The 71,544-nt window shown below is 27.7% G+C and overlaps 9 protein-coding genes and 1 long non-coding RNA gene across 16 annotated transcripts in view; 5 read left to right on the forward strand and 5 right to left on the reverse strand.

Moving 5' to 3' along the window:
- Positions 1-2,814: 2,814 nt before the first annotated feature.
- Positions 2,815-13,467, reverse strand: LOC132922296 (coiled-coil domain-containing protein 170). Of its 4 annotated transcripts, none has more exons than XM_060985740.1 (15): positions 13,288-13,467; positions 11,276-11,374; positions 11,077-11,208; positions 10,690-10,983; positions 9,936-10,103; positions 9,567-9,711; positions 9,336-9,508; positions 9,075-9,275; positions 6,879-7,022; positions 6,721-6,795; positions 5,927-6,090; positions 5,287-5,395; positions 5,096-5,206; positions 4,890-5,015; positions 2,815-4,792 (listed from the first exon to the last, which is right to left on the reverse strand). In XM_060985740.1, exons 1-15 carry the CDS (start codon positions 13,345-13,347, stop codon positions 4,538-4,540), a joined length of 2,256 nt encoding a protein of 751 aa, XP_060841723.1. In that variant the 5' UTR covers positions 13,348-13,467; the 3' UTR covers positions 2,815-4,537. The 4 variants fall into 4 exon arrangements, with proteins under 4 accessions (XP_060841723.1, XP_060841724.1, XP_060841726.1 ...); XM_060985741.1 differs by lacking the exon at positions 13,288-13,467 and adding an exon at positions 11,680-11,842 and having other exon boundaries at positions 2,816-4,792; XM_060985743.1 differs by lacking the exon at positions 13,288-13,467 and adding an exon at positions 11,487-11,662 and having other exon boundaries at positions 2,816-4,792.
- Positions 13,468-20,385: 6,918 nt separating this feature from the next.
- Positions 20,386-25,636, reverse strand: LOC132920927 (splicing factor U2AF 50 kDa subunit-like). The gene is made up of 11 exons (XM_060983669.1): positions 25,406-25,636; positions 25,073-25,315; positions 23,462-23,589; positions 23,273-23,389; positions 23,043-23,205; positions 22,924-22,965; positions 22,807-22,862; positions 21,270-21,392; positions 21,041-21,196; positions 20,809-20,973; positions 20,386-20,744 (listed from the first exon to the last, which is right to left on the reverse strand). Exons 1-11 carry the CDS (start codon positions 25,419-25,421, stop codon positions 20,613-20,615), a joined length of 1,341 nt encoding a protein of 446 aa, XP_060839652.1. The 5' UTR covers positions 25,422-25,636; the 3' UTR covers positions 20,386-20,612.
- A 2,825-nt stretch (positions 25,637-28,461) lies between these two features.
- LOC132921844 (transducin beta-like protein 3) lies at positions 28,462-34,023 on the forward strand. Its single transcript, XM_060985071.1, has 14 exons — positions 28,462-28,607; positions 29,385-29,436; positions 30,205-30,445; positions 30,507-30,849; positions 30,911-31,107; positions 31,172-31,365; positions 31,419-31,667; positions 31,741-31,924; positions 32,010-32,131; positions 32,205-32,363; positions 32,421-32,586; positions 33,292-33,516; positions 33,583-33,713; positions 33,779-34,023. Exons 1-14 carry the CDS (start codon positions 28,585-28,587, stop codon positions 33,959-33,961), a joined length of 2,469 nt encoding a protein of 822 aa, XP_060841054.1. The 5' UTR covers positions 28,462-28,584; the 3' UTR covers positions 33,962-34,023.
- Positions 34,024-36,727: 2,704 nt separating this feature from the next.
- On the reverse strand, positions 36,728-38,194 carry LOC132923423 (uncharacterized). The gene is made up of 4 exons (XM_060987404.1): positions 38,045-38,194; positions 37,616-37,760; positions 37,153-37,266; positions 36,728-37,081 (listed from the first exon to the last, which is right to left on the reverse strand). Exons 1-4 carry the CDS (start codon positions 38,192-38,194, stop codon positions 36,810-36,812), a joined length of 681 nt encoding a protein of 226 aa, XP_060843387.1. The 3' UTR covers positions 36,728-36,809.
- Positions 38,195-40,943: 2,749 nt separating this feature from the next.
- LOC132920755 (uncharacterized) lies at positions 40,944-43,379 on the forward strand. Its single transcript, XM_060983402.1, has 3 exons — positions 40,944-41,345; positions 42,221-42,322; positions 43,136-43,379. Exons 1-3 carry the CDS (start codon positions 41,046-41,048, stop codon positions 43,274-43,276), a joined length of 543 nt encoding a protein of 180 aa, XP_060839385.1. The 5' UTR covers positions 40,944-41,045; the 3' UTR covers positions 43,277-43,379.
- LOC132920754 (uncharacterized) lies at positions 43,349-44,764 on the reverse strand. The gene is made up of 5 exons (XM_060983401.1): positions 44,370-44,764; positions 44,168-44,295; positions 43,869-44,060; positions 43,623-43,787; positions 43,349-43,544 (listed from the first exon to the last, which is right to left on the reverse strand). The coding sequence occupies exons 2-5, from the start codon at positions 44,264-44,266 to the stop codon at positions 43,437-43,439; spliced, it is 564 nt and encodes a 187-aa protein (XP_060839384.1). The 5' UTR covers positions 44,267-44,295; positions 44,370-44,764; the 3' UTR covers positions 43,349-43,436.
- Positions 44,765-44,889: 125 nt separating this feature from the next.
- On the forward strand, positions 44,890-48,115 carry LOC132920753 (transmembrane protein adipocyte-associated 1 homolog). Its single transcript, XM_060983400.1, has 8 exons — positions 44,890-45,450; positions 45,976-46,108; positions 46,201-46,363; positions 46,545-46,741; positions 46,805-46,865; positions 47,085-47,268; positions 47,353-47,482; positions 47,672-48,115. The coding sequence occupies exons 1-8, from the start codon at positions 45,329-45,331 to the stop codon at positions 47,819-47,821; spliced, it is 1,140 nt and encodes a 379-aa protein (XP_060839383.1). The 5' UTR covers positions 44,890-45,328; the 3' UTR covers positions 47,822-48,115.
- A 3,229-nt stretch (positions 48,116-51,344) lies between these two features.
- On the forward strand, positions 51,345-59,075 carry LOC132920757 (uncharacterized). Of its 3 annotated transcripts, none has more exons than XR_009660780.1 (6): positions 51,345-51,532; positions 56,563-56,677; positions 57,101-57,844; positions 57,919-58,034; positions 58,115-58,236; positions 58,311-59,075. It is a non-coding gene; the product is annotated as an uncharacterized LOC132920757 (long non-coding RNA). The 3 variants fall into 3 exon arrangements; XR_009660779.1 differs by having other exon boundaries at positions 57,101-57,838; positions 58,115-58,240; XR_009660778.1 differs by having other exon boundaries at positions 57,101-57,838.
- Positions 59,076-61,537: 2,462 nt separating this feature from the next.
- LOC132922608 (motile sperm domain-containing protein 2-like) lies at positions 61,538-66,553 on the forward strand. 2 transcript variants are annotated; one of them, XM_060986201.1, is made up of 11 exons: positions 61,538-61,802; positions 62,658-62,770; positions 62,988-63,134; positions 63,213-63,396; positions 63,459-63,622; positions 63,695-63,879; positions 63,996-64,068; positions 64,134-64,258; positions 64,334-64,522; positions 64,901-65,038; positions 66,342-66,553. In XM_060986201.1, exons 2-11 carry the CDS (start codon positions 62,701-62,703, stop codon positions 66,471-66,473), a joined length of 1,407 nt encoding a protein of 468 aa, XP_060842184.1. In that variant the 5' UTR covers positions 61,538-61,802; positions 62,658-62,700; the 3' UTR covers positions 66,474-66,553. The 2 variants fall into 2 exon arrangements, with proteins under 2 accessions (XP_060842184.1, XP_060842183.1); XM_060986200.1 differs by lacking the exon at positions 61,538-61,802 and having other exon boundaries at positions 62,459-62,770.
- Positions 66,554-71,449: 4,896 nt separating this feature from the next.
- The window catches only part of LOC132918923 (mucin-2-like), a 729-nt gene continuing 634 nt past the window's right edge, over positions 71,450-71,544 (reverse strand). The window contains exon 1 of the mRNA XM_060980282.1: positions 71,450-71,544. This exon is cut by the window's right edge and continues 634 nt beyond it. Within this exon, the coding sequence (XP_060836265.1) occupies positions 71,450-71,544 (95 nt within the window).

Here is a 71,544-nt window from a genome sequence, read left to right on the forward strand (position 1 = left end):
ATATACAAATCCCTGCATAGTTGTATTCATGGAAACGACTAGAGGGGCTGAGCACTACCCTCCCCCCGCTTGAAATACTGAGCAGTGTATTTTTCATATTATTATTATCTGTTAACACTTATTTTCTAGAAAAATAGACCAAACATTGGCCCATATACCTTGTATACTCGGTAATCAATAATCTCAAATTCTATATCAATACATGTCGTATTAAATTCAACTTATTGATATTTGATAATATGTGTTTCTAGTTTTCTACTGTTTCTAGTCAGTGGCGTAGCTATCATCGGGCAAAGCAGGGCAGTGCCCTGGGGCCCCTAGAGCTTAGGGGCCCTCAGAGCTCTTGGTAAGTTTTAAAAATACATCCGTAAAATAATTGAAATAAAATTGAAAAAAGGGTTGGATATTTTTAATATGATAATTAAATACACGTTTTATTGGTATGAGTAAAGTCAACAAAATATTTGATTTTTTAACTCCAAAAGTATTACGTAGCATTGACGAAAGAACTCTGTTGCAAAAATATGATCAGTTTCAAAGCAAGTATTCGGATGTAATAGGACCAAATTTTTCGCTCCAGTTTCTCAATGTTTACCATCTAACTTTTCCTGAATTAACTGAGACGTGTAATGTTTACCAGTTATGCAAGGATAAATAACCAAATTTGGAGTGATGGAATGTGATATAACAGAAGTGTTCATGGCAATTTTACTATTTTATACCATTCCTGTAACTTCAGCAAACTAAAAATAATCAAAAATTATCTTAGAAATAGTACCGGACAAGATTGACTCAAATATTTATCATTGATTGCAGCTTCAAAATTGGATTTAAGTGAAGTGATAGATCAATTTGCTAATATTAAAGCTCGTAAAAGATTATAGATTTGATTTGATAGCCTTTATTTTATTTGATTTGATTCGATAGAATTAATAAATTAATAATGATAAAATGTTAATATTTAAAATTAGTTTTAGTATAATTAAATGGATTTCCTTTTTATTTTGAGTATCAATTTATTATCTATATTTTATTTTCAATAATGGCTTTTATAGAGGTATTTATATTTTAAACAACAATATAACGTATAATGTGGTTTTTCCTATATATAGAATTAAGGAGCCTAATTTATTAATTGCCCCGGGCCCCATTCCCATCTTGTTACGCCACTGTTTCTAGTGTGGTAGGTATATCTACAGAGTTATATTAGGTATTCACAGCTTTTAACCACCGACTCCCGACATGCATACCTGTATATACCTACATAGTACATAATGTCATACCTCATACACGTTTAAATAATATTATAACATAGTATCGGTAACACGTTTGTATACAAAATTTTGTTACAATTCATTTATTTCCGGAGAAACTATTGTTTTGGCGTGCTTACTAGAGAGTAGAGAGAGATGGACGAGAGCAGTGACATGACTCGTAACAATACACCTATTATTATTTTAATAGTGAGATTACACAGCGCATTTGTCTTGGTGAGAGAAGTATAATATTATCTTGACGGAGACGCGACTGTTTTGTAGTAGTTGAGATTCTATAAAAAAATAATAATATTGCGTTTTTTCGTTGTCGTCGCGGTTGCAGGAGATGCACCAATATTATTATGGTCATCACGGACGGGCCCAATGTTACCGAACCGCTCATCACGCCTCCGCCGGGCGAACGAAGACGCAATGTTTGCAACGTGCACCACGCGCACATACACATACACACATATTTATACATACATAGAGCCATAGAGGTACCTATAATAATATATGAATAGAAAGTGGAACACGTACAAGCGTTTATTATTCGCGAGATTTCGTGTCGCCTAATCGACGGTGACGACAATAATAAAAGATATGGAAGACACCAAACATACGATTTATAAAGAGCATTCATCATGCGCCTCAGACAATATATATATAATACGAGAGAGACTATTATAGGTACTACGCCAAGTCCGAAAACGACAAATATAAAGATGTCACTCGACGAAAACGAGATCGTTATGTACGCGATATATTGATTTCACGTGATCATAATATCATAATATAATAGTATCATGTGTTTTCGGACACATCGGCCCTAACGGTCACGGTACGCAAATATCTATTCGGTTTGACCAAATCTCGTCGAAAACGTCGCGCACAGAGGTGCTCCAATCATAAACGAGTGTACTGCAACGATATAGGGGTATGTATATTAGCATAACAATTATACTATTTATTTCACCATCATCTCTGTGTATAATAAACAACATTATAATATAGTGCTATGTCTACACTCACACTTACTCGGAAAACATAATATGATTTTATTGTAAAAAATATTACAGTTTATTCTATTAGATTATAGTATCTATAATTACGCAACTTAAATGCTAAAAGATTTTAATTATTTTCATTGTTTAAAACGAGCACAGATGTCGACAAAAAACGTCTTCATAATAATATTCTTTTATATCCCTTTACTAGTAATTATACGTACTTACACGCCTGGTGCCATGAACAACACTAAAAAACTAATCGTATAACCGTTTTAAAGGCTATATTCTACAATCTAGCCACTAGAAGCTATAGCGAAATCTACTTTATAGTAAGAAATACAAATATTATTTTATATTTATATCATAAATAAGACACTATACAATTTATTGTTAAGTATTCCTGGATTAAAATAAATTTATATTTATATTTTTGAATACCTCTATTGGCTTATTTAAGTAAAGTAATTAGTAATAACTTAGGTATTTGTCATAGTCAAATATCTTAAAAATATTTCAATTGAGTCAAGTTTATGATAATTTTATTCTTATTAAAAATGTACCTTAAGAATATAAAATGAATTAAAATTTTTGTCTACAAATTACCCATTAGAGAGATACATTTGAGCAATTAATGTACAATACAGTATGTATACTAAACAAACATCTTACATTCTCATTTCTTGGTTATTTTTACATTGATTCATAACGTTTATCAAAGGGAATTATTAATAATTAGAAAAAATATGAGGTGATTTTAACGATTTATATACAATATATATTTCACTATAATCAGCAAGTTGCATCTTATACAACATTTTCAAATAACAACTGAACAAATTTCACAATAGTAATAGCTACTAAGAGTAGCTACTCTTAACCTAATCTAACAATCTATGTCAGTAAAAACCAACCAAAATACAAATCATACCACCACAGAAATAAATAAGTTAATTATCAAGAAACGCCAGGCAAAAATATATTTACAATAATAATAGGAATACCGAATAAGTAATAACAGTGTACTTACATTATAAAACATAACAGTTAATACCAATGTACATACATATATTTTAATTATTTGTTTATTGTATATTATAGTATAAACTATGAAGTATGAACACATGGTTTCAACGATATGCATTACAATTTTCAAATATTAAATTAATGATTTAGAAATTGAACAAAAATAAACACTCAGCTTTGATGTATCACAGTACCTATATAAGTATGATACAATAAAAGCGATAAAATATATAACATTATTAAAATTACGTTTTGTTAAAAATCTTTTACATTTTTAACGTCCGCTTTCTAATATTTCATAAACTACTCAATCATGCTCCGTAACAATGTAGTATAGAATTTTTAGAATACCAAACATCGCGTATTAAATTGAAAATGAACTAAAATTTACGTGTACCTATAATAGTCGAGTAGACCTCTCGTAAAATTCATCTTTGCTCGTCTATCACAAATTAAATCTACACTGAAAACACGTCATTATAATATATCTATATGGCAGAAATACGAAATTCATCTGATGCATTTATTTAAATATTTTAAATTTATAAACGCTATTTTCATAATATTAAACATAACTATCAAATATTTTTATACTTGCATAACGCACGGTGAACATTAATCGAAAAGATGATTCGAAAAAAATCACACAGATAACGCATTTAAAACGGTTGCGGCTATATTAAACACTGCGCAGCACTATTATGAATTAAATATAAATTATAACTATTTATCCTATTCTCAGCGATAGATTAAAAACATTATGTACAATGTCAAAGTGTATGATTATACAGAATAGTGAAAAACTCAAAACACCCAAGAGTTTGGGCACGGATCGATTTAAAAACAAAGCTAAACATATTCTACCATTTCATAGTAGACGTTAAAAATATCGATAAAATAGATTAAATATTATTTTAAGTCGAAAAATGTGTGAAAAACGTAGACACGACAATGTTTTAGGTACGCATTGACGAACAATCTAACCGCATATAATAATATTATATTATACAGTATTACGGGTATATATACTGTATAACAATAATGACAGTGATACTTTTACGCGGCGGAACGCGTATATATGCGAAGGTGGAGGATTTTATGATTATTCACGCGTGTTTCCCTGTATACACGAATAATGATTAATGAATATATCATATGCACAGGTCGCATAGGTGTAAGGACTTCAAAGTAAAATCTACTCGTCGAAGTCTATACGTCTTGAACCGGGTGAGGCGTCGAAGTCGTCGTTCAGGTCTTCCTCTGTGGACGTTTGTTGTACGCGTTATTCAGGATCTCAAAGTCATCAACCGTCAACGGGTCTGACGACTCGGAGGGTGGTGGCAGGTGAACGTAAGATGGCAGTGGGTCGTCGTACCTCTTTGACAGGATGGAAAACTCTCGGTGGGCGGCCACCAGTTTGGTTATTTTCGACGTGATCTCGTAGTCGGTGCACGACGAGTCCAGCGCCAGCAGGCTGATCACCGTCCGTCGGAGATCTTCGAGCTTTACGAACGGAAAACATATACACAGTTTTAATACCGTGACATTAAAACAAAAACGGTACACGTTTTGCTCGCAGGCAAATTAAAAGTTTACTCACAGAACATTCTCGACGTTTCACTTCGCTCAATTGGAATTTTATCGACGATAGGTCGTCCTGTAGCACTCGCATCGTGTGCTCGTTCAGAGTTTTGTCTTGGTTATGACAATCGGAAGTCGACTTCAACTGGAAAACAAAACGGGGTGTTTTAGTTTACGAAAAATTCCGTTCGCTAAACGCAACTCCGAGTTAGAATTCGATCATACTTGTTCTTTGAGTACAGTGACTTTTCGTGAAAAACGCATCCGCAACATCTCCGATTCGACGAGACGTTTTTCGAGATCATCGATTTTCTTAGCTCTTTCCAACGAAGTCAACTATTAAATATGCACGTGGACACATTTTAAATTCAATTTAATCTTACGATACACAAATCACGACAAGGTGTTGTACTGACCTTACAATCTCCAGCATCGGATAGTTGTAGTTTCAAGTCTCGGATCTGCGCTCTGCATTCTGTCAACTGTAGTTGTGCTTTGTCCAATTGTTTTTGCAACTTTTTAGCCCTATGCAACACGTATTTAAACAATTTAATTATTCAATTATATATATGCACGCAAAGTGTGTGATATTTAGTTCAAAAAAGTATGTACTAAAGTATCCAACGGTTAAAAATTCAAGATTAATAATTATTTAAACAAACGGATAGATGAAAAATCAAAAAAAAAAAACATGTTTACAAGCCTGTTTAAAACAACATTAATAATGATATAATATTAAATTATTTGAGTTTGATTATCAAATGTCAATAATAAATTTATATTTTTTAAATAATTGATTGTAACATCCTTATTTACAATATTATATTTATTACTTAGTTATAATTTATAATTTATTATTTATTTGCCATTTTTATTTATAATCAACTAGCTATATCCGTTAAATATTTTGATTTTAATTTTAGTTCAGGATATTTTTGTACAATACTATCTGGAAAATCTAACAATTTTAATGAAAAATATTGTCAAATCCTTCAATTACTATAAAATCATAAGTTATTATGTGTTACTATATGTTTAAAGTGAAGGTCACGTTACCGTATATTAGCTTCATCTCTTTCTGTTTCCAAGAGTGTGCGTATTTTTGTACTCTCGTCTTGGACACTGATTTTCTTACGTAACAAATCGAGATGGAGATCACGTCTTTGCAGTTGGTCCCTTAACGTACGTACGCGTCGTTGCAGTTGATAAACTAAAGCGCTCTAAACAAAAAATCAAAAATATTAAAACGACGAAATCATTACAGACTAAAGTGTAGAACATATTATTATCGATTATAGAGCAATAAAGCAAATAGATACGATAATATTATATAAAGTGATATAAAATAATATTTGTCTTTGAAATATTGACGACAAAATATGATTACGCGTATTATTCTACGATCATATTATTACATGATATAAATAAAACTTATACAATATTCTGAGTTTATTACTTTAATGTTACGGTGAAGAATAAAATAATTATTATTATGGGTCGGTATACAACAATATATAGTAATACATACGTATGTTATGAGCCGAAATGGTTATAAAATATACGAAAAAGTATACTCAGCGATAAAGATTTCAAAGCGCTGATAACTACGAATAATATATAATATATAAATATATGTTTACGTACGTTTCAAAATGTATTACAGTATTAAATCTAAACTTACATAGTATTACGGTTACTTTTATTCATCAAAGTTTTACAAATACGAGTACAATATATAATCGCCAAGACTACAATAGTAAAAAAGTGGTGAACGGCAATTAAAAAAAAAAATACCAAAGTATAAAATACAATATTGTTATAGAGATACAACGATGGTTCAAATATTATACTTCTCTGTAAGGAAAATCGCAATATAAACGATGTCTGGACAACGACGACGACGTATAAGGGTAACCGAGCAGTAACTATCTCCACGGAAAAGAAGAAAAATATCAAATGATCGGTGACGATGACCGCTTAAACGTTACAACAGCAATAGTATTATTACCTTGTCGATGTTTTTATCGTATTCCAATTTGGCGAGCTGTTCGGCGCGTAGCAGCAGCGATTCCGTGTGTAAGTCCACGCCCACGTCCTTCGCTATCTGGTCCATGTGCATGGCTCTTGATAGTTTGTCGAGGAATGTAACGAACTACGGCGAGACATGGAGGTTTGAAATTCGTTCGTTCAATCAAAAACCAAAAAATAAAATAAAAATACCAACATTTAGTGGCTCCGTTCAAAACATTTAAATCACTATAGTTGCTGAGTCCCTGGCCCATTCCCACTAAATTCAAATTTTAATTTTAGCCACAATTCTTCAGTTTATATATTTGTTGACATCATATATTCTATAGAAATGGGTCCCGTAGTAAAATAATGTTTGAAATCAGCACTCGTAGAACTAATTATCTTTACAATGACCCTATCCAAAGAACTATGGTTAAAATTAACTTAGACCCAAGACTTTTGGAATTTTAGTCAAAAGTGAAGAGTAAAATAAATCTTAGACACGAACCACACAAAGTTTTGTTTTTAGTTTTCTACTTAATAATAATAATGTATATTGTATATTCATTATATTTTTATTTTTATGTTCTATCAGTACTTAAACTGAATTATACTTATAATGTTTTTATATATACTAATTTGTTATCTAATACGTACCAATATTTATGTATTTGTCTCTGTTAATTGCCGTTAGGCGTTGAAATAAATAAATAAATAAATAAATAAAAAAATATTCCGCACTTGTTGGGAACAGTGACACACTCACACACACAAGTAATCATAAAAACTATACAATATATTATATAAATATCTATACGAAAATTATAAAATTATAGATTGCATGTTTAACGAGCTAATCTCAGAAACTATTAAACCGATTTCAATAAAAGTTGTATCGAAATAGATTCTTTAAAAACTCGGAGCATGTTTTAAATTTATTCGTTCAACCCCCATAGGGTAGTATAGGGCAGGGGCCAACAAATGGCGGCCCACAGACAAAGAATAAATAACATACCAATATTACGACAACATTATTACGCGTACATATGTTATTGTTGTGAATTATTATTTTTGTTTATGAATTTTTAATGACAACAGGTGATATTCGGGTGCAAAGCATATCTTATCGCTCATATTGTTATTAATAATAACTTATTATTAAACTTTAATTGGGTGACTGTTAGTCGATTCTACGGAGTCAGTCCGTCGATTACCGCCTACCGGTGACACTATATTATTATATTATTATTTTCTTCGTGGTAATTTATTTTACGGTTAAATAATTTCTAATTTCTACCATTTTTATTTGGATATGGATAAAAAGAGAAGAAAAGTTGTAGTTGCAAACAAACAGTTTTTTTCCTGAGTAGACGTACCAATATGGTTTTGTTTTACCGGACAGAAAGGGGCCCTGTCAGTTTGTTTAATTCGTCACCAGACACTGGGCAGACAGTAGCTGTTATGAACGTTTTCAATGTTATCATGATACTTCACATAAATCATTTGCCGAAAAAATTCCCGTAAGTAGTAAACTTCGTAAATCAAAAATATTTGTGTTTATATAAATATATAATATAACCATATAGGATTGATATTGGCTACAAAAATTTTTTTTTAATGGTATAGAGTATAGACTATAGACTAATCTACTTGTCGTGCATTTTAATGTTTTATTGAATTTTTTATATAAAAAAAAAAATAATATTTAAGTTTGTAATTCAAATTTTATTTAACTGTACAACAAAATGTAATGTCCTTATATTTTTGTAGATTATTGACTGATAAATTACTCGACCGACAATCTTCTGATGAAAGTTTTAGAGATATGAGTACCGTTTAGAGAATAGTTTTAACTAGGTTAGAAATTATACAAAGTTATATAATATATATAATCTACTATAGGCGAATCGCCTATCTCGATCGAATTAGATCACAAAAAGACATGTGCCGATGCCGATTTAACCAAAAACTGAGGAACACTAAAACCAAGAGGGACCATATTTTATTTTACTTATTTTTTTTCCCCGTATACGAAATCGATATATATGTACAGTTAATATAATATAAAGCTATATTATTATTATTATTTTATGTTTCCCGTCCAACTTCATACTTTAAAAATAAAATCAATGTTTATGTATTAATTTTTTAATGTAGAAATTATTTTCAGAAAAAATGTTACGAGTATACTTACGATTGTCTTGTCATTACGTAAATGTTCTTTGGTCATTTCACACACATTGAGTTCGCTCTCGGTGTGGTTCAATCGAGTCTCCAAGTTGCGTTTTTCGTCCGTCAACACTCGGTTTTCCGACGCCAATCTGTCCTGATCAATCTGCAGCCGTTCGACCCGGTCGGTCAAACTGATTATCCTATCCTTGGATTCCCCGTGCAGCTAAGCATTTTACAAAAACGATTTTCAACGATCCTGACCTCAGGGTCGCCATCGATTTACTGTGCTCTTAGTAGCTAACTCGTTGACTAGCCTCTTCACCGCATCTTTGACACCGCTCTCAGTGGACTGAACATATCCATCCGCCGACGTCAGACACACGGCCAATGACTCCAAAAAGTGTTGCATGTCAATCTGCATTTTTTGACACCTCTCATCGTGTCCTCGTAAGTCATCTACGATGTATAAAAAATGTAATTAGTTGTTTTCAATCGGAACCGTGACGTAATTTACTTCGAAGAGTGAATATAGTGGCTTCCTGACTGGCTATATTGCTAGACGCGACACCTAAACTCCTATTGGTTGCCATCAGTTTATCTCTGAGTTCGGATAAATCACGTTCCATTACTCTCTGTTGCATTTCCAAATGTTCTTTCTCCTATAAGTGAATATATATTTTTTTTTTACAATAAACATATTATGTAAATTATTATTATTAATTTTGTTTATTTCCTTTCAACTACCATCATATACTGACGCGTCATACTAACACAACAATTATATAAAATTATGTAATTACAATGATAATCAATATACATTCATAAAAACAAATCAAATGTTTAACACATGAATTGAAGAATGTACTAATAAATATTATCATACTTGTTTTAACTTATCTATTTCGAGAATATGGCCAGCAGCCTGTCTTTGAAGATTTTCTTTATCAGCCAAGGCCCTTTCTAGTTGTTCTCTACAGTTCCTCAATTCTACTTCTATCGAGGTTAAATTTTCACTGGCAGAAATATTTTTACGACGCAATCTGTTTAATTCCTACACATACAATAATTATTAATAGTAACATTATTAGTTATTACATTGTGTTTAACCAGTTCGATTAAACTGTTTATTTTAAATAAAACAAATTGAAAATTTGGAATGTCGAGGGACAAAAAATATAAAAACATAATATTAATCGTATTATATCTATTTTATAAGCAATTATATGTTTAGACATCTTTCAGCCGATTAAATGATATATACTATATAGTATAATAATTGATTAATTAATCGGTAAAATGTATTTTAAAATACTAAAATAGTTAGGTTAGTATATATAATTACAATCCTACACATTAATAATTTAAAACCAAACCAAAATAAACGCAAACTGGAAACATATTATGTGAAAATAACTAATAGATATATACAGAGTGTAACAGGACTATTTAACAAATATAATAACATTTGTAATGGAAATTTGTCAAATAGTCTTGTTACACCTTATATATATATATTGAACATACAATTATTTTAATTTCATTAATTTTATAATATATACATTTGTATATTTATAAATAATACTATTCATTGATTATATTTTGTATACTAAAGTATAAATTATTTTCCTGATATTCACCTGATGCATTTCCGATGCTTTGGATAAGACCACATCAACAGCGGCTGGAGAATCTGAATTCAAAGACTCGTACCCTAACGCCATCGATGCTCTACTTACAAACTCTGACATTGATCTTCTTGCAGAGTCTCTCGCGTTTTCAGCTTTAGTACAGTTTAATTCCAATAAATCGATTTTCCGTTCTAACTCGGAACACCTGTCTGCTTGATGGCGATTTTCTCTAGCTAAAGATTCGGATGACATATCTGCTCTTCCCAATGACGTAGTCAACGATCTCTCTTGGTCCTCCAATTCCTAATAAAAATGCAGACATATAATCATAACAAATTGAAATTATATAAATATTTAATATATATTATAATAACAATGTTTCATGTATATAAATACTTTTATTCTATTTCTCAGGCTGGCAATGATCGAATTTTGTCTAACTTGCTGCTCTTTCAACATTTCCGTTTCGGCCTCGAGCTCTACCGTTCTTTGATCTCTAGTCCGAAGCTGCCCTTTGGTGTCTTGCAGCTACACAGAATGAAATAATCGAATTGTAGTTTTCTATCTATATATTTACCTGAACACAGTTACTAACCTCGGACATAAGGCGATCTCTTTTGAACTGCAATGCAGCCAACTCGCTTTTCAAAGTGGATATCATCTCGTGATTGCTTATGTTATCTTCAGAATCCATCTGCAAAAACAGAATAGCGTGAGTATACAAACAAAAATAATATACCAAAAGATAGTAACGCGTATAAAGGACGTAAATAAAAGGTGGTTTACTACGGGGCGAATAACATAACTTTTTTCACCGGTACCACGTACGAAACGAAAGGCTCTACATAGATTATCTGGAGTCACGCACATTATATTCCAGTTACTAAACCCTTTTCACGCGTGGACGTTGAAATCACAATAACGTTATCAAGGAATACCAGAATATATTATACATTTATACACGACATCGCGTTTAATTTTTTTCATCTGTAGTCATACCTGTTCTTTGTTTATCGAACTCTACTGGACTTTTAATAATTCGTGTAGTCTCTACTAGGGTTTCGTTATTGTCATTATTATTTCATTGAAAACAATCTCATCAAACGGCCAAAACTGATTAAAATATACACTGGTAGGTATATACCGACTTCTGACATGTTGGTCGGCCAGCCGAATACTAAATCAAACCGCCGACGCCGAGTGCGTACAGTATAACAATAGTGCGTGTGTCGTGAACGAATGGAATTTATCGATTCGCATGTCACACGATATATTATATGGCAACATTTACATAGAACCGTGTTCTTAAGTAGGTTAAACCTGTGAGTTTGGAGTTTATTTTTGGCGCATAAAAAGCCGTCCGTTTCCAATAAACGGGTGCCGTTTAATAATAATATTATATAGAAGGCATACCCGCGCATAGATATTATGTTGTTCTGTAGTACACATCACATAAAATAACAGTCCTATGTCAAAGCCAAATTTTAATAAATATTATGATATATACGAATACATGGCCACCGATTAGGTAGGTATATATAATAGTAATAATAATAACAATAACTACGACAATAATACGTAATAGATATACGATATACGTAAATGTTTTATGATTTATTCGAATGTACAGACAACATTGCAAATATTCAGCGCTATTGTTTGCCTGGTACCCAGTGGATCACATCGGGGCCAGTGCACATTATTGTGCGTGTGTATCTCTTTACATTTCGCGAATGTGTCCTCGGTGTACTTAAAAAAAATCAATCATCGTGACATGATGTTAATTTTTTTTAGCACGACACGAGTCGTGTAATGTGGTATGCATCGATACGCCTATATGTAATAATTTACTATATACATATACGTATTCACAGTCATGATTTAATCGAATGTCGCAGCACATCATTATATTATGCGCGTCGTCCGCCATATGACAATATATTATAATCATAACAGTATAGGTGGTACATCATAATAATATGCTATATAATAACGCATAAATAGGTATCACAATATAAAACGTCACTTAATGAACAAGATTCGTGTGTGCATGCTTTTACTGGTATCAGTGGTATCTGAACACCTATTATATGTAAACGCGCGTATTCCAAAACCACACATTATATCTATGTATTACACGGCACATTACGATCGTTAACGCGAGACACTGTGCTGTGGCTGGTAAATAGTTAGCAGGACATAATATTTTAATGGTACAATTATGTTTATACAGGTAGGTGCAGTGTTTCGCCGTCTTACAGATTTCGACGGATGATATCGCGTGGAAAAAAAAAGATTTTTATGGTGTTTTAATAAATAATCGATTTATATTTTCAGATTTTAAACACCGGAACGCTGCTATTAGACGATTTATTTTCGAATGCATTTTTTTTTTAATTTACAGCCCGAACAACAGAATTGAACATCACTGACGCTTCGTCACTCCGCCAAAAGTGTTTTCCGAGACTAAAAGTTTTCTCTCGCCGCGGTGTAAAATACCTACAATCTATTTTACAATGTGTGATAAAATACTTTCTCGCTCTACATCAGCTGTGCTATCTATTAAAATGACGACACGTGAATCATATAATAATCATCCCCGTTTACTTTTTGGCCGCAAAGAATGTCGAACACCCTCCAGTCTTCGTCACTCAGCGGTTGCGTCATCCCGACGAGCCTTTTTGATTATTAAAAATACTGTATTTTGTAGGTGGGCGCACAGCGGCGGCGCACCCCGTCACACGTAATGTTATACCAACTCGAACCGACCGGCATAAAAAACTAGCGAGCATTTGACGCGAACGTGGTCGCGGTCGTCGGTGCCCGTCTATATATCGATTCCTTTGTTGCAATAAGAGCCACGCGCTAAAATAAAAGCTATAATGACGTACCGTGTTGAATTGTTGACCCCCCCCCCCACCGCCACCACCACTACCACCACCGACACGGTTCGTGACGCCTTTTAGCCTTTACTCCAGTGGCGTAGTTAAGAATGTGTCCCGATGAAAGGGATAAACCCTTAGTCGGCGGGCGATGCCTTCAGCCCGACCCTTTCATCGGGAAAAAACTTAATATCACATACCTAAATGATCTACAAAAAATAATATGAACTCGGTTACTGGCTGTTGACGATACTTCCTTTTGCATAACTCCCATTTATATAATATGATTAACTATCATATATATAATAATAAAAAAAACTATGGTTATTTCACTAAATAAAATAATCATAAACGCACCTAGTGTGCATGTCATCGTCCTCTGTCTTATTGTTATAGTATGATTAATATGGTTGTATTTTAACTTCTATGAAAAAATTGTCGCAACGGTTTCAAAATTGAAGAATATAATATTTGAATGCAAATTTTAAATAAGTACTTGTATACCATAAAATACAATATAATATAGATAGTATACATACAAAAATCCATATAGATTAACATTAAAATAATTTAAGTTTATTCGATAGGCTATAATAATGTACTATGATAACAAATATATACTCGTGTTTGACTTCTGCCTAACAGTACCTACTCGACTAATATATGTTTATTTAACAGGTTTTTTTTTTCATCTAATTTTATTATATTACCTAATATTAGATAATATCCCCAACATATAAAATTACTGTTTAAATAAGCGACTATTATAATATAAAATACAAATAAACAGGAGTATACGTGTATTATTTGAGACGTTAGAGTAACATAAAACGGATTTATACGATAAAAGTCAATATTTGAATCTATAGTAGTTCATAAGCAGCTACAACACATATTTTAAATAAAAACCAAAAATACAAAGGTTTTTTTGTAAAGTACGCGTAATAGAGCGTTTTATTTTATTCAAATTCAAATTTAATCGAATTTTAAATATTTAAAAATCTGAACAAATAAAATTAAGAATTTCTCACAAATAATTCACACAACAGATACATACTACCTATTATATAATCGTATTTTTTCAATGTACCCACTTACGTGTTAACACGATGAAAAATATTTTAATCTTACTATAGGTACTTCAGTCGAAATCGAAATCTTCAGATTTCGTACTTCAGAATGCAGTGGGAAAAATTTGAAAACCTCTGAATGATTAAGTATACCCGCACGTTACTGTTGTTGATTTGTAATGTGCATATAATATAATAATGAACGATAACTGCAGATAAGCCCATACTGTACATAATAAGAGTATAAAACGCGTAAGTATACAGTAAATAACAACAGTGAATGCAACGCGGATACATGTAAAGGAATTGTCAAGTCGACAGCAAACTGCCGAGAATAAAATATATTCGTGATGACGAACAATAGCAGGAAATATCAACCGACTCATCTGCAGTATTATATACGATTTTCTCGCTTAAGCTATATAGTATAGACGAACAAAAGAACAATATTCGTAGGCGATATAAAACACGTCATCAAATAATAATAGATGCACGTGTACATGTATAATATACGAATAATACGTATAATATATTTGATTTTGATTTTTCATGTTTTCCGTGATTGATTATTACCTGTTATATACCTAACCTTATTGTTATATAATAATATATAATTATATAAATGTTTATTTAAGATAAACCGACCGTTTTTTTTTTAAAGTCTGATACAAGTTAAGTATTATTGTGGGTACAATATATTGCAATAACTGCGTGCAAGAATTGTGTGTGACTTTTCTCGTATCACTGCGTACCATGCAATTTTAGATCTTCAAATTCAAAGGCAGTGGTGGGACTCTCCTGAGCACGACACAAATTTCGAAAACTGAGCCCGTTTTTAGGTAACGCGACATTTACAATCATTCGCATTCGACACAGTGCAACTCTTGTAAGGGTTTTAAAAATATTTTTAGACGCCTAACACTATATGCTTCCGTCGGGGCCCTCTCCAAATCTCCATCCGTAGACTCGTAACTCATAAATCGTAAATAATAACTTAAAGACAATCGTGATCATGATTTAGACGTGCTTTATAATACGTCGGCTGTATATGCAGTGCGTATATCATGTAATTTTTAAAACATTACGTATTTACATGAAGCAATGAGGGAAAACAAACATCAATGATATAACTATGGTTACGGCGAACCATATTGTCAATGTTATGCGTTCCTAAGTTGTCTACTGTAGTCTATAATATTATGTTTTATTACATCCCGTACCCGCTTGTCGCTCGATGAATAGCTATTATACCGTGTTGTATATTATATTATAATATGTGTATACCATTGTACATGTATTTATACGAACTGTACTCGTCACTATAATTTTGAAAGTTGCCTGTCGAGTTTTCCCTAAGTTTAAAATTAGGTTTATAGCATTTTGAAAATGTATTTAATTCGCGGGTACCTAGTTACTAGGTTAGGATTTCCGGACACAAATTATTATATCTACCCATAACGCAAAGTTTTTGATGGTTTTCGGCCTTTTCTTTAGAACGATATTGAATCTCGTACGAAACTAAACTGACTACTAAAAATAATTTAACCAACATTTAAACCAACTGAAAATCGATGATTAACTATTAAGTTAATATTAAGTATTATTAAGTATTAATGACATGTGAGTACCGACTTTAACAGTCATGAACCATACTAGATTATACCATATTATGGTAATTGTGCATACAATATTGCAGACTTTTAAATGCGTTGTATTTAATGTACAAGATATATTATTATTTGTTTTCTTATAAGTTAGTTAATAATTCGTAGTTTTGTACAAACTTCGTTGATATAATAATTAGACTGTATTTTTTAACTTTGTTTTTAAAATTCCGAATTAGAGTACCTAGGTGACATACGACTGTGTCATCATACAAAATATGTCAAATATACGATGACAGATTTAATTAATTATTTAGGCAGACAGAAGCTCACGTCGCTAAAACTATAACCCTGTAGATCAGAGAGTTCTAAACCATTAGTTAAATAATAAAAAATATAACTATGTGCCGAGTGGCCAAGTGTATAAATACTGCGAACATGCGATGATCGCTTGAATGATTCAATACTGATTATAGACTACACGATCTCGAGAGCCCTCCGAAGATTAGGAGAAAAGTAATAGCATTAATTTAACATTTTTATTTTGTAGGTAAATATATTTTCCAGCACTAACAAGTTAATAAGTGCGAGGAATTATCCCCCCAAAACTTAATTTAATTATTCAAGTTTTAGCCATCATAATTTATTATATTACAGTATATTATTTTGTTCTTACGTTATTTCTTATTTCTATATCGTTGAATTCAAATTTAACACGCCCATCACAGTGATCCACTCAACACGTCTGTACAGCAGAGCGGTATCCACTTGCTCACTGTATTTTTACTCTTGTTGAATGTCTGTTGTTTTGCGGACACGAGTGTCTAATGGATAAATTTTATAAATTTTCCAACTTTTTAAAATATATATATTTTTTATTTAACCTATAGGTATAAAAACTTACTTGAATTGTGAGTAGAATTTTTCCATTCTCTTACTGCTGTGGTAACCACAGATTAGACCATTTTCCGTGTATCTAATATATTAAGTAATAATTGACTAGTTTTTTCTTTTTGTTGTTGAATCAAGATAACACGGCGTCCTGAATAGGCTATTTAGCTACACCACTGTATTGAGTCCGTTTTTTCGATATCACACGACTACAACACGAACATTTCTTATAACTACATTACGTTACAAGTTGTAAGTGTTATAACAATAAAAAATAATTAAATGTAAAGTATTAATAATCATACAAATTACCACATTGTTTACAACAATATTCTATAATATAATACATATATATATATATACTAAAATACCGATCACAAAACAAAAAATATGTTAAAAAAGATAATAATAATATAGTATTATAAGACTAATACAGTCGAATTCTAGTTAGCGTACAACGGAGCACTTTAAATACAAGAATATTATTGAAACTTTTATATTTTTTCCATGTATAAAACACATTATTTTTTAATAAGCCCGAACTTAAAAACAACAGTTTGTGGGCCAACAATTAAACATTTTTTTTAAATATATGTGTATTTAAATACTTTTACATTCAAGCATTAATTAAAAAGGTATAACTTATAAATACTTATAAATTAAAAACAAGTTATTAGTATTAGTTAAAATTAATCCGCAAATGCACGGTACTACCACGAATCGAGATATTTATATTTTATCAATTTTATTTTTTACAAGATCTTTTGGATGGGGTAAGGATGGCTGTAAAGGTGCTAGCACTTAATTTCACTAATGAACTACTATCGACTTTTTCCAAAGAAATACAGTTGTGAGATTGATTTAAAAATTACAACTAAAACAATATACACGAGAGATAAAATAGGGTTCACAGTAACACCCTATCAATACCAGACAGAATAGAAGAAGCTCTCAACGAAGACAATTCTACATTTATCTTATACTTTTTTTTACAAAAATCAATATTATAAACAACCTCTAACCAATTTGTATAATATCTGTAAATATCCTCATGTTAAAATTTGTACTCTTTAATTTTATTCACTTATCAGTGGCGTGTTTACAGGGTAGGCCGACTAAGCCCGGGCCTACCCAATTTTTATTTGACTGTTTGGTTTTTTTTTTATCAAAAATAAAAATATTACTTACTAATAATAAAAGTAATATTTATTTTCGAATATTATTATCATACCTATATCCCACGTGATAGGACAAATCTTCCCTAGTATTTATGAACACACTTACACACTACAGAACAAAACTTGCCTACCCAATTATTTTGTGCTGGACATGTCACTGCACTAATGTAACATACAATGCAACATGTACACAAGGCTAATAACCTCAGATATTGAAGCCTCTTTTCTTTTCAATAAAAATAAAAAGAACGACAGAACACGTACAATCAGAAATATTAAAAAATAACGTAACTAAATTGATTTAAATTCAAATTTATCAATAATATGCTCGTTATAGTCTAAAATTCAAAAATTATAAGGATGCCTCGATACTGTTAAATTATAACGACCTATTGCAGTTAAAAATTTAAAATGGCTATTTTTTGGATCATCGAAAAAAAATAAACCATAAAACCACCAGTAATACGTACATCAAAATTAACTAAATCTCGTCATATAATATCTATATGATATTTGCAAGGCTGGGCATTAACGAGTTAATAAGTTAAAAGTTAAGTTAATTTTAACTTATTTGCTTAACTAGTTACGTTTGGATTTTCATTAACTTAACTATTAACTTACTAAATTTATTTTTTAATTAACGTAAAATTAACGAATTTATTTTTTATTTTAAGAAATAAGTTAATTTTTTTTTTTTTACATTTTCTATTTTTTAGTCGTTTTCATGTCAAAATTTTTTTTTTTTATTATGAATTTATTAGTTAAAAATGTTATTTTTCCAATCACTCTGTACTCTAAAGGAATTAGAAAATATGAAAATATAGAAATACTGTATGTTGTATGAAGTATTAGCATTATAGTCTATAATTTAGTTGTGTGTTGATAAGAAATAAAGTACGCTAACGAATAAAAAAAATAACTTTTTTTTAACTTCATAAAAAGTTTAAAAAAATGTGTATTAACTTTTAACTTAACTGAGTTAATCAAAAATTGTATTAACTTTTAACTTTTTCTCATTGATGCATATTAACTTAACTTAGCTGAGTTAAAAAAAATCATTAACTTGCCCAGCCTTGGATATTTGTACCAATTGTGTGTAAAATGAAAACAAGCGTGATATTTAAAAATAATTTTTTTTTATTTATTAATTATAATTACAATAATATAATACATAAGAAAAATATTTATAAACATTTTTTTTGTTTTTTTTTGTTTTCTAATGTCAATAAACGTATATACTATATTATAACTTATAACTTATATAAGTTAATAGTGTATTATTAAGCAATGAACCGCTATCTTTTCTGCAACAGCAACACCTATATCAGTCTCGATCTAAACTTATATTATTTACAATTTTGGTATTGCTTTTAATAGTTTCTACGTATTCAGATGTTCTCTATCACAAATTGTTTACCCACGTCCAATACTCCCATAAGACAACTGGCAAACAAGACATTCGTCTTTTGATATTGGAAAAAACTTATTATATTCGATGTACTTGCTTTACTTTTGAAAAATGTTTTGTCATAAACCAAACGAAATTGTTGCCTCATCTATGGTAGGTTTGCTCACACTAATTTTATTTCGGTGATGAAGTTAGGTTGATTTTTGTTTACATCCCAATTATTCCCATTTCCCGTGCGAGTTATGTCTTTTCGTGTAATCTGTGGTAGGTAAAACTGTATTCTTGACGTCCGCGTCAATCATTCTTGTATCCTCGTAATATTATATATACTTCGTCAAACGGGATTAAAAATTATTAAATAAAGATAAAAGAATCGTTGGTTGCACATTAACAACGCACACATGCATTATGAATGCTTTACTATACGAAAACTATATCGATCATATTATTGTCATACCGTTAACAGTGATACGAAAAGAATGTACGTACGAGTATACTATTATTCTCAATCAAGAGTATTACACATTTACAATATTTACACTAACAACAGGAATGTCCGAAACGCCATTAATGAAAACGAATGAACGTACAACAAAGCAACGGTCCATTACTCGCTTGTTAAGTAGTCAGGTAGCCCAATGTTGCAAACTACCACTTATTAAAAAACTGCAATTATATTTGTATTTATTATTTATTATCTATTTTGGACAAGTACAGTTTTATATCTAAATTATAAAATAAAATAAATACAATCAAGTAAGTTTCGAACACATAGCAAAATAAGATCTGCTATTAATGTAACTAGTTTAAAAATAATAATTCAGTATTAAGGATGTTCTATAACATAAAAAATGCATTAAAATTCAAATATTATCAGTATTAAGTTAGATTTATAATTATTAAAATTCTCTTCTATGATATTTGTCTGGTTCCATGAAAGAGGTAACCACAACTCTGTTGTTGAACTTTCTGCCAGCCAAAGCTTGTTGTGCTTTTTGACAGTCAGGAATTGTATTAAATTCTATAAACACCTGGAAGACAACATTTTTTAGTTATATTATATTTTATTAAATCAATTTTATTTTAAAGTAATACTTTTCCGCATCCAGGCACATCAATTCCTTCAATAGGTCGTGGAATTTCTAGTGACCGGACAACTCCATATTTATTACACTCTTCACGAATATCTTCCAGAATATCTTCATATTCCTCTTCATCTTTAAGTTCGTCAGGAGTTACCATATTCAATAAACATAAAACCTGTAAATAATTATAAATATTTTCAAAATTAAAATTTATTTTTTACATTTTTAAACAAAAAAATTACCTCTGTAGGAGGTCCAGCAGTTCCAACAACTGTAAGTCCAGGAACTTGAATTGTGACAGGTACTTGTCCAAGACCAGGATTCTTAGCTCCAATACTGGCTCTTTGCACAATTAATTTCTTTTCTCCTAGTTGCATACCATTCAAACCAGCAATGGCCTAAATTTACAAAAGTTCTGTAATAATTTTTGTTACAAATGGTACTATTTGAATATTAAGTTAAGTATTTTACCTGATCAGTCATCACAACATCAGCATATTCACAGAATGCATAACCTTTACTTAAACCAGTAGCAGCATCCTTGACCAAATTGAATGCTTTTAACTGACCAAATGAAGTAAGTAGCTCTTTCACCTATCATCGTGCACATAATTAATTTCAAACCTATATTATGTTGGATACTAATTAACCTTTAGTAGTATTTGTTTAGGGCTCACATACAGTTATTGACTTAATTAAGAAAACCGTATTAAATTATCTGTATGCAATTTAATAATAAAAGGAACGATTTATTTAAAAATTAAAAAGAATAAAATATTAGAAATGTTATATATTTTTCAACACTTATACATCCCAAATATCCAAGTATAATTTATGATAAACCAAAAGTAAATTTAAACAGTTTACCTATAAAACACTGAACTTACAAAGTATAATACAATTTTAGTTTTATATTTTTTTAATTTACCTGTTTTACAACCGTTCTTTATGCTTTATCATAAAATTATATATATTATATTATATATTAATAAAGCAGACTTAATACTAAATATTATTTAAGGTAAACACTTTTTAACTAATTTGGTTTATATAAATATTTCAAATTTATTATACATCTGAATAGTTCATAAAACAGTATGTTTAATCAGTGGTATTATTTACTCTTTATCATTTACAAAGTACAAATGCATTAAATACATTTTATTATTATCAAAAATCCATCAATCACAGTTTCAGAATTTATAGATACTAAAAACTAATTTTACTTTATTCACTTTTAAATATTTTTATTTGAAATTTAATTCCCCATAAATTTTTCATAAAAATTAATTATTTAGGTATTATTTAATATTTAATATTATTTGAAGTTATTAACTAGTTATTTAGGATATATATCAATTACTTAATAGTACATAAAGAAAGTTTTGATTTATTCTTGTTAGGCATTTATAATATTCAAGAAAACATATAGAACGGTTTAGTTCCTATGAAACATAAACAATAATTACCAATGTAATATTCCGAAACACCACTTGCCTGTATGTCGATTTGGACAAGGCGACTGAGGAAGCAGTTGTATCAGAGTTTCATTTTCAACCAAGTACCCTAGCTAGGGGCAAGGGGTATAGCAGAGGAACAATTATTAGCTTTAGACTGTTTCATTGAAATTTCTAAATTTTTTTTTTTTTACACATTTTACTTACATTTTTTTCAGACAGAAAGAAAAGTAAATGTATCGCAAGCATAATGAAAAGTCAATAAAAGACTGGCAAGGAGAATCCATGTTCTTACGGCAACCCTAAATATATACCCCAGGTCCCTGTAAATCTAAACTGCTATATTTTAATACACAAAACAAGAACATATTTTCTGAAAAAAAACAAAAATAAAACCTGAAATTTATGTGCTGAAAATTAAAAAAAAAAATTAGCACTATTTTTGCTTCTTCTCGTTCCATGTTTTGGTATTGACCTAATGTACCTCTGCTAATCGTGGACTTTAATGCTAAAAATAAAGGACTGGATATTTTAATACTCAAATAAATTACCTGTTCATCATTAAGGTATGCTGGTAATCCTCCAATAAATATTTTGTGTGGGGAATCTACAAAACATAATTATTAATGAGTAAAAATATTAATTTATATACTAGGTATAATACAAACCTGGAACTGTTCCAAGACCAAATGAACTGGAATCATATTTCACTATAACAAATTAAATTACAATAAAAATTAAATTAAAATTAAAAATTTGATCCTTAAAAAAATAAATGTTTCCATACTCATATCTAATGTCATCCCAGAATTATAATTTGTCACCGGATTACTCTCAGTCATTCCAGGTGTTGGCTGATAATCATGAGGACGTCTTATTTTTAAGCTTTGACCTTTGAAATTAATACCATCAAAAGCCATTGCTTGAGTAGTTTCATCAATAGATCTAAACTATATTTGAATAGAATTTAAATTTATGTTCAATTTTATAGTAGCATTAAATATTATATGTACATACCTCCAAAAAGGCAAAATTTTTATCTAAATTAATTTGACATGCAAGCACAGGATTACCAGCAGCTTGAGCTAATCCAGACAAATGCATCTGCTGATTAAAGAACTCCATCATTTCATCCTAAAAGACATATTAAAAGTATGTTAACTTGTAGTAATTATAATAATAATTAATAAGTAATAACAATAATACCTCAGTTACACCAAATGGTATGTTTCCAACATATAATCTTCTTGCTTGGCGTGTAATAGTAGATCCAACAACAGGAACAGCTGTTTGAGGGGTATCTGGCATTGTATTCGCCGGAATTTGTCCAGCAGCTAAACAAAAATAAACTCAAATAATTAAAATTTAAATATTTAACTAAACATTCAAAATTTCAAAATAATAAAAACCACTCTAACCTATTGTGCAGAGTTATTATTAGAACAGTTAATATTCTCAATGAAGGTATAATACATACCATTATAAATTATATTTAATCTATTAATTTAAATGAATTTGCTTCTTACAACTGTTAATAATTAATATAATTGAGATTTATACGTTTATATTTGGTCTATTACATTACGCAACAAATTTAATAAACTTTATCTCACAAATTAATGTATTGTGCATATAAATACAATCTATTTGTTCAGAGACTATGATTATTTTATGTATACTCTCAAAACTTGCATAAAAACTAGTCTTGAATCAGTAGGTACTAGGTAATATTGTTATGAGGTTATTAGATGCATTTCAAATTGCAAACTTGTGTACAACTAATTAAATACACAATTTATAAAATATTATAACTTGTAAAATTAAACCCTACATAACTTTAAATTCTTTAACATTAAATCTAATATTTTAATCTCAGTGAGTAGTACCGTGATAATTTGTTTATACATTTTATAAAATAGAACTTGGTATAACATTAGTACTACTGTAAAACAATATTAAGCATATTTCAACATAACATGTCATATCTATTTGTCACATAAAAATTATAGCATAAATTGTCCTTTACATTTTTCATTTGGTGACCAACTGTTTAAATAAGGTAGCCGTAGGTACCATATATTATATAAAGCTCGTTATTTAATGTCATAAGAAATTTATTTTATAATACTTAAATAATGGTTCAAAACTCTATTATATTGAAAAAAATGTTATTTTAGGAAAACTATTTTTTTTTAAAACAGTAACGGTTACTGAGGACCATGATAAATAGGTTGGGTTATATCTCTATATATTATTTGAAAACTATTAATACTAAAAAAAATTTTTTTTTTTTTATTATATACTTTGAAATTAATATACTAATTTTAATAATTTTATTTGAAAATACAATTTTATAATTTGAAAAAATGAAAAATGAATGAATGGTTGTACCTGTGAGATAACTGCATAATATAATATACATAATAAATACATGGTTTCTTGATTACAAAACATAAAAATAGGTTAGGTATAATATTGAAATATTATAATTGAATTTTTACCTTGCTGTTAATGTTTTAAATAAGGTATTAAATTTATGTGAGTACTTACTGCATTTTGATTTAAAATATCCTAAAATATAGAAAAGATTTCCACAAAAAATAGTTTTAAAAATAATATAAATAATTAAATTTTTTTTGCAATGCTAAAAAACATCAATTTGATGACAATAAATTTAATAGACAGTAAGGACATCTAATTACAAAAAGGTATTTATTTAAGTAATATTCTCAATTCTCACTAACAATAAGCCACTTCTATAGCATACAATTTTTTTACCTATGTAATCTGCAAATTTAATTAAAAATTATAAATTACCTTGCATAGCTTTATATTGAAGAGGAGCAATATGTTCAAAACCTGGTGGTGGAACATCCCAATAGAGAGATGGCTTTCTTCGTCTAGACTTATTTTTAGGAGACTTAGATCTACTACGTTTACGACCTTCCCGACTCCTTGATCGATGTCTACGATGACGTTCACGATCCCTAGATCGTGAACGTCGCCGTCTTTCACCACGTTCTCTATCACGATCTCCTCGGTCCCTGTCACGTTCTCTTTCTAAGATACAAAAACAAAATGGCATTACAATACAATAAATTACATTAAACATATTTAACTCATCACATATTATAATCATTCAAGTACTACCTTTGTCTTCGCCCATTTTACTGCTTGTGCCTTGTAGTAATATTAAATACTGCGGCAACAACTACTTTGGATTTACAATCCAACAATTAAAGTTTAAAACAAAATGAAAAATACAAATAGATAAATAATTCCGAATAGTCGGTAAATAATAAATATAAACTGTAAGACAAAACTAGTAACTAAAAAGTACTGAAGTCTGAAGATTGTTTATAGTTTTATCATATCTAATATCTTTATAGCACGTACTCACTTGTCTTGTCTACTACAATGTATAATTCAGTGGGCCAGTGAGTTCACAAATCATGCACATTTGAAACACTGGTAGTAGTCTAACCTTAAAATCTTTCCTCTGTTCAGTTTTTAATGCCTTCATTTTCCCTCTATATTTTTAAAAAACATTTTTTTTTCTTGTCCTATGTGGCAATGTTAATTTTGTTATATAACTTACTAGCTGACCCGTCACGACTTCGCCCGTGATTGGTTATTTATTTTGCAATAATATTAATCATATCAAACATAATACAATTTGACGAACAAAAATGAAAAAGGTCAGGTAAACCCGCGTTTAGTGTTAAACCCGCGGGCCGCCGTGTCGCACAATACATGTATATAATATAGGTACAATTGTTTTTAAATTTTTATGAACTTTATACTTTTTTTTTATTGACAAAAGTGGTACTAAAACCTTCAGCAGAATGTCGGGTTAGCGCGGTCGTTGAAAAACCCTTACAATTTTATATAATAGTATAGATAGATAAAGAAAAAAGTAAAACAAATATTAATAATAATTAATCTTCAAATATCTTTCTATAAATTATTATTTAGACATGTATTATTAATATCGATCAGTGTCTCTTTGATAGTTTGATACAGTGAAAAATACTATTATAATAGTAAAAAATAATAATAAGTAATGTAATAGGTATATTTAAAACAAACTGAGAAAAAATATAATTATTAAAAAAAATGGCAAAATAATCATACAATTTTGTAAAAAGTCTTTGATTTGTTATTGTATTATTATCCCTAAACATATTTTTAAGTTATATAATATTTGGTTTATAAACATTTATTTTTTATTATTATTATTATCATTTTTACTTTTATTTTATTACTTTCAGAAAACGATTTTAACCCATCGTTGGTCTCGCTATGAGCATTTCGCATTTTCGCTCACGCAATTGTCATTTTAAGAACCACTGGTTTAAATATTATTGGATTTTTACAATATTATATAATTTGTATAAATGATTCCTTGAGTTATTTACGAAAATGATTACGGAAAAATATTAAAAGTTATAAATGAACTTATAAAGTTATCGGAGTTCAATGTACGTAATAATATCGTGTAGTTAGCGTTGTACTCGCCTGTCACTGATCGCCTTACCGTATATTTTATAATTATACTGTTTTTATTTTCGGTTTATTATCTTATTATTTTATTATACTATATAGGTAGCCACAGATATCTGTGGACTGTGACTATAGCAGTCTAATATTGACATTTGTCAGTACCATGGTATATTTGTATGCTCACACGTATATTTTAATAGGTGAGCGAAACGCTAACACGACACTAACGGTGTCAAATATTAGCGACACCAACGACGGGTTAAACAATAATTTATACCGGCAAAAAAATCTTACTCTATTATAAATAGTTTGATGTCCTCCTGTCCGAGAGAAAATCTAGAACTGTATTGATATAAAAATATATTTGTTCGAACCCAATAATAAACATTTCCAACAAAGTATTTTTTATAAAAATTAATTTCTGAGAAAATAAGATTCAAACCAAGTATTTCAGTTCCAATAACACGCGTATTTCCAACAGAATATTTTACATGAAATTATGTTTCCAACATCCGACGTAGGTAATATATTTTTTTTTTTTTTTTTTTTTTTTAAAATATAGCGTTTATTGAATATTTACAATCTATACAAGTTATGTACAATGAGTAAATTGGAGGAGGGGTGACAGTGATAGGGCAGTGAAGGACAGCTCACAGTTGAGCTACCTTTTAGTGGGTCTTAAATCTAATTAAGTAAGTTAAGTATTTTGGATAAGGTCTCTCGACCAATTTCTGTTAAGTCGGCGAGTGGGGTTACCGGGAAGATGTTTCGGATGAAGATTGGAAATTAATTTGTTGGAGTGGCCTTGCATTTTGCGGTGAAGTCTTGAGTAGAATTTGGTTGCTGTGTGGATGATGGATTGTACTTTGAGGTCTTGATGTAAGGCGGTGTTTGTGACATACCAGGGTGCTTTGGCGACCATGCGAAGACATATAGATTGGAAAGCTTGGATGGTCCTAAGGTTTGATGGTTTGGCAGTGCCCCAGAGGGCGATTCCATAATCCATATGAATATATTGGTTGGAGGAGACTTTTATATAAAAGTAATCTGTTGGACAGGTTCATGTTTGATTTGAGGAGAGGTCTGATGACGTGTAGGCGGGAGTTTAGCTGTTTCCTTTTGTTTTTTAGATGAGGGCCCCAGGTGAGTCTCCTGTCGAGTAGCAGGCCGAGGTATTTGGCTTCTCTTGAGTGGGGGATTACTGAGTTGTTGAAAGAGACTTCAGGACAGTCCTTAGGTCTGAGGGTGAAGGTGACATGTGTAGATTTTAATTCGTTTACTTTGATTTTCCATGCGTTACACCACTTTGAAAGCGTGTTGAGGTGGTTTTGGAGATGGTGGGAGCAAATGTGTGGATCGGAGTTAGCGGCAAGAATGGCAGTGAGGTAATATATTTATTATTTATATATTCCAAATGGATTACGATTCCTATGTATCATGAATACATGATTTAGTATTTAGTAAAAATACAATTCTATATTTCTATCAATATGTATTTCAAATTGGATAAAGATAATTATAATTTTCAACAAAATTACGATTTCAGACGAATTTTTTCTAACTTTTTTGTTTTTATGCACACCTATTTAATATAACATTAACCAGTAACCACCTTATTATAACCATAATTAGTAAACAAAACAACCGAACACTTGATAAATTGATAAACGCTTATCATCATATCATACAATAATATACATCACATAATTAGAACACGTGCTAAAATTTGAAAAGAGTTTTTATCTTTCGGCTTTCATGTATCTAGTAAATAACTACAATTCTACTTATTATTTTATTTTGTTGACGATTACTGAAACTTGACGAACATGTCTATTAAGTTAAGAGAAATGTAAGTTAATATATTTTACATTTAAAGATACCTCTAGTCCAGATACACTCATGATTTATTACATGACATTGTTCTGTATAACTAAATTTTTTCAGTTCAGTGTTTCCGTAAACCTATATTTTATATTTATAAACTAGAATATACAGTTATTAGTTAATTATTTAGTAGCTTAGTCTTCAAAAACTAGGCTGCTTTATATAATTTTAGTAATTGTATCAAATATTTTTCTACAACTTTCTTACTATTATTATTATTTATTTTTTTTAATTTTTATAATACTTGATTTAACTATAAATTATTATATTATTTTTTTAAACATCTCAAGGTTTAAACAGTAAACACTAATTACTAATTTATATTTGTTGGTCGCATTTCATGATAGAATACTATGATAGTCTCTATTTTACATATCTGTAAACAAATATTTTTATCATTAAATTCATTAATTTTCCCATCTCACATACATTATACTTATTGCCTAGAAATAATAAATAATAATAGTACTTCAGTACTTAATCATCAAAATTATATTAAAAAAATAAATAAATAATGGTTATACAAATTCTCAATTTCATCAAATAAATTATCATCTAACTTTAAATATTCTACTACTACTGCCTATTCTAACAAAATTATGCAAATATAATATGTTCAGAACCATGTCCATTTAAACTTATGTTAGTTGAATGCAACTTATTAAATTATATTAATGTATAAATACAGTGTGTCAGTGTTGTAGTATTATATTGTATACTTTTATTTTTATATATATTACAGATTTAAACCTGAATATGTGCAAAAAGAATTTTACACTGGAGGTCATATTGAAGTAATTTATATTTTCATTTTAATTATATAAATAATAATTTGTTTTTTAATAAAATTATTTTTGAAAATAACATGTCTCATCAATATTTTGTATAATATTTAGTGTTATTTTATTTGTGCTCATCTAATATTTTATTTTACATTATATACTAGTGCATTATTATAGTGTACTCTCAATTATCCGTGAAATAGGGTGGCAGGACATCCATGGATAAGTGAATTGATTCTGCAAAATTAAAATTTAGAATTAAACATATCAACAATTATCAAAAAGTATTAATATATATTAAACAAGCGTATTGTATTTTACGTCATTATCGAGTAATCTGCTATCACAACTAATTAAACTGATAATAACGTATAATGTTAAGATATATATTGTTTTTATGTATACTTATAGGTATGTAGATGATTCCGCGGAAGACAACAGATAATCGAGAGTACACTGAATTTGAATTATAAAATCTTAGTATTTTGAAAATAATAAATAAAACATTCCATACAATTTTCAATTCATATGTAATTTATTTCAAATTTAATTAGTATCAAAATGATTAATACTGTCATCTTCATTTTAATTGTTTTTTAATATTTATATTTTCAAAAGTATTAAGATTAAATTAATATTAATTTGAAACTATTTATTAAATGTATTAACTTACTGAAAAAAAAGTTTTCATAAAACAAAATTTAAATTATGAATATAGGAATATCACATCTGTTATTAATGTTTGCCTGTATTAATAAAATATTTTCTTATATACTCTAGTGGACTCCAGATGGTCATAATTTATTATGTCAATGTGGCCCTCGAGTATCAATATTGAATATTGAAACAACTACAGTAGCTGGTACCATACCTAATCGCACTGAATCTGTTAAGACTGGTGATGAAGAAGATGAAGAAGATGAATCCACTGATTCTGTGATAACATTTACCTTAGATCCCACTGGTAAAAATTTAATAACTTCTCACAAGAGTGGTTTATTGTGCACATGGGATTTGAATGGTAAAAAAATAATTGTTAATTATATTTTTAGAAAATTTTTAATTTATTTTAATTTTTTTAGAAAGAAAATTAACCAAATCTTGGCGTCATCTTCATAAAGGTCCTGTTATAAAATTATCAATTACTAGCGATCAAATCATTGCTTCTGGAGGGACTGATTCTATTATAAGATTATGGCAATCAGAAAAGGCTCATTGTTTATATGCATTGCATGGAGCACAAGGTATTATAAGTGCCATGAAATTTTTGCAGCTACCAAAATCAGAATATTGGCTTTTTGCTGCTGATTTACAGTGTGAAATCCATGTATGGAGTTGTGATGATGGGAAACATTTATTTAAATTACAAGGACATTTTAGTACTGTAACAGAACTAGCATTTTACAAAAAACAATATCTTATAAGGTAATATTATAAGATCATGATTAATTTTTAATTTTATATTAATATATTGTTTACTAAAAAGTTGTGGTAGAGACAAAGTTGTTATTTTATGGGACCTAGAATCAAAATCACAGTTAAAAATGGTAGCATTATATGACTGTTTGGAAACAATGGTTGTTTTACCTGAAGAGGGTTTTTATCTTCAAGATTTGAATAATGAATTAAAAAATACTCATGTCATTCCTAGTGGTATTTGTGTTGCTGTTGGAGGAGAAAATGGTTGCTATATCTCTTTATTGTACAAATTATATTATGCTAATTATTAATAATATTTAATATTTAGGTGAATTACATTTTTGGGATGTAAAAAATAATGTTCCCATTTCTAAGGAATGCAATTCTGATAGTCAATCTATAAAATCTACTAAAAGTATAACAAATATGATTTTTAATGAAACTCGGTCCACGTTAGCAATTTGTTATGTCGATAACACAGTTACATTACAAAGTTTTGGACCTCAGCATTCTAAACTAACGGTATGTTAATTAAAATATTAATAAAATTAAAATTAATAATTTTCATTTTTTAGTTAATTGGTTCAAACGATGAAATTCTTGATGTTGCACTTTTGGGTAATGAATGCAGTCGTAGTTTAGCTGTTGCTATTAATAGTTGTGATATTTACATATTTCCATGGCATAAAAAAAAAATTGAAAGTGATGCCAATGGTGAAATAGATAAAGTTGAACTAGGAGTTTGCTGTAAACGACTAAAGGGCCATACAGATACAGTGCTATGTTTAGCTTCTTATAAAAACTTTCTTATATCTAGCAGTAAAGTAAGATTTTAATTTATTAAAAATCTTTTTGATTGTATGGTTATATAGTAGTATATAATATAACTATGTTTAGGATCACAGCATTAGAGTATGGTTATATTGTAATGTAAGCAGGACAGCTAATTGTGTTGCTATTGGAACTCGGCATACAGGTGCAATAAACGCAGTAGCCATTTCTAAATCTTTAGATTTTATTGTTTCTGCCAGTACAGATACTACATTAAAACTTTGGAAACTTCCAAAAACATTTAAAAGTGGTATTACTCTATAGAAATAATTAATAATAATTTTGGTTAAAAAAAAAAAACATTTTAATAATATTCTAATAATGTCTTTTAAAAGATGAGCAACATATTCTGAGTGTCAAATTAACTGAAGTTGGGCATGAAAAAGATATAAATAGTATTTGCATAGCACCTAATCATCAAACAATTGCTACTGGCTCTCAGGACAAATTAATTAAAGTAATTGCCAATTTGTTTCTAAATAACTATTATAAAATTCTAATTAACATTATATACATTGTTCTGTTTGTAGATATGGTCTGCAAATGATTTGTCAGTTCTTGGAGTATGCAGAGGCCATAAACGCGGTGTATGGTGTGTACGCTTTTCTCCTATAGATCAAGTACTGTTATCATCGTCAGCAGATACTACTTTAAAAATATGGTCTATGGCGGATTATTCCTGTCTCAAAGTAAAAAGAAAAACTATATATTTAAATTTAAAAATTAATGCATTTGATATGTTGTAGACATTAGAGAGTCATGATTCATCAGTATTAAAGGGTGGTTTCTTAAATCGAGGTACTCAAGTAGCTAGTTGCGGAGGTGATGGGCTAGTTAAAATTTGGTGTCTAAAAACTAGTGAATGTATTGCTACACTTGACAAACATTCTTCTAAAGTGTGGGCCTTATCAAGTAAGAAAAAACATTTTTTTTTAATGATTATAGTATTTATCATTAATTTTCAATTTGTTTTATTTTTATTTTAAAGTTAAGTATTTTAAGTAAAATTAAATGAAATATTAATTATAACTATAATATTAATTTGAATTATACATGTGGATCACAGTATGTTCAACTATAAATAATTCATCTGCTCTAATTTAACTTAATAAGTATAAACATTAAGTTATTTTACTGGATAATACATAATAATGAACATAATTTAAATACAAGCAATAAATAAACATACAATTAGCCAAATTGTAATAAAGTATTTAACCAAAAAAGTGTATTATATAAAACTTTAAGTTTATGTTGAACATTAAAATTTAATATTAATATATTTAACTTCTCGTAATTTAAAATCTTACAAAAGTTATGTCAAACATTTTAATTTATCTATTATTTATTAAATTCATAGTTTTAATACAATATATACTAATATTATATTTAATTATATTATAATATTTGTCATGTCATTTCGTAAATTAATTTTAAATAATATTAGTATATTCTTATATGTTGAGATTTAATTGATAAAGACTACTACTCTATCACAAGCTAAGCTTATAGGAGGTGTTTTAATATTGATATACATTTACCTATATTATAAAACAGATCTAGTAACATTTATTGTTATTTTTGTAATTAAATGATTATTATTATAACTGTTATAAGTTGTGGATGATGGTTCAATTATGATAACTGGAGGCACTGATTCAAGATTAGTAGTTTGGCATGATCGTACTGAAGAAGTGAGAATTTCTGAAGCAGCTGCTAACCAAACTAAAGCATTACAAGACCAACAATTACAAAACTTGTTACAAAATGAACAATTATTACCAGCACTTAAAATGTCCATCACATTAGAAAGGCCAAATACAGCACTTAAAATAATACAAAGTTTGTTTACAAAAAGTGATTATAATTTATTTTATTAATTAATATTAAATTGTCCCATTTTTGTAGCATTATCTAAACAAGGTCAAGGACAAGATTTAAAAATGGTCTTTGATAATATCAATCAAGAACACAAAGAAAGACTTTTAAATTATATAGTTGATTGGAATAGCAATGGAAAATATTGTCTTGCAGCACAAGTATTTAATAACAATCTTTTTGTCTACAGTTTAACATTTATTAAATAATTAAAAATGTATTTTAGCTTGTTTTAAATATTCTGCTGGAAGATATCATGACGGGAAAATTAACTATTAACCAAGAAAAATTACAAGGATTAATGGCGTACAGTGAACGACACTTTAGGCGACTAACCACACTTGTGACAAATTTACAACTTTTGCGTTATACAACTAATTGTATGGCACCTCATTCGTCAAATCAATAATAATGTAATAACTCAATTATTTATCTGAACATTGTACTATAAAATTATATAATTAATGATTATTTTTTAGTTTTTTTATTTCACTATTTGTCTCAATATTAAATAAAATATTCTAAGAAGCATTCTGCTGTGTGGTATTATTATACTATTCTAGTAGGTTTTAAATGTACTATATAGTCAAGACATTTTTTGTGTTCATCTTGTAGTGCATAACAGCGAATTTATATTCAGTAATTCACGTTTAGCTTTGTTAGTTTAAAGTTAGAATAAATCGACCTTTTATGAAATTTGACAATTAGATCATTATTTGTATTCATACATTTATTTTCTAACTATAATTCAATTTTTTAGCTAGTTATGAGCTTCATTAAATTGCGCTATTTTATATACATAAAACTCCCTAAAAAATTTTAATTATCATAAAAACTATCATACAGACAGATAATGTTCTTACCATTGAGTTCCTTATTGGGTCGATTTGTTTTTTAATTTTTCAAACTATAGAAATTAAACGTTAACTGCTGAACATAAATTTATTAAATTTGCCATGTTACGTACTTGTAAGATGGAGACAACTAATGGAGGTATTACATTTTCTTAAGTTACTGTAAGCATTTATTTATTGTTTTATGAATGGGTGAACGGTTACATAGATCTCTTGACAGCTAGATCCCGACAACTAATGACGAACAACTGACGCAAAAGGATCCAATTAACGGAGGATTATGCATATAGTATAATATGTAATGTAGAAACAATTATTGTGTAACATACAAATCCCACGTTTATCCCTGATTAATGTTCATAGTTTTAATTTATTTCATAAAAAATTTAAATCACAAATAATACTACATTTTTAAAAATAACGAATGTTTTATACAAATTTAATAGGTATTTTGAAAGAGAATATTTTTTCTCATAATATTAAGTTTTAAGTATTGGTTGTCTTTTAAGTAAACTAAAGAAATCAACCAGACAATTAAATGAGTTAAATGTAAGAAAAAATACACATAATAAAATAATATAATGAATATATAATTCAGGAAGAAGTTTATTTTTACATTTTTTCATCATTATGAAACAGAATCTGAAAACTATAATAAGTGCTATTATTGAGAATTTTGACTAGAGTCAATTTGATAGTCATGAAAAAAATAAAAATTAATAAATAGCCAAAATTATGGACTATCAATGGTACTTGTGTAGGGGCGGCGGGGCGGTTGCCCATTTGCTAAAATTGTAACAAATTACTTGTTAAAAAGATGGATAATAATATGATTTAAATATTAACAATTATCTCGTATATATTATTATTAATGAAAGTAAAAATAACTTTATTCCATTACCATAAAAATACTATCAGATAATCCGCAGAGTTTAAATATATTATATTGTATTATTATATTATATATATATTATATATTATAGAACTCGGATGTAAATGCGCTTAAAAAATACAGAAAAATGCAGAAAAATCAGGTGACGTGGTGACAGTGTCGCCGCCTAAAAAAAAGATGACCTAAGCAGACGCGCATCTGCCAGTCAATGACACTAGCTTTAATGCAAAATGTTGCGAAAATGCAAATTGACGTAAGGATATTAATACATTTAAGGGGGGCTTAGCCCCCTCAAAATATATTTTAGCACCCCCCCCCAAATATTTTTGATTATTTAAAATTAAATAATAATTTAAGCATAAAAATAGTGAGATTGTGAGATACTTCCTATGCAATATGACGTAGAGAATTATTCAAAAGTAAATTGTATAAATATAAAATATATATTTTATTATTATATTTATTTTGCAATATACTCGTACATTTATAATTTAATAAAAATATTTTTATCTAATAAATATTATACGGGCATATCGACCAGCGGCATTGTGGCGGTCACCGTCCATATATTTTAGTTTTATTTTGGTGATGAAAGTAAGTAAATTAAATTAGGTATTTATTTATGGGCATGCAGCCCCCCCCCCCCAGTATTTTAGACCTAGTTGCGCTAATGCGTAAGGAGTATAAAAGATATTTTTTGATTTGTTGAAAATCTAATGTTAAATACTTTGTTTAGACTGTTTAGAGGATCTGATAGTAGAATATTCTGAAGCAGAAAGCTATATACTATTTTTTGTATTTTTATTGTAATTTTTCTAGTTTGTTATGTACCTATAATAATTTTTCAGATTGGAGATTACAAATTATCTAATTTTACTTATTTTTGTTTTTCTTTTAAGGTTTTCCTTTATTCTCATGCACATTGCATATGTTACGGTGTATAAGGCATGGGTTCATAATTATTTGTAATATGTGTACCTAATGGCTAATACACAATTTATGTACATTTTCATTGGACCTACAATGTTGACACTAGCAAGTCACTACTCACTATAACATATATGTCACTATACCAAGGTTGACGTTTGTTGATATACAAAGTTTAAAGGCCCTATAGCAATATCTGAAAACAGCATAGTGAAATCTGATAAATTGTTAATACTTATTAGGTACCCTAATTGTATCATTGATTAAAATAAATACATATTGTGTATTATAATATATTAATATTAATATATTATATTATATTTATATACCTACAACATATGTAAATGTATATTTGATCAATAGTTTTATTGTTCTATATCAAGTACTATCAATAACATACTGATTATTGGACGAACACAAAAAAAATGTATTCATGATTACTTCTTATATAATAATCGTTTAGTTAATTTTAATTTTGAGCTAATATTCAATTGCCTCGATTTTCAAAAAAGTGCGAATTGAATTCAACGAAATTCGACCAAAAAACCAAGTGTTTCCTAAATCCTAGTGTTCGTGTACAAAAATTATTTTAATAAAAGCGGTGAATTTTCTATACATAGGAAACAGTGCCAAGCGTAGTTCATCACATATGTAGTGATGACTCCGATTGTGAACGAAGAGCAGTACATGAAGTGCTTCCAACGGTTGTGGTAGGTTGCAGTGGCTACGATCTTCTGGGCTGACAATTTGTCCCTATTTTCTTTCAATAGGTTCGTAGCTTTCATATTTTTTCTTAGAAACTTGTCGAATTTCTTGACAATGTATTTAAATGGGACTTCATTGCTTAGTGTTTTTTCTAAAAATGAGAAAACAGATTAAATTTGATTAATTATTCAAACAAGCTTAAAAACGGTTGGGGCGACTGACCCTCGGCCGAACCCATATCGACTGGTTGTTGCTGGAATGATGAGAATTTGATCGCGGTAGAGCCAATGGTATTGTGATCGCACCTATTCGATTCGTTCGTCTTTTGCATACCAACTACATACATAGAAAACAAAATATGTACGTCAGTGTTTTTTGTGAAATTTGCGATCGATTGTGCTAATTCAACTGGAAAACTATACCATTATAATACAGAGTGATTCGTTTATCAATTTATCATTAACCACTCATTATTTCAAGAACGATTTCTTTAAACATGATGTATAATACTAGTAATGGTCATGACTCATGATTAATAATTTTGATTCAAACTCTTATGCGATATTATATTATTGTAATAAATTTATATTTATAACATGTAGCCATTATATTCATGTAGGTACACCACGGATATAGATACTATAGATATTAAGATATCTATATCGATGAGGTACACTAAACTTACTCGTATCGTTTTGTTGCATTGTTTGCACAGCAACGTCTTTCTTATTAAACGGCATAATATAACTGGTATTAAGGTCCTCTTCACGGATACATTGATGTTGCAATAATCTCGTTTTTGTTACTTCAAACACACTACGACGTGGCACCTATTGTTTTGAATTGTACATATAATATATAAATTATAAACGCAGATACCTACAGCGGTAGTCCTTATTTACCCAAATAAAGGTTGTTGAAATAATAAATTGTATTTTATCCGATATAATTAGTTTTAAAAAACAAAAAACTATCTATAACATCATCCAAATTGAATTTATTAGAGCAAAGACTTCATTCATAATAAATACAATATTTATTATAGGGTGTCATGTAGGATTTATAAAATTAATAGATAATAAGAAAAATTTTGATTTTTTAAGACAATTCTTACTGTTGCAGCACGCATCATCATCGGCACTTTTTTTATTTGTTTTTCATTGACATTCATTTTGCTTTCCTTTTTTACTATAGGCTTTGTCATTTTGCGTTCTAAATTTTTCGAAAGTCTCTCGGCACTTGCTATCATTTTAGAAAAAGACATCTTTTTGATCTAAAACAAATCATAATGTATAAATCATTAACAAAAAAAAAAAAAATTTCAATATTTCATAATATTTAATAAATTATATTAGGTATCAAACTACAGTTTCACTACAGTATTTTTTATTGTTTTGATTATAAAACCTTACAGATGACTGTACATGTATTGGGTGAGAGTATTTTACTGCAGGGTGCAACCAAATTACATGCCTAAATTTTATATTATACAATTTACCACTTTTTTTCAAACTTAAGATTTAAAATTGTCAGGCATTAGCTAATAAAGTTTTACTGGTGTAGTTAAAAATCGTACTCGTTATTATGATTTTTAATCTTAATCTGCTGCACGCGTATTTAATTCGGATGCAGGGTCGCGGGGATGACATAATAGTAGGTATATTATAATTTTAAAAATGATTGAAAAACGATTTGTGTATACGTTTGAAACACTAATTTTATAAAAAATAAATTAAATATCTGAATATTTGTTCTGTTTCACTGATCGCTTTCAAAAAATAATTGAGTACTGATACCAGCAACATCGTTATGTTCAGAGTACAGTTACCTTTTCTATTAGATTTCTTACCACAGGTACAGCCACGGGTTCGTCGTTTTTTATAGGCGTTTTCTGCAACTGCGGCTGCTTTTGAATTTCCTGTTTACGTTTGTCTCTATAAAAATATAATAATTAATTAAACAATAAATCCTACCATGTATGAGGAAGGTTCATCTTATATTTGTGCTTCTACATTATGGTGCGTGTAATATTATAAGTATTACTTATAATTCAGTTATAAATACGACTTACGTGAACCCAACATTTATTTTTATACCCATGGCTAAACGGTTCGTTTCTGAGGAACTTCCTCGAATGCCCTTCCGACTTTTTCCGGAAGGCTGCTTCTGCAAATTAATTTTTGGACTTCCAGACATATCAACTCATAAAGTTAGATTAAAAAAGAAAGTAACACAAAAATTATGAATTTATATGCATATTGCGCAGACAAATTAAATTATAAATTGTACAAATAACAATATATTATTATTATTGTTGCAGGACAACTGGATATGTTTATAATATTTTTAGCCATAATATTTCCAAACTATCGTTTAAATGTTTGATACAATATTCTAACATGTTTATTTTTAATTGAATGTAGCTTAAAACTGATAAATTAAATTGTTTATGAAAAAAATTATAAGTATAAGTAGGTATGTATTTATTTTTTGTACTTCAATTAAATTCTGAACGAAGCAATGAATTTGTTGATTTTACAATTAATGTAAAAAATACTATTTTTAAGCATACTTATTGCCTGTTCAATTTCTTCCTCTGTAGCCTGTAGGTTCGTATATGTATTGTTCAACTGTACTACTTTTTCCCACTGACTCATTTTTTTTTTGCATTCTTTCAAAAACGTTTTTGAATTCACTAGCCACTTCTATCTTCTCTGTTATAAATGACACGTCATCTCTTCTCATAATCGCCGACCTTTATTATACGGCTTGTTTCTCTCTGCTTATAGTAGCCAGAATCCTTTTATTATTTTCAGTGGGATTTTCAAGCATCTCAATGCATACTAAATCTCCATTATTCTCTTGCAGCTTTCTTCAAACCATTTGTTCTATTATTTCTTTTTTCTTCAAATCCTAAGATTTCATTTGCCACTTTCTTAATTACACTTAGTGTGATGTTCCAAATTTTGTCTAGCTTGCCTGTTTCTTTTATCAATTGCAATGCTTTTGTTAGTGTATACTGTACTTCTATTCAGGCCCGTAACCAGACCAAATTTTCAGGTGGAGCAAAGCAAATTTTTGGGGGCATTATATATAGTCTTTCTAATATTTGTAATATTTTTAGGGGGGTGACGCAGTGAGCTCCACTTTCATCCTAGATCAAATCGTAACCAGTTTTTTTTTTATGTAGGTGGTTAGCCCTACGATAAAAGTCGAAGACATGTATGGAGAGTGGAAGATAGAATAGTAAATAGGGTCACAAGATGGAAGCCAGACCGTACAAGACTTAGGGAACGGCCAAGACAGCGGTAGAGCGACCGAGTCAGAGAAGATCTAGCACCTAGAAATCAGAGATGGGGCAAGGATAGCGATGGATAGAGAAACGTAGAGAGGCATAGTGGAAGCGCTGATGACTGATGAGTCTAAACGGCCTCGAATAAGCCAAAAAAATATATATATAACACGGTATAATTTAAAAAATATTTTTACTTTTTTAGACCTATTTATAGATATTTTTTTAAATGTCAATCAATTATTTTCACTTGGCTAAAAAGCTTAAAAATTTGATACATATACAAGATCTCACATTACTTGTTCTTATATCTGTAGAAAAATAATTAAAAAACTTAGCTAAAAACATATTCAGCTTCCATTGAACCCCATACAAAATACTTGGTTCTTTTTTTGTAATTTCAAAAAATTAGATGAGATACCTACTATTTCTTGTTTTATATAAATTGAAAAAACCGTTTTCATAATAGTTATCCTTTATCCAGGTTTTCCTGAAAATTAATTTCATGTTTTTTACATAGATATTAAACTATATGTTTAATATCTATGGTTTTTTACAACCTTCACGGTTTACCAATGATAATATAATATTAATATGTGTGATAAATGTATTCTGTTGCCCAGTCTGATTGCAATTTCAAAGAATGTTGGTCACATTACTATCATATGATCATTTTTCTCCTGATAACCTTATATAAATTTTTGATTTTTCTAGCATATCCTTATCAACGACTACCTAGTAGTGGTACCTGCTCAAAACTAGACTATTTTTCAAAATAGTTTACTTTTTGTTTTTTTCATAAGGGTTTTTTAAAAATTAAAAAATGAATTCTATTCGAAGATTTTACAGTAGCAAGTCGGAGGTGACCACTAGTGGCCCATCTAATGAAACTGGTGGTGTATTACCTATAGATTTGGAAGGAAGACATCGATTTGTAAGACAACGACTTACTAACATGACCGATGAAGAAAGAGCTTTCCGTAGAAAATTCTTACACGATCAACATTTGTCTCATGATGAACCGATTGCTGTCCCTCAAATTTACAATGAATTGTACAATCCAATTAGACGCGCATTCAAAGTCCCTATGAATGTATTTCAAGATTTTTTGACTCCAAAAATTGTAAGTGTACTATACTGCCTATAACTACTAACTAAAAAATGTAATATAATAATAAATTATATTTTTAAGTTATTATACGTATGTGTGTATGTATGTGTTAGTGAATACAAAATCAATTCGATTATTTTTGAGCTCACAATACTTTTAAAATTAGACAATTAGTGTGTACAGTAGGATGCTTATTAGTTTACTATCCACACTTCAATAATATATGTAATTTAGTTACCACACTAATACATTGATTAAAATATGCATTAAAATAATTGGTTTAAATGCATTTTAAAGTTCCTGTTTGCCATTTTTAATTTTTTTTATCATTACTTATATTACCTATTCGATGAATCAAAAACTATGGTGCAATCAGAATTTTAAATTTTTAAATTTATTACATGCACATCTGCGGCATACTGTAAGTAAATGCACAATAAAAAACAGTATAAATCAAATTTTATATATTGATAATGTGTATTTTTTGACATTAAAGACAATAGTGCAATCAGAATTTGGTTTCAACAATGTCATGTATTTGCTCCAAATATTTATCTCGAAAATGTTACCAGAATGTTATTAGAATTATAAATACTTAACATTTTTGTGACATTTATACCCTATCACTCAAGGAAAGTAACAAAATTAAAGTTAATAAGAATAGCATACAAAAACCAAGTCGATAATTAAATTAATTTAGTTATCTGATTATGAATTTAATTTAGTTATAAGTGTTATAACTTATAATTAATTACTATTTCAATAAAATGAAAATTTACTAAATTATCGCATTCCCTTTTTACTAATATTATTTAAGTTTTAATTATTAAGTATTTGTGATTTATATGTATAACAAACTAATAATCTATTCCATTATTATTATTTAGGGTGAAAGAACTGCTTTCAATGTTCGGTTTTTAACAAGCAAGATATTGGCGGGAATTACTCTTGTTTATGTAGGAACATACTATGTTCTTTACAACACAAATGTAAGTTGTTTTTGGAATTTTAAAGAATTCTGCTTTTAAATTTTTATAGTATGTAATATGTTTGTTAACTAAAATCAATATAAGTAAATTGGTTTTTACTTTAATATATTCATTACTCTGTTAAGTATTTTGATTTTTAATTGTATATAATTATACAATATTTTCTTTTATAACATTAACTATTAAGAAACCTTAACTTCTCTTTTACAACTCTCAAATAATAATAATAATAATAATTTATTTAGCAAAACAATACAATTTTACAATATAGATAAAAATATACAAGGTATATGTTTACAACTCTGCTTTAAGCTTAACTCGTATTGGGGGGTATAATATATTATGTTTAGTTCAGTTCAAAATTAAAAGTAAGATATAATAAACATGCATTGATAATTAAACAATGAATATAATATTTTTACATTTTTAAACGGTCTTATAAAAGATTTATAGTCTAAATAAGTCTTAGAATTTAATAAAGCTAGATTGACAGCTAGATCTTCTCTCATGTCTAAAAGTTGAGCTCAGCCAAACTCTGGAAATTTGAAAGTAAATCATGGTTAGTGAACAATATTATGATTATAGCGGCCAATCAAAATGAAATACAAGGATCACTACATAATAGACAATGTAACCGTGAACCCAACTTAACTTTAATTTTTATAATGTATTAATAAATATGTATAAAATATTTTTATTACAAAAAAAATAATCAATGTAAATAATTAATAATTGTGAATATTCTTAATAACACTAATTAAATTGCCATTAAAATTTATGATCAAATAATAAAAATTTCTTTTTTATGTGAAGACTTGGGAGAGAAAATCAGGGTGGAGAATACATGAGTCTCGTTCTCAATGTGTACCAGGAGACCCAGGTTTTCCAAGAATTTCAGATCGGTCTCTACCCAGACATTACGCCGACAGAGGATTCAGCAGTTCTCCAATATAATATAACAATAAAGTTGTTTTTATTATTTCGTTGCTTATTAATTATTTAATCGAGAAATAAATGTAGAAAATATATAAATAAAATCTTAATATGTATTTACAAAGATGTTTTATTTGTTATGCAATACTAAATTATACAAAAAAAAAAATAGTCTATTAGTTTACAAATCAACAGAATTAAACTCTAACATATTTGGTAAACCGTTATTATTTATTTTGTATGAATAAACCATGATTCTTCTTGCTAAAAACATTTTACTGATGTAATCCTGAAACAAATACATTTATTAATGAAACAATATTTTGTACAAGCATATATTTTAAAACTAAAAAAAAAATTTACTTACATCTATATTTCCATGTAAAATAAGTAAGTTATATTTTCTTTTAAGACTGTCAATATTTTCATAAGAAATTCCCATATCTTTACGCTTAATACTATTTTTCGGGTTTACCAAAATGGTTCTGCCACATAATAATGCTGGTTCTAGAGCTAATAAATTAACTTCTACCTATAGTAATAGAAATATATCAGTCCTGTTACTATTGTAATAATTATTACTTGTTAGGTAATAAAATAAATGTTTACTTACATCTACTAAACAATCATTTTTACTTATGTCCAACAAAATAATTACAAGATCTGCATATACAGTGGAAAGTGTAGACAGTGCTGATTTTACACTTTGTGCCTTGTGCACTTGAATCTTGGAAATATGATTGTTTTCATGATACTCAATCAATGCATCTGCTATTTGAGTACTCCAGTTGGTATTGCCAATCATCTAGAAAATAAAAATTGTCTAACATTTATATTTTATTGGTACATACTACATTCCAAAATACAATCTTTATATAATAAATAAATTATAATTATTAATTCAAGTCTTACAAGTATGGAAAATGGATATTTAGTTGCTGCTTTTGCGATACATTTGAAAACTTTTTGTTCGTTTTTGTCTGACCAAGAGGAAGTGCTGGTTGCCGCCATGATTATATTGTTTCAAATATAAAACAATACTGACAAAATAAAATATCATAAAGTAAAGATTAATTTTAGTAAGTGGTTTTCAATATATTTATTTTGTACTTACTTGGAAGTTTGGATTTACTATAATTAATTTTATGGATTCAAAGAATTATATTATATCTACGAGGTTAACTGATCACATCGCAGTATAAAACAATCATTTATATTTTAAAGTGTGTACCGATTATCAAAAATGTAAATAAAATAACTTATTAATTTGAATTTACTATTTAAAGTTATACTGAATAGACCATTATAGACGTATAGTTTTAAACTTGTTTTTTATACTTTTATAGAGATATCTATAATCTGTAATCTTTGTGCGGCAGTTAATCTGAAATCGAAATTCAAAATTTCGAAATGTTTACATGGGTAGTAAGACGGTAGTATCACAGAATGATAGACGATAGTACAGTGTTGTACATTTTAACATATTTTCACTTTTGTTCCCACCTTAAAACATTGAAAATTAAAAAATATAATGATTATTTTGGTACACTGTATGAAATGATATTAAGAATATTTTTTTTTTTATCAATTTTCAAACAACAATAAAAAATTGGTCTGCTTATCACTTAAAGATAATATTTTTTTTCTCCTGTGAAATAAACATAATATAAGAATTCAATATTGTGAAATGTGAATGACGAATGTGAAAGATGTGAACGATATGAAGTGAACGCTGAACAATATGTCAGTATCCTATATTGATACGTTATGTGTGTGTTTAATAAAACAATTATTGCTTAAATTATTTAATTATGGTAGAAAATTAAGCAAGTATTACCATTTGATTGTAATTAATTCACAATTTAAATTTAAAACAATAGCTTATTAATTGCTGTTACATTAAAATTAAACCATTTAATATTAGGTACATATTGTGTCCTATTACATTTTGTGTAAGACATTTTTTTGTTATACCAGTTAGTATTTTAGTAATACCATATTTGTTTATAAAACAATTTATTACATTAAAGCTGAATGTATCAGCTGCATTTTATCTGACAAAATAAAATAGTTATGGTAGACACTCAGAGTTTAGAAACAAATAGATTGCCAACAACTATAATGAACAACAGTACTTCAGTAGATGAAGAACATGTATGTAAACTGGTTCTTTACATGGAAATACCAAGTATCAAGTAAGACATCATTTTTGTAAAAAGGTATCTACAATATATTGTTTAAGGTAATTATATCTATTTGGCTCATGGAGTTAAATATGTGTACTAAATTGTTCAAATAAGTTTAAAAGGCATAATTGACATATTTTTGTAATGATCTTTTATCTCATATATGTATAAGATACTCAACAACAGATGTATATACTGACATTATTGTGACATAAATGAATAGAGGCCACGAATTTTTTTTCTGATAAACAACTGTTTAATCCATTTTTTAATTTTAGCTTTTATTCTCCATTTTGCTAATCAAACCAATTTAAAACTATAATACTAACTTATGCATTGATCTATTTTTATTACTCGGGTACTTAATTGTGATTACTACTTAGAAAAATATAAATACTTTATCATTTACTTATTTTAATTTTAAAAGATTATTAAATGATATGATTACAATTTTATTAATATATTAAAGATACCATTTACCATATGGTTATTATTAGTATTTAATTTCATGTATTTATTTGTGTTATTTTAAAGCGTTCGTGTATGGGATGTAGCAATACTTATTCCTAACTTAATATTCATGATGTACTTAGTGACCAAGTTTAGTCGTGCAAGATTAAAACTTCGAGCTGCTAATAGCCCAATTTTTTTTACATTCTACTGTTTGGTAAATAATATTTTTTATTCTCATAATACCTTTGTTTATTTAACGTTTAAAAAGTGTTAATCTTACTAATAGTTCTTTAACAATATATTTAGGTTTTGTTCAATGTATTTACAAGTATACTAAGATGCCTAATTTCAATGACTCTCAATTTTAGTAACTTGGCTGCTGATTCCATCAATATAACGCTTTGGATTTTAGTCAAATGTTTCTTTTTGGCTACAGAAATGAGTGTAGTAGTCTTTGCCTTAGCTTTTGGTTAGTAATAAAATAAAAGAATTTTATTTTTAGTTTGAATTTTTCTCCTTTTTAAGTTTAAATACAATTAATGTGGTATCAAAAGAAACTAAAATATTTTATTAATACATGCAATCAACTTAACAGCTTTGAAATTATCCATAATATTATCATTTAATTTCCAATTTTATGATTATTATAGGTCATATGGAAAGTAGAAGCAGCATAAGATATGTACTAATCACAACATCATTTATCTCGTTAGCTTATTCGGCTAGTCAAGGAGCCTTGGAAATTTTTATGCCAGACTCCATTTTTAGAATCAACTCTAAGGATTTAAATTTGTTTGGTCACGGTGGTATTGTATTTTGGTTAATAAGTTCTGTCGTTTTTACTATGGTAATATATTGAAAAAATTAATTGATGATCATCAAATATTTATGATTTTTTTTTATTTTATAGCTGTATTTGCTCATTCTGGTATTGCCTCAGACTAGACTTCGAGAGAAACTTGCATTACCAGGTAAATGCTTTTATTATTTTTGTTATTATTAGTATTAAAAAGTTTTAAAGCTACCTATGTGATTTAAAAAAAATATATTCCAAGAAGGAAGGGTATCATTAATGACTTGTATCATGAAATATACTTGATAAATGGTTAAAATATTTTGTATTTTGTTATTGTTTATTTGTTTTTAATAATTAATGATCTATAAAAATAACAATTTATTTTTTTTTTCAGTTAATCGGTCATTTTATGTATATGTATCACTTTTAGCAAATTTAAATGGTATTGGCTCTATTGGTTGTGCATTTTTATTACTAAAAATTACAGAAGGACTTTGTATTGTTGATGTTACAACATTTTTATATTTTACACTATTTACTCCTCTTGTCTACATAACATTTTTGAGCTCATTCTTTAGGTAAATATTATTTAAGATAAAAAAAAATATATATATACACTATAAAAATAAATATTATTATTAATTTATTATTTATTTTATTAGTGTTTCACAATCAAGTATTATGTTTTCTTATAAAGCACAAAATGATGATCGTGTTGAAGAAGATACTGTGTCATTACCTCATCAACCATCATTTTCATCTTTAAAAACTGATTCAGATTATATTTATCAGGTAAATACAGTACACTGTTTAATAATTAACTTAAACACTAAATAAAATATATTATAATTGTTTTGAAGTCTATTTATAGATAATTCAAATAAATTTATATAACAATATATTTATCATTAGTAGTTTTGTACCATATTTTATATTATATAATATTTTTGTACTAAATATTCTTGATTTATTACTTTACAGACGGATAATATATACAACAACACTCGTTTTTCTGTTAGTGATAGACAAATAGCAAATCCGTTGTACAATGCTTCGTTACAAAGTCCTGATAGCATTACTGGTTATAGCATGGATGAGCAAACTATTGACATTGAAGAACAAAAAAAGTAATAATGTATATAGTTTTAGAATATTTTTCTGGTGTTCCTGTGTTTGCTTTATTATTTTAATATTTTTACTACCTAGTATGTTAAGTTGTGTTATAGATAATTGTATAATATATAAACTTAGTCAATTTAATTAATTGGTGAAATAACCATCACAATTTTAAATTATTCAATTATTTATTTATTACTTAATCTTCTGTTCTTTTTTTTTTAATTTTATTTAATTATAGATTTAAAACGTTCTATGGAGTATTACATAATTTTATAGTACAATAAATTGTGATTTATGTTTGTTTAACTTATGTTTGAATTATAATATCATATATATATATATATATTTATAAGTGAATTACACTTAGTTGATTCCTATAATTTGCACAAAAATTTATTTTAAACACTACATAAAATAAATAAAATATTATATAAATTATAAACCTCATCTAAAAATATGAAAATAGGGTTTTGATCAAATTTTGTTCTTGACCCTTTAGTTGTAAATATTATTAATCGATAACAATATATAGTACCATTAGTTAATGATTTTTTTTTTACTTTTATTATCATACATTTTACTGATGTAAATTTACCAATTGTAGTAATCAATATTAAATAAATTGTTATTATGATGGAAAATAAAACTAGCCTGCTCTCAAATCTATGAAACATCCTTTTTGTGGTTGTACAAAATGATATCTATTAAGTACTAGCATAGATTAAATATACATTGTATTCGTTTAATCAATGGTACTAGATAGCTTTGTTAATACATTCACATTTTTAGACTATATTTGCATTACAATAACACAATCTATCATAGTAACATGCTGAAGCCAACTTGCCAGACCTAAAATAATCATTTTAAAAACTGTTATTAGTCAATGAAATACTGAAAAATTCTTTTATCAAACAATATTTATTATTTAATAATCTATTAACAATTAAAAAAAAAAAAATGTTTTTACATAACTTCCAGACGAAAAAAAACAATATTTTTTATTGTTATCATTTTTCATTTTTTTGAGTAACACATATTTTTAATTTTATATTCTGAAAATATATACATACTTAATACTAAATATATTTATATAAAAATATTTTTTTAAGTATTTTTCGATACATAAATAAATTGAAGTTTGGACTAGTAGTTTGTGGATTATAACTTATAAGTATTTAAAGTTCTAGTTGACGGAGTAATAAGCCAACATTGTGAGGCATCTTTGTAGTCTATACTGCTCCATTTCGCTCATTAAAACTTTAAATAATTTTAACTAATAAACTATTCATCTAAAATTCTATTTTTATATATTTAAATACTCCAAAAAATGGTCTGTATTAATATTAGAATATGAAATTAAAAATGTTTGTTTTTGTTAAAAAGTAATATATAAAGTATATACTTAAAAAAATATATAATAAAAAAGTTTTGTTTTATTTCAACTGGACAATTATGTAAAAAAATTGGTATGAAATAATAAGTGTTGTTCAATAAAAGAATTATTCGGTATTATAATGATGAATGATCAACTACCCAGTAAATTAGATGTTGATATTTAAAAATATAAAATTAACTAAACAATATTTTTTATTAGTCGACAATGAAGATCTTAAGAATAATAATGTTTTAATCATTTTATAATATATCTAATCTCAATGTGCTGAACAACATCTATACAATCTACCCCGCCCTCCGCCGTGTCATGCATATACAATTTGTATAAGTACACAATAAATTGAGTCTCTCGAACGGCAGACTCCCGAATAAATTTAAATGTCTCTCTAATAATATAATAATACAGTATATGATCTATGGATATGGATCTATCATAATAATCTATCATCTATGGCAATCATCAATCTTCGCTATTCGTCGGAGACGATTGACGGTTGTAATAATTTTAACGGAGAAAAAAGTAGACGTACAAATCGTTAAACCGTACTTTAATATATATAATATTTGACACGCATATGCCGTTCTGTTCAGCTTATATTTATGAAATATCTCAATATCTTCAATTCGAAACGCGGTAAAGCGGACGAGGAAAGGTGTTCCTGGGTCGGCGATGTGATGGTTACTGAACGTATGGACATTAAATATGACACAACTAAGTTTCACAAAAAAAAACGATGTTTACGTGAGTATCATTTTCTATATTTTTGGTGCTTGAACTTGTTTTTTAGACATAAAATAAATACATACTTATTGCACCGGACAATCTGCTACCCGCCGGGTGACGTATACGTATGCATTTTTTATTCCCGAACGCGCGATTCATAAAATACGTGAGACCGAAAATAAGTACACAATCGTCATATTAGTATATTACCAGACCCATTTTATATAATAATTTATATATTTTATATTAATTGTATAAATAGCATTTTTCATTTTTAACCGGCCGAGTACCCGACTAATATATGTTTTTTTTATCCATAACAAAATTAAAAAGTTTCCCGCTATGACGCGTTAATATTTTTTTATAATTGTCTAATATTGAATTTTTAAGACATTGGATATTCATTTCATATTTCTGTGACAACTATTTCTGCTCAAATGATTTTTGTAGTAATTTAAAAACGAATAACTGTAGTTATTTGAAAATTTTACTAAATGTTAATGTTTGCATTTCTTATACATATTATAATTTTAAAAATATTTCTACTATACACTTATAGGATAAAATAACAATAGCATAATACCATAAATAGATGCATTTATTATATATATATATGTATGTGTGTATATATTAATATCGCAAATTATCTGAGCATATTAACATTAAAACCTATTGATTATTTTAAAATCAGTAAAAAATAGTATGAGTAGGTATGTATTATTCATAAACAGGACGGTACGGAAACGGGAATGATATAATAGTCACATGTATGTGTATATATAACGAGTCGAATGTGAATAACTGCTTGTATTTAGAAATTAATTTTATTGATTTTGTAAGTCCTTCTTTATTATACGTAGATCATAATCTATTAACTATTTAGTATGAAATATTAATTGAATGATTCAACTTTTAAATATTTTTAAAATTATTAATCATTTAGTTCAGCCAAACCGTAAACTGCTGTATAGCTACTATAGTAGGTGACTACAATACTACATGTAGACTAGGTTAAGTATGTCACTATAACGAATTTGTACAATTTGAATTCAATTTTCAATGTATAATGCATAAATACGTTGTGTACAATGTAAAATTATGCTGGTCGAAGATGGTCTTATTTGTTAGTGAGAAATTTTACCAAACAACTATTGAAATAATAAAATTATAATTTAAAAAAAAATTCAGGATATACAATTATTATGGTTTTACGTATGAAATTAATTAGATACCAAAAGTTTCGTATGCAAAACAGCTGAAATATAAAAACGAATCCTATAATATCACAAAGAGTTCTATAAAAAAAACATATGATTTATCATATTATTATAATATTTGTCATCCATGGCAAACATCAATCGTCGTCATTTGTAGAAGACGATTAACCATTCTAATATTTTATTGACCAGTCGTCAAACAACAGCCTTCAGTACATGACAAGTGCTCTCATTTTCATAAAAAATTTCAATAATTTCATTCTGAAGCGCAAAGAAGACGAATGAAGAATTAAGGGCTAGCTGTTTCTTCGGTGGCTGATGTGCACGTTTGAACATAAATATGGCACAGCTTGATTTCGCCGAAAAGCGTCGAAGGATACTTACGTAGGTTAATTTTGCTATAATTTTATGGTAGTAATAAATTTAGTTTTTATACTTTAAAGAAATATTTATTGACTTGTACAAGCTGCCACCCCGATTACTTAGACCTATATTTTATTTCCGATAGCCGGCAACCGGCTGGTTGTTGTATACGACCCGTTTTAAATTCTTAAACGATGAAATCTTTTTTTTAATATTTTAATATTTTAAAGTTCTAGATAATATTTTTTTTTCATAGTAAATTATTTAAGAATAAAAAATTTTTATTTTTGTTTGGTCCGCAAACTGTTTTTAATTTGTGAATATGGCATGAGAGTTCTAAAAGGTTAAAGTTAAAAAATAGCCAAGAATAAAATAAATTCGTCAATTATACCTTGGATCCTGGACGTAGCAATGAATGTATATTGATTTTAAAATTTTCTATCTGTTAGGAATTCTTTTAGCAAATATGATATATTTAGTGCTTTGGGTGGTTAATAGTAAAATAAAATAAAAAATTTCAGATCTTGTCATAATATCGGAAAAACTGGAATCATTACGCTATAATATACTTGTAAAATTTCGAAAAAATTAATTCATTTACTAAGTTTTAATTCAAAAATGCTAATCATAGAATGTTGAAAATTTTACCAACTGTCTACATTATGATTTCCTATACATTGTATAATTATAAAAACATTTTAACAATTTTAAATAATTAAATATTTTTTAAGCCGATAAAAATTATTGATAGTCAATATGATTTAAAATTTAATACAGTGTTCCTCATCAGTCACTAATAACTGCAATAAAAAATGTATAGTCACGATATTATATTTTTATAAACGTTTAAAATCAGAATTTTGACAAATTTTGTCTAAATCTATATACAATTTTCAAATTATTTTTTCATCAGATATTTATATATATAATATTGTCTTTTTATATACAAATTTAATATAGTAATTCTCATTAGTTTTTTTTAAATATAACAAATATAAAAGGTTTACTGGAAAGTCACATTATTTTTTACGACTGAAGTTCAATATTTTATGACTTATTGAGTATTAATTTTTCATCCCCAAAAAAAACTATTTCTTGTAAAACGATTTTTATATTGTGTTATAGACTATAATACTATACATAGTTTAAAAACAAATAATCTTATACACCGATAACTTATTCTTTTTTTTATTATTACAAATGTTTAATATTTTTAAAATGTTCAAATTATTTTTTTCATTAGTATTCATATAAATATTTTCTTTTTATATCTACAATTTTAAAATGTTTTATAGGAATACTCATTAGTTTTCTTAATGTAAAAACAAAAATAAAATGCTCACTGGAAATTTATATTATGACTGTTTGAAGTTCAATATTATATAATTTATATATATATTAATAAAATATGCGTCTACATCGATTACATCATCCGGGTAGCAGATTTTTCATAAAAATGAATATATTTTATTTTAAGTTTAAAAAGTAAATTGATTAACTAAAGCATTGACTAGTGACTAGGTACTATTTGTTACAAGAAACCACAATAAACGAAATGTATGAATTTTTTCTATTATGATAGGTAGGTGTCTTCAGACACAATATCTACAGACAGAGGTAATTGCATCTAATGTAATAGATAAGTAAGATTAAGTTAAAACACTGCGCGTGATTAGAATCAAAATAATGCAGAAATAATAACTTAGAAACATAACGATATTGATCATAATTCTTTTTTTTAAATACTTAAAAATATAATTATTTTTATTTAGTTCACTATTTTCATAGATTAAATTAAATAATTTGTTATCATCTTCATTAGAATAAAATATTAATACTTTGCAATATCTATAAAGATTTGGTCTAGTTTATATGTTTCAATTTTACGTATGTTAAAGAGCTAAAATATAATAATAAATCCAATTAAATCACAAAGAGTTCTATAAAAAAAAAAAAATTATAATATTTATCATCCGACATCCATGGCAAACGACAATCGTTGTCATTTGTAGGAGACGATTAACCATTCTAATATTTTATTAAACAGTCGTCAAACAACAGCCTTCAGTACATGACAAGTACTCTCATTTTCATAAAATATTTCAATAATTCCATTCCGAAGCGTAAAGAAGACGAATGAAGAAATAAAAGCTAGCTGTTTCTTCAGTGACGGTGCACGAATGAACTTTAATATGACACAGCTTGATTTCACCGAAAAGCGTCAAATGATACTTACGTAATTTAAATTTCACATAATTATGGAATATTAAATTTACCTTTTATACTTAAAATAAATATTTATTGACGTGTACAAGCTGCTATACTTGGATGACAGGCTTATATTTTATTTCCAATCGTCCAATGCAATGGCCGGCAACCAGTGAGCTATTGTCTACGGCCCGCTTTAAATTCTAAAACGAGGAATTTTTTTTTTTTAATTTAAAGTTCTAAACAATATTTTTTTGCATTAAGTCGTCAAGTATACCTTGGATATGATCTATTTAGTACTTTGGGTGGTTAATAGTAAAATAAAATAAAAAATTTCGAATCTTGTCATAATATCGAAAACACAAAAAAACAAATGTATTATTATACGCTATATACTTGTATAATATCGACAAAATTAATTTATTAATTTAATTTTCATTAAAAAAATGCTAATTATAGAATTTTGAAAAATTTACCAATTATCTACATTATGATTTCTCTATAGGTAAATTGTATAATTTTAAAAGCATTTTCATTATTTATAACAATTAAATTTTTTTTTTTTTTATTAAGCCGAAAAAAATTATAAATATGCAAATATGATTTAAAATTTAATACAGGCTTCTTCATCAATCGTTCACTAATTTACTGTAATAAAAAATGTATAGTCACAGTATATTTTATAAACGTTTAAAATTAAAATTTTGATTGTATTAGGCTAAATCTATAAAATGTTTAAATTAATTTTTTAGTTAGATATTCATATAAATATTTTCTTTTAATATCTATACAATTTAAAAATATTATATTGGAATTCTCATTAGTTTTTTTTAACCTTAAACAAAAATAATACGTTTACATTATTTTTTATGACTATTTGAAGTTCAGTATTATACCTTTAACTTATTAAATGTTTATTATACACCCACCCTAAAAATAAATATTTTTTCTCAAATAATTTTTATATTTTGTTATAGTTCAAAAACGAATTATCTTAGATAATTAAAACTTTAATTAAATTCTTATAAAAGTATTTCTTACAAATAGTATTTTTTCAAAATATTTTGAAATTATGTATATTTAAAACATTATTTGTAGGGACATAAACGTTTTTTGTACATGTTATACTATACGTACACAATGACATTTTTGACATACGCAGATTAATCTTAAGATATTATTCATTCAAATTATTTTACGAAAGGGTTGTACCTATTGACTCAAAAGTATATAACAAGAATATAATACGGTATAAATTATATTTATTATTTATACAATATTATAATAATAATTTTGATAAATGCAATGTTTTCGGAAAAAATGTAGCTTGTCAAACTTTATAAATAAAATACTTAGCAATATCAATCAATATATAATATTATAAGTCATAATACATCAAAATTATACTTATTAATGAAGGTTGACTGACTGTCTCTTTCAAATTCAAATTTCACCCACTAATTACAGTAATAAACTTAATCACCAGGGCTCGGAAGTTATAGCACTAAAAAAATTAATTTTTAGCGCTTAAATATGCACATAAAAACATTAATATCAGCGCTATAAATAGCACTAAAAATTGGAAAATATGCAAAATAAAATTTTCAACAAATTTTTTTAAACATGATATTTAAGATATATTTAATTTTACAGATTTTTAATGTTTTTCATAGAAAATGATGATAGGTATCGATAGGTTAAGGTCATCAGAAACGAACGGAATTGTCCGATTTAATCGACGATAACATCGGTCTAAGGCCGTTTATTTCGGATGCTTATCATCTTAAAATAAAAAAATTTTTTTCGTTCACATACTTGTAGGCGGCTGTTTGGTAGGTTAACTAAATTTAGTTTTTAAAAATATGCCCATAAACAGCATTTATAACTCTAAATTAGCAATATAGTTCCTATAATATGTATTTATGTGAAAATATACCCAAAAATAGCACTAAAAACCTTAAATTAGCAAAATAGCTGTAAAAACCGTAAATATGCAAAAAATAGCAAAATAAAATTTCGTGTATGACATCAGAGAAGTGTGAAACATATTTGTATCTTACTTTGGATGTTGTAGGACGAACCAAGAAAAATATGCATTTGCTAGAACTTCCGAGCCCTGTTAATCACTAATGTATAAAGCAACACTGTAATAATTACTTCTTTATTTTTAATTTAATGTAATTTTTGATTATTTTGTAAAATTCCTCAAAGCATTGACTAGGTACTATTTGTTACATGAAACCATAATAAAGGAAATGTATGAATTTGTTTCTATTATGATAGGTGTCTTCAGATATATATATGTAAGTTTACATGTAAGAATATGTAAGATTAAGTTAAAGCACTGCGTGATTAAAACCAAAAGTATGCAGGAATAATAACTCAGAAACATAACGATATTAATCATAATTCTTTTTTTTTAAATATGTATAATAATATAATTATATTTGTTTAGTTCACTATTTTTATAGATTAAATAAAATAATTTGTAATCATTTTCATTTGAATAAAATATTAATACTTTGCAATATCTATAAAGATTTGGTCTATAGTTTAAAATGTTTAAATGTTTCAATTTTACGTTAATATGTCAAACGTCTAAGATAGAAAAATAGATCGTATAATATCACAAAGAGTTCTATAAAAAAAGAAACCATAGATTTATCATTATCATATTATAATATTCGTCATCTGTGGCATACGACAATCGACGACATTCGTCAAAGACTACGATTAACAATTCTATAATAGTTTAATGAACAGTACTGAAGTACATGACAAGTACTCTCATTTTCATTTCGTGCTGTTTATTTTCATAAAAATAAATTTTTATTCTTATTTAGAATCACGATGAAGATCGATATGAAGAAAATTTGCAGTTTCTTCGGCGACGGTGCACTACTACGTATAGTCTGAAGATTGACACAACTCGGTTTCACGGGAACAATCGACGCTTAAGTAAGTTTTTTTTATTATTCTTTCTTGGGATTAAAATTTTTTTTTAAACTTAAAATAAAATATATAAATTTATATGAACAATCCGCGCTAATCGGACGATGTAGTTGATGTAGACGCATATTTTATTCTCCAGGGTCCAATGAAAAAATAGTACACAATGCCTACTTATTTTACTCATTAGTTATAGTAGACAAAAATTGTGAGAAAAAACAACCATGTATTATTTGTATTATTCATGATTATATTATATTAGAATAGTAGTAGAATAGTACACCTTAGATCCTGGACGTGGATGTAGCGAAAAACGTATAATGATCTTAAAATTATGTAGTTTATTTTTTGTTTGTCATGAATTCTTGTAGCAAATATGGATCAATTTGGTACTTTTGGTGGTAAATAGTAAAATAAAACAAAAAATTTCAGATCTTGCCATAATATCGGAAAAACAAAAAACGTAAATAATGTCAACCCGGAGGACGATTGGCAGCATCATTAAGAAGCTCATCGGAATAACAACAATAAATGTCGCAAGGCTGTGTTTGATTAATACTATAATTTTTTGAACAGTAGTACAGTATATTATGAATATTTACTTAAATTTTATTTAATTTTTATGGTTTTTTTTTCAGATAATATACTGTACTACGGTTTTAGGTGTTCTTTTTATTTTAATAATACGTTGATAAATTACCAATTTTTTCTTATCACAAAGCTAGTTCGTCTTTGTGTATGTTTAAATTTATATTTTTTTATAGTTATTGTGCTGTTTAACTTTCTTATAAAAGAGAGTGAGGAATTAAAAAGGTGGCCACCGAACAGAAAGTTAAACTGCAATATACTATAATCTTTTTAGTTCGTGTTTACATTTTTAACTGATAAATTATGAATATAAAATTACAAATTAATTTAAATTCAAAAATAAAAGAACACCAACATAGATTTCTTAAACATTAAAATTTTACTATAAATTTAAATTATATTTAATCAGCACATTAGTTGAAGTTTTATAGGAACCGAACATTTGGCTGGATCATGGACTACCCACCGACGGAGAATTTGTCATTGAGCTGAAGGAAAATGTGTCAGCACTCGGCTTCGTTTCAACCCGGAGGAAGATTGGCAGCATCAATAAGAAGCTCATCTTAATGTCAACTGTCCAAAGTATTTGTTTGTATTATATTATAATTTTTAGAATCGTAGTAGGTACAGTATACTATATATAAATATATAATATTTATTAGTGAAGAAGAATTTGTCACAAAGCTGATGGGAAATGTGTCAGCACTCGGCTTCGTTTCAACCCGGAGGAAGATTGGCAGCATCAATAAGAAGCTCATCTTAATGTCAACTGTCCAAAGTATTTGTTTGTATTATATTATAATTTTTAGAATCTTAGTAGGTACAGTATACTATACATAAACATATAATATTTATTAGTGAAGAAGAATTTGTCACAAAGCTGATGGGAAATATGTCAGCACTCGGCTTCGTTTCAACCCGGAGGAAGATTGGCAGCAGCAAAAAGAAATTCAACTGATAATCAACTGTCCAAAGGATTTGTTTGTATTATATTATAACTTTTAGAATCGTAGTAGGTACAGTATACTATATATAATTATTTAATATTTATTAGTGAAGAAGAATTCGTCACAAAGCTGATGGGAAATGTGTCAGCACTCGGCTTCGTTTCAACCCGGAGGAAGATTGGCAGCATCAATAAGAAGCTCATCTTAATTTAGTTGTCCCCCCTTTACGCATTAGCGCTCATCTCTCATCCACTCATCCAACACATTCACTATCGCCGGCCGGCAACACACATATATTATACACATTAACCGTTTTATATTATATAATAGTATTATTAATATCCACATAATTTAAGTTATTGTATATTTTTTTTTTATTATTTGAATGCATTCATATGATCAGTGGCGTATTTAGGAATTTTAGGATAAGGGCAACACATATTTTGCCGCCTCCCCCCCCCATTAAAAAAAATTAAAAAACTTCTACGCCGCGCAATGATCAAACTGTTAATACCATAGAATACCATGTTATATAAATACTATAGTATTTTATACGTCTATGGCACATATTTGTTGTGAAAAATATTAATGATTGACGTCACTGCGCCAGTACTCATAAAGTACGAAATAAAAATTTGCCGTTCTGAACAACTGGACCCAAAGCCCCTACCTAAATACTCCCCTGCATATGATGCGTTCTCGCTTACGATGTGGATTAGGCCTACTGGGGAGACCACAATAAAAAAAACGCGCCTCATGTAATACCTCATAAAGTTATTAAACAATACGGACTATGTTATTGTACGTCGTTTAATAATAAAGGTGGTGTGGAAAATTACCTCACACTGTTATTCTTATCTTATAGTTACCTTGCATACATTTTTTTTTAATAAATACCAATTAAATAATTATTTATATCAAGAAACGAGAAATATTATTAATATTTCCTTAGGTTAAGTTGTATATTTTTTTTTATTATTTGAATGCATTCATATAGTCAGTGGTGTATTTAGGAATTTTAGGATAAGGGCAACACATATTTTGCCGCCTCCCCCAATAAAAAAATACTAAAAAATTTCTACGCCGCTTTAATGGTGAAACTGTTAATACCATAGAACACCATGTTATATAAATACTATAGTATTCTAACCTCTATGGCACACATTAGTTGTGAAAAATATTAATGATTGACGTCTCTAACTTGCCACTCTGGTCAACGGGACCCAAAGCCCCTAGCTAAATTCTCCACTGCATATAATGCGTTCTCGCTTACGATGTGGATTAGGCCTACTGGGGACACCACAATAAAAAATTGCGACTCGTTTAATACCTCATAAAGTTATTAAACAATACAGACGGGCATCGCCCATTTGCGCCAAAAAACATTAATTCGTTTTGGGTATAGCCCATTTGCGCCAAATTCACCTGGTATAATTATAATAAAATAATATTTTTTTTTCTCAATTAATAAACAACAGTTAGAATTTTATTTAACTCATAGTCAATTTTAATAATAATAATCAATAATATTTATAATATAATATTTTATAATTTTCTATTGCTTTTAAAGTAGTTTTTAATCTTTTTTTAGCTTATGAATTTTTTTGGGGTTAGATATATTTTTAATACTACTATTGACAGACTTATAAAAATAACTTTATTATACGTTACAGAAACGACGTCTTTTAAATATACGAATTAACCAATTATTTAATGTAAAATGTTTAAACAAGTAAATTTGGCGTAAATGGGCGGTCGAAAAAAACATACCTTTTTTTTATTTTGGCGCAAATGGGCTATACCCAAAATGAATTAAATTTTTTTGGCGCAAATGGGTAACTCCCATACGGACAATGTTATTATTGTACGTCGTTTAATAATAAAGGTGGTGTGGAGAATTACCTAACACTGTTATTCTTATCTTATAGTTACCTTGCATACATTTTTTTTTATTGAATACTAATTAAATAATTATTTATACCAGGAAACGAGAAATATATACGTTTTATAAAGTACTACAATAAAATAGTTATGAAAAAAAATATTCTTTGACTTGTTTTAAAAAGACTCATCATATGCTATCGGTTTGTCAATATTGAATTTATAGGTAATTTTATTTTAAAATTTGGTTTTTACGAATTAAATGTTAAGTACTTAAATAAATCTCACAACAGTTTGGTCAATAAAAAAGGTCTTTTAATAATGATGTCTTATGATGTTGTAGGAGCATAATATAAAAGTTTAATAGCATAGATGTCAACTAATCTTATTATAATATTTAATACTGTTATGGTATATTGTATTTTGTGTATGCATTATGTTATATTTAATTTACTTATTATGGTATTACTTTACCTATATATTATTCTGTACTTGTGCAGTTGAGCCAATTGGCAATTTTGGCGTTTATTTCAATAAATAAAATAATACAATTTTGTTGAAACTGGAATATCTACTTAACTATTGTCTATAGATATTATTTCACGGAATAAGGTTTGCATATTAATAATTATCAGACCTATAAGTATTTTGAAACATTTCGGGTCTTTTTATATTATTTTACTGACTTAAGGTATTTACAATTTTTTATTAAAATTACTAAATATCTATATTAATAAAATGTAATGTTTGTATATAAACAATTGTCCGTTGATTGTTTATATACAATATACAAACAATCATAAAAATACTTATAGGAATCTCATTTTTTTTAATTAAAAAAAATAATAATTCAACGAATTACGAAGAAATTGATATTGAAATGCATGTTTATAAATACAATTACTCATGACATACATTGAAACATATTTATAAATATTTATGATTTAGGTACCTATAACGTCAATTATATTTAAATGAACAACGAATGCCCCCTCCCCCATACTATAAAAAATATAATACAAAATAATTAATAAGTCATAGACATAGTATTATATTTATACTTAACGTTATGTCGTCGTTATAAAAGTTTTGAAATTCGTAAGCACGCGTTGCTGGTATCTATATAATTTATAATATTATAATAACGTCAAACTTGAGACACTTGACATTTAGTCGTTAAGAGTTCAAACGTTAAAAGGGTTAGGTTTAGGTAAATGTCAAATATTATAATAATATAATATAATGCACCTATACTCTATAGGTAAAAAGCACATAATGAACTGGACGATGTGGATAATACCTATGTGTGTAAATGTTAAAATTAACAAAACCATTCAAAACCAAATTCTGCTGTTCGTCGTTTGCCAGTGTTACTATATTGTAATGCGCACACGCACGCACGACAGTTCAGCATACGAAATACGAATTAACTATTAAGTATACCTACCTATTCTGTAATAACTGTATAAGTATATTGTAGGTGCGGTGCGTTGAACTTATTACTGGACGGTTAATGCGATGATCAATAAATCACGGTTAATAGCAACGCGACACGAATCCAGCACATTATTCATTTTATTAAAAAGTAAAAATATAATTTTGGAATAAAAATATTTGTTGTTTGTATCAGCCAATAAAAATAGTCAATATTATACATAACTACCTACCAGTTTCTACACGGCAGTACGGCACATCGGCAATACATATACTATAACAGAGTAAGTCGATTTATTGGACATATAGTATATAGGTACCACGATTTAAGATAAATAGATACTTATATAGCCATATAGGTATTTATTTTAAATTGCGACTAGTATTTAATAATATATTATGTATTTATGTAACTATCCATCTAAACTATCTAAAAGGATCTTTTCTATAAATCTTAAAATGTACCTATTCCAAATTCTGTGCTACCGGGCTCTTGGACTCCTGAATTTGGTAATTTAGAACATTTAGTAGGTATATTTATATTATTATTATTTACTTATTTAATTTATATTTTTTTTAGTATGCTATATTTATAATTTATAAACCATAAAGTATAAACTATAATGACTAGGTGGTGGGTAGGTATATAAATATAATAATATATAGGTTTATGATTTGGACAAATAACCAACTTTATACTTATATATAATTTCAAACGCACATAACAATAAATTAATAATATAACATAATGCTTAAATAATATAAATATTATATTAATATACCCAAACTAAAAAATTCTACGGTTCTGGTGTAGTAATATACATTGGATATTAACAGTAGTAGTAGTACCTGTAGTGTAGTAGTTGTACCACAGAATAATCTGTGGCGGTAGTAGATAAATTATTGATAAATTAATAAATGATAACAATTGAAGACCTACGTCCCATACGGCATAAAATAAGATAAAAAAAAATACAGTTTACTTAAAAATTTACAGCACGACAAATGACACAGTTTTACACAATTTAACGTCTTGTACACATTAATTGTTCAATTTAATTATTTAATTATTTCTACGAAATTAGAATTAATTCGTACAAATGATTTAAATCAACTACCTATCTTTTATTTGTTTCTAGCCAAGTACAATAAATTAATGTATTAATTTCTTTTAATACCATTATGGATATTTCACTTGAAAGCATTTCAGCATTAAGACAGTCATTCGAAGATAAACTCAATGAACAAAATGGTAAATTTACTCAATATTATTTTAAGTATACAATAGTATATTAGATATTTTAATTCCTATGATATTTCACATAATTCAGTTCGGTCACATTTGAAAATTTGAAAATTTTATTATTAAATCCAACTAATTATAATTATTGTTTATATATTCAGTATATCACCCTTATTTTTAAATTTAAACATAATGATAAACATTCTGTTATTTTTGTACTTTACAGAAGTGTTTCATCCTATGGATCTTGCCAAAATAAATAATTCAGATTCATGGCTTAAACGGTTTTTAATTCATACTGAAGGTAATCAAGAAGAGGCTCTATCCATGTTATGGAATGTTTGCGAATGGAGAAAATCATTTGGTGTTAATGGTAATATAATTAAATATACCAAAAGATTATAATGTTCCATATTTTCATAACTGTTTTTATTCTTTATTTGAATTTTAGAAATGAGTGAATCAAACGGTACAGTAAGAATTGATTACTTAGAGGAGGGAATCATGTTTCCTCATGGTGTAGATAAAGATGGTAAACTTATGTTCATTATTCGATGCAAATTGCATTTTAAAGCTTCTAAAGATTCCGAGGAATGTAAAAAGTGTGCTGTATACTGGTTTGAAAGAATGGAAAGGTAATTTATTATTAAATTATTTTAACTATAATATATTATATTTGTGATATTATAATTAATAGGTTAACTAATGGTGATCAAATTACAATATTTTTTGATATGATGGGTTCTGGTTTAAGTAATCTTGATATGGAATTTACAAATTACTTAATAAATTTACTTAAAATGTATTATCCAGCCTTTTTAAATTATATTATAATTTATGAAATGCCATGGGTTTTAAATGGTAAGTTTTTGTTATTTACATTTTTTATTTTCTATCTAAATAATTTAGTTTTACAAAATTGATCTTATTTAGCGGCTTTTAAAATAATCAAAACATGGTTACCAGCCAAAGCTGTGAAAAAAATTAAATTCCTAAGTAAACATAACTTAAATGAATATGTATCAAAAGAATCAATAATGGTCAGTTGGGGTGGTGAAGACAATTATAAGTTTAATTTTGAGTCAGAAACTAAAAGAGTTGAAGAAACCAAGAAAAAGGTTTAACATTTATTGATCAAATATTATTCTAAAACTATTGAAGTTTTAGGGCTTCAATTAAATGAGAATGAAATTTTAACTATGTTTTACAAAACAATCAATATTTTAATTTTTAGGTTCATTTTGCAGAAACAATGGAAGTAAAAAATGGCTCAGGAGACATTCGAGATATAGTATGTATGCCAAAAGGTAAATATTTGTAGTTATTTGTTTTAATAAAAAGCATTTTTTATTATATAATTGTTATGTTATAGAACTTAAACTAAAAATTAATCCTAGTGAAGTACTTACATTCAATAAGGATAATAGCAATGGCTATAATGAACTAATGGCAACACTCACATTTATAAATGATTATAAAGATCCAATTGCATTCAAAGTAAGTCAAATGTTAGTTTTTAAGTATTTACAAATATTAGGATTTTATATGTTTACATTTTATTACATTTTTTAGATAAAAACTACTTGTCTTGTTAAGTATAAAGTTCGTCCAAGTACAGGTACACTCACACCTCAAGAAAGTATAAAAGTCACTTTTGTACTGAATGGAATGTCAATAAAACAAACCGATGTGATGAGAGATAAATTTTTAGTCCTAGTAATTCCTGTTGTAGAGACTAAAGATATAGCAGAAATGTGGAAGGTATTTTTAATTTATACTTATTAATAAAAATATAAATTTAAAATATTTTTAATTTTATTTTCTAAGTATAAAATTGATATTAAAATCTGCGTTACAAGAGATGGCAATTTTTCCGTTCACCATGTAATAACATTTCCACTATCACAGCTGATGTTGCCGTGAGATTGATGCTAGGTGATGCTTGGTGTACGACATGTTTTGGTTACCTCCGGATTGCTGTCTCTTGTGGTGCAGAGCATATTAAAGGAATAAATTAATATGTATAACAGTTCAAACAAATACTGAAACATATTATATTTATAGATTTTCTGAATTTGTATGATGGATAAAGTTAAAACTATATGAAAAATTATTTATTTATTTTATTTTATCTATTAGATACAATGGGAAACTAAGGAACAACATATTTTAAAATGTAAAATTTCTAATGAAAATGAAACAGTAAATACTTGGAATTCTTATGATCAAAATCATAATAATGATCTTGAACAAAAAGTTGACAAACTAATGAAAGTGGTAAAGTATTTTTATTTCTGTACATATTTGTTTTTTCAATTACTAAATACTTTAAACTACTCTAAATTATCTTTAAATTATAAACTTTCAAATAATTTTATTCTATTTATATTAGTTAAATATTTATTTAATGTATGTAAGTATTACTTATATTATTTATATATAAAATATTTATATACACTTTTTTCAATTTTTTTTCCGATAAATGTTAATAATAAAATATTATGCTCGCCATAAACAGTTAAAAATTTCATACAAGATTTCACAAGGTCAAATATTGACAAAATTCTTCAAAAACATAAAAATTTGATTTTGTAAAATTAGTTCTATTCAAATATTATTGACTTATAAAGTTTCAATTTCTACTTTAAAAAAAAATAATAAACAACAACAATCAAACCAGTTCTAATTGTTTATTTTATTTTTATTAACTGGCGGTGTTATTGTTATTAATCTACAGTATTATGTATACAGAATGATTTTTTTATCAAATAACCCTTATTATTATATATAATTATCCGTGGCGGTTTATCTCAAAAATGGGCCTGTGTGCAAAACTAAAAGAGTCCTCCCTCCTACATCTTTTTATTCTAAATAATATAGATATACATTAATTTATATTTTATAAGGATAATATACTGTTATCAGATTGAGAAAATGAGAACCATTTGAAATTGAAAAATAATTTTTTACTTTTTCGTACATAACTTATTATTAATACTTATTTAATGGCATTTGCACACATCGCACACATGTATGACACGCTACTGATAATTATATAATACTAAGATAATTTTTTTTCTTAATTTCCAGTTGAAATAAAACATATTTTTATTAAATCTTATATATTTTGAAGTTTTTTACTTTTTTGAACAACATACATTTTTAATTTCATATTCTTATGCATAATAGCATAATACTTTTTGGAATATTTTGATACATAAAAATAAATATAAAAATGAATATAAAATAGTTTTTGTGAACGAAGTAATGGGGTATGCTTTGTAAAATGTTAGTCTACTCTGCTTAACTAAACTTTAAATACTTATAAGCTACTTGTTCAAATTTCGATTTTTATGTATCGTCATATTGAAGTACCTTGGAATATATTCTGCTTCAAAATATTTATAGATTTTGAATTAATGAGTGTTGTTTGATAAAATAATCACTCAGTATATAATATATTTATATACTTTATACTTAAAAAACCCACCTATAAAATATTATATTGTACTCGTATTAGTTATTATTATTATTATTATGAAGAATTGAAATAAATTTGTTAAATCTAATTTTTTTTCAGGTTACTACTTTAGAAATTTCCAATCGCGTTCTTTCACAACATATGCGTTACATTAAGTATTCATTATATATTATACTGTTAATATGTTTATTTGCATTTGGGTTTTTATGGGCTGTATTTTATCATAAATAGTAAATTCTAGATTACTGATTGTTATACCGATTTAATTTATATAAAATTTTTTTAGAAAAATATATTATTGTGAATTTGAATTTGTTTTTTATTTTTATTAGTTTCTTAATAATTTATATTCTTAGAAGAAAAAGACTGATTATTTTGTTAAGAAAACTATTAAAATTGTTATTTTATTAAAAAAAGTTATAAATATATTAGTATACATATATTATATACAATGAAAATAAATAACAAAAAATGTATTAAAAAAAATAAAATACAATATGTATATTAAATAATATTATAGTAAAATAAATGTTACTTAATATTTTTTTTTTTTTTTTTTACATGTTATTCCCTTACAGGGCGCTTTTTAATATAATATGTACAATTATAATATTCTGCAAATTAATGACACATTCAACATTTAAATGAACAATATTGGTCTATCGATAAGGAACTTAATTTTCCAATTAAATATGTGTACATAAAAGTACATTTCTGTATTTTAATTAACAATTGTTCTTTTAACAGATTTACATAAAAATGTATAATTTAGTTTAAACAACATATATTTATTAATTTGTTAATTTATAATATATTATAATTATAAATTATGTATGTTACAAATATCCTTACCAGCTCTATTTCCATTTTTAAATATATGCATTTATTCAAATTTTTATTTTTGTAATTATTGAGTATATTATTGAATAGCTATACTTGATACTTATGGATATATGGAATGGAATCGGCAGGTATTGGGAACTAGGGAGCGACTAGTAACCACTCACGTTACTTTAAATTTTAATTGGTATCATTACGTGTTTGACTTTTGTAGCTGGTTAGTATAGATAGCTACAATTTATCATAGTTAATTTTCAAGGTCTACCCAAAGTGTAAGTGAAGCTTTATGATACTTCGGGCGATACCCGTTTCCACCAAATAAGATATTATATTGACCACGTTTTTACCAAAACAATTGTAAATACACTTATATTAAAAGCTATAATATATTATTAAGTAATAAGTCAACAAAGCATTCAGTGCAGTGCCAGATTATCCACTAGGCAGAGTATGCGCCTGGCTTAGGGCCTCACTCATTTAAGGGGCCCCGTGAAAACAGAAAACCATATTTTTTTTTTTATTTAATAATATCTGTATTTTATTTACGAATTTACGAGACAAAAGTCAACATGAAATATAAATATTAAGTTGTAGTTATTATATGCAGTAATAAAAATAAAATTATTTTGTGGATTTTGTCGTGGTAAATAGGTACTTGATAATATTTTATATTTATCATATATTATCTGGCGGCGACGGTGATGGTGACGAAAATAATTATATAACCGTCGTGCGTTCCAAAAAAAAATATAGATATCTAATGGTCACTAATGCTATGAGTAACGAACTTTTTCAAAGTTGAAATTTTTTAAAAATTATCTTCGATCTTCAAAAACCCAATTCACATATTGCCATTATGACTACAGAAAATGACATTTTACAAAAACAGACTTAAAAGATATTCTCGAAGAGTTTACTGCAAAAAAATTAAGAAGAGTAAATATTTGAAAATCAAATGTTTTTTTAAGTATGAATTACAATTTATTTAAATTTTTTTATAGTTCATTAAGAATCATTAAAAAAAAAAAATAGAAATAATATAGTAAGTAATTAATTAATTTTTCTTATAAATGAAAAAATGTAATAAACATAATTTCAATATCGTCAACATCACTTAATACATTGTCAACTACATTTATCGTAATTACTCAAAATATGTACTTTCCCGCAATAAAATGAAATAAAATATAAATAATTACGGTAGGTAGCATACTACACACATACAGTTTTTTGATACATAACATTTTACGGTAGGTAGCATATTAGACGAGTAACCATAATTTTATTTATTAATAATAGTTGGTTATTATTAAAGCTGTTTATTTTAATTATTGGGTAGTAAAGTTAAAGATGTATGTAAAAAATAATTTTGTAGGGGCCCAAAATCTTAATTGCCTATGGCTAGGGGCCCACAAATGTTTAATCTGGCACTGATTCAGTGACTTCAGTCGGTTCTAATAAAAGTAAAAGTATGATGTATCCAAATGCCAATTTCAGATGATTGATTTTGGTATTCGGTGGACAATCTGAACTTTTGTAGTTGACGATACCAAGCCTGCGTTAAATGAAATCATAAGACATAAAAACATACAATTAAATATGATAAACGTACAATATACATTAATTATATTATGTATTTATGTGTAAACTAGTATATTGTATATTTATATACCTATATATACATTAATTTTTTACATCAATCCGAAAAACTCATGAAAAGTATAGGTATTATACGATTAAAAAAGAACATCAACTAATTATACTTAGGTATATGAGTAGTGAATACAATATATATATAAATCTTATCTAATATATCATTTTTTTCAATCCAGCATTAGTATTTTAAATTAACTTATTACTGTATTAAAGATTTTAATATATGCGTAGTATACAAATTGTTTTGGTAAAAACGTGGTTAAATTAGGTGGATCTCATTTGGCGGAAACGCATATTGGTGGAAAAGGGAAAGGTCCACTTTTGGTGGAAACGTGTTACGCCCAATACTTCGGTGCAATACGATTGTGCCCGGCTTACCTTTTTCCATTCAAAAAACGCAAATAATAAATTCAGTGCCGTAACTACTGAGTGTGCAAGGTGTGCAATGCACGCGGGCCTCTAGCTCCAAGGGGCCTCTACAACCAAAATCGAAAATTAAAAATTAATTATCTGTTTCAATATTTTGTTTTTGTTTTTTTTTTGTGCTACAAATAATATTTATTGATTTTATGTTTTCCCTTTTAAATTAAATTAATTATAGGCATAATTATTAAATAGAGGATAAATAGTATTCAATTGCCGAGTATCATAATAATAATAATAATAATAATATAAGGCATTTTATAATGTCTATAAATAAATCGATTTTATACGGGTATCGATAATCGATCATATTGGTATTTTGCTTTTTTATGGAAACTCGGCGAGCCACAAGTGTAGTAAGTCGTTGCGATAATAGTTATTTATATTTGGTAAAATCATATACCTAATCATATAATAACATGGAGCAATAGATTATACGCGCAGTTAATTCAAGACGTTTTATACAAACATAATATAAATATATTTTTTTTTTATTTATTTATTAAAAATAACAAATATAAATATTAAAAATTACCGAGGACAAGGATATTGCGGAGCATCGGTTATAAGCGGACAATATCTACATTGGTGTCCAAAAAACTAAAAAGAATAAACTGCATCATTTGTCCACTGTTGTGCTCATAACTTAAATTTAGTGATATCTGATGTCTCAAAAGTTTCACCTAGCATATCAAGATTTTTTGAAACTATACAGAATCTATTTAATTTCTTTAGCTCAAGTGGACCTCGATGGGCATCATTGGCAATAGGAAATAACAATAATATTAATTTGGGGCCTCCAAATAAATTTTTCACACAGGCCTCAGAATTAATAGTTGCGGCACTAGGCCAGAAACAACTAACAAGTAATACAAAGTTATACAAATAAAGAGAAAAAAAGAAAACGTACAAATGATAAAAGTAGCCATAGAACACAGCCAAAACAACTAGGGTACATTCAGTGGCGTATTTAAGGTTTTTCCGCATATAGGCACTTTCCAATTTGCCGTCCCCCCATCTTTCCTAAAATTATTTATAAAACCTATTTGAATATACAACTTGTTATATTATAATATTAAATAAAAAAAGATATATTATTAATAAAAATTAAACTGCACGTAATATCTTTTTTTGCACTTTACAAATTAATCGAACTTAAAACTTTAAATTTGTTCCTCAGCAAATGCATCAATTAAATCATTACAATTTAAAGTTTACAGTAAATCCGCTTCGATATTCAATAATGCCAAACTATTGAGTTTTTCAGTACCCAAATTCAATCTTAAATAATTTTTAATTCGTTTAAGACACGAAAAAGAACGCTCAATAGTACAGTTAGAAATTGAAGTACAAACATATATTCAAAGTGCTATATCGCCTATATCTATATAAGGATACGCATCCGCAAAAGAATCTTCTCGTAATAATTAACACATCTGTAGAGGAGAAATGCAATTCATTTGTTTATTTGAATATTCCATATAGGATTTAAAATGTATACATAAGTTGAAAATGCTTTTTCAATATCATCTGGGTATCATTTTTGCATCTTATTGGCATATTTTATTATTTCCTATAAACACATATAGAAATAAACTTGTGGAGTACGATAAATTTAGTGTAATTATTTTTACCAAGGATATATAAATATCTGGAGGTAAAAATCGCTTGTTACAGCATGTTGACGAAACGATAAATAAATAGACGATTAAGACTTTTTAGTATATTAAGTTTATTTAGAATAGTCAGAATAGTGAAACAACTTTAGTTTAATGTTACACAAATTTTACAAAGGCGTATTGGCGAAATGAAGGGGAAGGGAATTTATCGAACTATTTGTCAACCAATGCAATTGCCAGAATTACTTCGACTATTGCACCACTGATTCACAAATCGTCCGATAAATTGTGCGCTAGGAGGCCGCGTAAGTCTGCCCGGGCGGGTCTTACCACAAAGTTGGAAAGAAGGGGAACGTATGATATACAACGGAAACACAGTGTACCAGGTAGTTTATAAACTTCAGAAAGGGAGATAAAAATGTACTATTGCAGTAGTATTTGGTATTTTCAGTTAGGGATCTTCCGGCGGGGAGAGGGGTAGCAGTCTGTGGATCCGGGTTTCCTGTTTTTTCGGGAGTGTCTTCCCGCTGCGGTGGGCAAGGTTTATTCGAGAGTGTGGTTTTTTCGGGTGCAGGCGGAGAGTGTTCTGTTTGCCGGAACTGCTGTGATGTCTTCACCTGGTGACCCGTCATCCTTTTGCAGTTCATATTTTGGCGGTAGTAGTTGTGTTTATTCAATTTCGGTGGTGGTGCGGCGACGGCTTTTTTCAGCGGTGTGGGTGGTGTTGATAGCAGCGGACGGGGTGGTGGTTGAATTATTGCGGG

This window comes from Rhopalosiphum padi, chromosome 2 (assembly GCF_020882245.1).
Source record: "Rhopalosiphum padi isolate XX-2018 chromosome 2, ASM2088224v1, whole genome shotgun sequence".
Classification (NCBI taxonomy): Eukaryota; Metazoa; Arthropoda; class Insecta; order Hemiptera; family Aphididae; genus Rhopalosiphum; species Rhopalosiphum padi.

What these genes read in the sequence shown, in the direction of transcription:
- LOC132922296 (XM_060985740.1), bottom strand. Translation starts at nt 13,347, where the DNA reads ATGACGCAACCGCTGAGTGACGAAGACTGGAGGGTGTTCGACATTCTT. An exon ending in CACTATATTCACTCTTCGAA is followed by an intron (nt 9,509 to 9,566) that starts GTAAATTACGTC and finishes TATACATCGTAG; the next exon opens with ATGACTTACGAGGACACGAT. An exon ending in CCGATGCTGGAGATTGTAAG is followed by an intron (nt 5,207 to 5,286) that starts GTCAGTACAACA and finishes CATATTTAATAG; the next exon opens with TTGACTTCGTTGGAAAGAGC.
- LOC132920927 (XM_060983669.1), bottom strand. An exon ending in TGGGATGACATTAGATATGA is followed by an intron (nt 22,966 to 23,042) that starts GTATGGAAACAT and finishes AATTTGTTATAG; the next exon opens with TGAAATATGATTCCAGTTCA. An exon ending in TGGTCTTGGAACAGTTCCAG is followed by an intron (nt 22,863 to 22,923) that starts GTTTGTATTATA and finishes TATGTTTTGTAG; the next exon opens with ATTCCCCACACAAAATATTT.
- LOC132921844 (XM_060985071.1), top strand. Translation starts at nt 28,585, where the DNA reads ATGTCTATTAAGTTAAGAGAAAT. An exon ending in ACACTGGAGGTCATATTGAA is followed by an intron (nt 29,437 to 30,204) that starts GTAATTTATATT and finishes TATATACTCTAG; the next exon opens with TGGACTCCAGATGGTCATAA. An exon ending in TAAAGTGTGGGCCTTATCAA is followed by an intron (nt 32,587 to 33,291) that starts GTAAGAAAAAAC and finishes AACTGTTATAAG; the next exon opens with TTGTGGATGATGGTTCAATT.
- LOC132923423 (XM_060987404.1), bottom strand. Translation starts at nt 38,194, where the DNA reads ATGTCTTTTTCTAAAATGATAGCAAGTGCCGAGAGACTTTCGAAAAAT. An exon ending in TGATGATGCGTGCTGCAACA is followed by an intron (nt 37,761 to 38,044) that starts GTAAGAATTGTC and finishes TCAAAACAATAG; the next exon opens with GTGCCACGTCGTAGTGTGTT. An exon ending in CGATATGGGTTCGGCCGAGG is followed by an intron (nt 37,082 to 37,152) that starts GTCAGTCGCCCC and finishes TCTCATTTTTAG; the next exon opens with AAAAAACACTAAGCAATGAA.
- LOC132920755 (XM_060983402.1), top strand. Translation starts at nt 41,046, where the DNA reads ATGAATTCTATTCGAAGATTTTACAGTAGCAAGTCGGAGGTGACCACT. An exon ending in ATTTTTTGACTCCAAAAATT is followed by an intron (nt 41,346 to 42,220) that starts GTAAGTGTACTA and finishes ATTATTATTTAG; the next exon opens with GGTGAAAGAACTGCTTTCAA. An exon ending in ATGTTCTTTACAACACAAAT is followed by an intron (nt 42,323 to 43,135) that starts GTAAGTTGTTTT and finishes TTTTATGTGAAG; the next exon opens with ACTTGGGAGAGAAAATCAGG.
- LOC132920754 (XM_060983401.1), bottom strand. Translation starts at nt 44,266, where the DNA reads ATGGCGGCAACCAGCACTTCCTCTTGGTCAGACAAAAACGAACAAAAA. An exon ending in AAAATGATTGTTTAGTAGAT is followed by an intron (nt 43,788 to 43,868) that starts GTAAGTAAACAT and finishes CTATTACTATAG; the next exon opens with GTAGAAGTTAATTTATTAGC. An exon ending in TTTTACATGGAAATATAGAT is followed by an intron (nt 43,545 to 43,622) that starts GTAAGTAAATTT and finishes TATTTGTTTCAG; the next exon opens with GATTACATCAGTAAAATGTT.
- LOC132920753 (XM_060983400.1), top strand. Translation starts at nt 45,329, where the DNA reads ATGGTAGACACTCAGAGTTTAGAAACAAATAGATTGCCAACAACTATA. An exon ending in ATGGAAATACCAAGTATCAA is followed by an intron (nt 45,451 to 45,975) that starts GTAAGACATCAT and finishes GTTATTTTAAAG; the next exon opens with CGTTCGTGTATGGGATGTAG. An exon ending in ATTCAGATTATATTTATCAG is followed by an intron (nt 47,483 to 47,671) that starts GTAAATACAGTA and finishes ATTACTTTACAG; the next exon opens with ACGGATAATATATACAACAA.
- LOC132922608 (XM_060986201.1), top strand. Translation starts at nt 62,701, where the DNA reads ATGGATATTTCACTTGAAAGCATTTCAGCATTAAGACAGTCATTCGAA. An exon ending in AAGATCCAATTGCATTCAAA is followed by an intron (nt 64,259 to 64,333) that starts GTAAGTCAAATG and finishes TACATTTTTTAG; the next exon opens with ATAAAAACTACTTGTCTTGT. An exon ending in TTGACAAACTAATGAAAGTG is followed by an intron (nt 65,039 to 66,341) that starts GTAAAGTATTTT and finishes ATTTTTTTTCAG; the next exon opens with GTTACTACTTTAGAAATTTC.